The sequence below is a fragment of the Capricornis sumatraensis genome, chromosome 6 (assembly GCF_032405125.1).
Source record: "Capricornis sumatraensis isolate serow.1 chromosome 6, serow.2, whole genome shotgun sequence".
Classification (NCBI taxonomy): domain Eukaryota; kingdom Metazoa; phylum Chordata; class Mammalia; order Artiodactyla; family Bovidae; genus Capricornis; species Capricornis sumatraensis.
The window spans coordinates 102,722,946-102,795,034 of record NC_091074.1 but is presented as its reverse complement, the minus strand read 5'-3'; positions in this window follow the sequence as shown (position 1 = coordinate 102,795,034).

Here is a 72,089-nt window from a genome sequence, read left to right as displayed (position 1 = left end):
CGCACAACTTCAGGGAAACTGACTAATGAAAGAAAGTACGTTTTTCCTTATCCCATACTTCCAAAGAGTGGTTGGAATATGGACTTGGTTGAAGAGCATGTGAGCATCCATCTTGGACTATATGGCACCATATTATGGTGGGTAGGACAATATGTCCAAGTGAGCCCGAGTCACTGATGGCTGTGGCTAAAGCTGTCCTGCCTGCTCAGGCTTTATGTGAGAGAGTGAGTTATTGTATAAGTCACTGCCCTAATCCTAAGGATAACTATATTCTTTCTTGTTTTTAAATACATGGTTCTTTCCTCTCTCTCTTTCCTGCTTCTCAGTTGAATTCTCTCCTCTGCCTCGACCTTCATCCTCCTGTTTAACTCATCTCTCTTTTTCTTTTGCCTCTGATTCCCCTCATTCCATTAAATGTCAATAAAGTAATGTATTTATTTGGTTGAATCATCCCGTAACAGTGAGAATTAAAAGATACAGGTTATATATTTCCTATTCTTATTTTTATAAGACAAAAAATATAATATTTTGTACTTCTTTTTCCTACAAACAAATACCAAAATACCTCATTACATGAAATTTTTTTCTTGGCCATGATATTCTATTGAAGGTTTTTATCTTCCAATAAGTCAGTGTTTCATGATTGACCAGTGTTTCTGCATCCTCAATAAGGTCACACAAAGCTTATATTTCAAAAGTTGCAACAAATTGAAGTTTTCTTAAGTTTATGATTTAAAACTCCCTGCCTTAAGGGTCTGTTCTGAAGTGGGAAACTCTTTTTTTTTTTTTTTTATTTTTATTTATTTATTTATTTATTTATTTATTTATTTTTGTATTTTTTTTTATTAAATTTTAAAATCTTTAATTCTTACATGTGTTCCCAAACATGAAACCCCCTCCCACCTCCCTCCCCATAACATCTCTGTGGGTGATCCCCATGCACCAGCCCCAATCATGCTGTATCCTGCGTCAGACATAGACTGGCGATTCAATTCTTACATGATAGTATACATGATAGAATGCCATTCTCCCAAATCATCCCGCCCTCTCCCTCTCTCTCTGAGTCCAAAAGTCCATTATACACAGCTGTGTCTTTTTTCCTGTCTTGCATACAGGGTCGTCATTGCCATCTTTCTAAATTCCATATATATGTGTTAGTATACTGTATTGGTGTTTTTCTTTCTGGCTTACTTCACTCTGTATAATCGGCTCCAGTTTCATCCATCTCATCAGAACTGATTCAAATGAATTCTTTTTAACGGCTGAGTAATACTCCATCGTGTATATGTACCAAAGCTTCCTTATCCATTCATCTGCTGATGGACATCTAGGTTGTTTCCATGTCCTGGCTATTATAAACAGTGCTGCGATGAACATTGGGGTACATGTGTCTCTTTCAATTCTGGTTTCCTCAGTGTGTATACCCAGCAGTGGGATTGCTGGGTCATAAGGTAGTTCTATTTGCAATTTTTTAAGGAATCTCCACACTGTTCTCCATAGTGGCTGTACTAGTTTGCATTCTGAAGTGGGAAACTCTTAAATATGAGTCATGGCTTGGGAGTAAAAAGTCTGTTAAAAACAAACATAAAACTCTTCACAGCTGAGAGTTGCCTTTTCATTTTTAGAAATTCATTCTAGTTTCCATAATGTTATAAAAATTTAGCCTCTGATCTCCGGTCATATCTCACAGGTTTTCAGTAAAAAGTGGTTGGCAGAAAATACACTCCTTATGACTTCAGCAACATTAAATTGTCATTTTAAAGTATTCAAAATGCAATAAACAGAATGTAATAAACCAGATTACTTAACATCCATCCTTGCTGAACACTTAGCCATTATCCTAGAACTAGCCCAGATTCCTGTTTTGCATCTTTATTAAAAGATGACTCCAACCGCACAGTCAGGTGATGTACTAAACCTAATGCACAGGGACCTCTTTATAGAACAGGAATTTATGCTGTCTCTCAATTCTCAATAAATGTTCTTTTTTGTTTCCTCAATAATTAATTTGGTATAAAGTCTCATTTAACAATTTTTTGAAGACATAAATGAAACTCTTCTGTTATATTTAGAAAAGATTGAAAGCATGGTGTACCTCATTCTTCCAAGCTTATTTCTAAATGCTTATGGATTTTAGTTTGTAACTGAGAAGTCTGTTTAATTCTATAAAACAATTCCAGATTCTGCCTACTAAGGATATAGATAGGTGGATAGGTAGACAGCACTTCATAACTCAACTCTTAAATCTAGGTATTTATAAAATTTTATACTAATTATTCCAATTTTTGTGTGTTACAGGACAGATTAGCCTTAATTATTGTACCTGTTAAATGAAGGTTTAAAAAAAGTGTGTGCCATTCTGAAACATAAAGTAAAACACATTATAACACAGTGTAAGCTTATCCCAATCTTCAGTGTCCACTTGATGCCTGGGATATTGGTACATGTCAGATGTGTGCATGCTCAGTCACTCAGTCATATCCAACTCTTTACAACACTATGGACTGTAGCCCACCAGGCTCCTCTGTCCACAGAATTTCCCAGGCAAGAATACTGGAGCAGGTTGCTGTTGCCTTCTCCAGGGGTCTTTCTGACCCAGGGATTTAACCGACATCTCCTGCATTGCAGGCAAATTCTTTACCACTGAGCCCCTGGGTAAGCCCAACATGTCAAATACCCTACCCCAAATATTTGCTATAGGAAAAGCATGCTCCTGCTGCTGCTAAGTCGCTTCAGTCCTGTCCGACTCTGTGCGACCCCATAGATGGCACCCCACCAGGCTCCCTCGTCCCTGCGATTCTCCAGGCAAGAACACTGGAGCGGGTTGCCATTTCCTTCTCCAATGCATGAAAGTGAAAAGTGAAAGCCAAGTCGCTCAGTCGTGTCCAACTCTTAGCGACCCCATGGACTGCAGCCTACGAGGCTCCTCCATCCATGGGATTTTCCAGGCAAGAGTACTGGAGTGGGGTGCCATTGCCTCCTCTGTAGGAAAAGCATAGGTGACTATATTCTGTAAATATTGAAAACTTCATATGGAACTATTATCTCTGGATTTCCTTCCTATTATTGTGACACCTTTGTCCTGCTGTTTTTTATTTTTATTTTTTTCTGACTCCATGATCTTTGTTCATTTTGTCCAAAGACAATGATGGTAATAATGGGAAAATTATAATTATGGATTTGGGGTAATTTATTGGCTCAAATGAGTAGGAAATGGAATGCAAAAATACAAAAGCAAAAACCACAACAAAATTAAAACTAAAACCCCCCATGAGGTAAGATTTTACAAGATTAAACTCCAGTTATCAAACAAATCCACCATTGACTCAATGAACAGGTGAGTGATAAGGAATTATAACCCACTCAATCACAATCTCAGGACCTGATGGGGCATGAATTTCTTTATATTTTCTTCCCCTTAGCTTGCTTCTTGGAGTAAAAGAATAAAAGGAGGAGAAGACAGAACTCTGTTCTAAATTTTCTTTTTCTATACTCTCTCATTAGGTGACAGCATTCACTACTAAGGCCTTAGAAACCATGTACATGCTATTGACTCTACAATGAATAGCTTTACTTCATATATGAACCTCAGGATTACTTATCCAATGAACTACTTGGCATCTCTGCTTAGACATACCAGTATTAGTATACCACCAATAGAACCAGTCACCACTTTTCCTACCCTAGTCCCACAATGTCTTCCATCTTCCCATCAAATTAAATAACACAACCCATTCAGGTATTCTTACTAAAAACCAGAGAATCACTTTTAGACATTCTATTATATTCATTCTGTCCCCATGATATATATGTCAGTTCTGTCTTCAAAGGACATCCAGAATCTAAACCCCTCTCTCCACCTTTGTAGGTATCACCTTAGTCCTCGCCATCATGCTCTCTCAGTTGGAGGGCTGTAACTGACTCCTAAATGTTTCTTCTCTTGCCCACCTTCCTTGTCTCAATACACAGTTTACTGTATACATGGAAGCCAAAGTACTATTTTTAAAACACAAATCAGATTATGCTATTGCCTTGTTTAAATCCTCCCTGTGTCCGAGTCTTTAACTTAATCTTATATTACTTTTATTCTTGCGCCTTATATTTCTGTCACCCTGATTTTGTCTATTATTCAAGTGCATTAAATGTTCTTCCACCTTGAGAGCTTTAGCCTTTGCCTGGAATGTTCTGCAAAGACAGTTCCACTACCAATCCTCTTCCTTTCTCTCAAGACACCCTTTGTGCTTTCCCTAAAGGAGTTATGAAATTTCAGTGCTGAGACTTCTGTTAATGTATTATAATTTTATTCTAGAGTATTTTTCTTTAGACATAAAATCTATTCTGTTACCTAATGTTTCTTTCCATAGTTATGTTTTCTGAATGCTCCAACCAAATGCCCTTGGGTATTCACTCTTCTTAAGGAAACATATCTCTTTTCCTGGTTCCAGGCAGCTAGAATTTTTGAAAGAGAAACAAAATCACACATAATTGAAGTCAAAATAGTTGCCTGTGAGACAAGCATTATGATCTTATTTACACAAGTCTATTCATCCATCCTCAATATCTTTTAATAGAGGATTTAAGGTAGACCACAATAATGGCTTAATATTATTTAACTTGTAATAACAAAATTATTATGATTCAATAATAATAATATTAAAAAGCAGAGACATTACCTTACTAACAAAGGTCTGTATAGTCAAAGCTATGGTTTTTCCTGTAGTCATGTATGGATGTGAGAGTTGGACCATAAAGAAGGCTGAGCACTGAAGGACTGATGCTTTTGAATTGTAGTGTTGGAGAAGACTCTTGAGAGTCCCTTGGACATCAAGGAGATCAAACCATTCAATCCTAAAGGAAATCAATACTGAATATTCTATGGAAGGACTGATGCTGAAACTCTAATAATTTGGCCATTTGATGAGAAGAGCTGATTCACTAGAAAAGACCCTGATGTTGGGAAAGAGTGAAGGCAGGAAGATGAACCGGTGACAGAGGATGAGATGGTTGGATGGCCTCACCGATTCAATGGACATGAGTTTGAGCAAGTTCTGGGAGATGGTGAAGGACAGGGATGCCTGGCGCACTGGAGTCCATGGGGTTGCACAGAGTCAGACACAACAGTGACTGAACAACAACAAAAATAACTAATTCAATAAAATTACAATAAAATAGGGAAAAAATTAGAGGAGTGAGAAACAAAAGATAGATATGGCTACAATGAGGGCCCAACTATTTCCTATAGCTGTATTCCAGATTGGGCTCTGAGTTTTCTGTCAGAGAAGATGCAAGCAGAGCCTAGATGTGTTACACTTCTCTTAATATCAGAGAGAAGAAAACAAGTGTCTGTGGTTCCTTAGAATGATTAAACCTTCTTCCTACACTAATTTCATGGTGCTCTTTCTTGGAATGACCCTTTTGCTTAGAGAGAAACATAAAACAACAAACAACAAAAGCTATAACCATAAAACAATAATAACAACAACAATAACAGCAATAAAACTAAGGCAGTGACACTGATTCTGTGGAAGGCTAAGGTAATAAGTTTAAAATATATAAGCTGCTGAAAATGATTCATTTGTCCTGGTCACATACAAAGACACATTCAATTATTGCATCCTGTGGTAGTAATATTTTGACCAACTGTTGGCGATTCATGATGTGTGCAGTGGGAGCGCTTATATATGATAAATGCTGAGGCAAGATTTCAAAGCACCCAGGCTGCTCCTGGATGGTAAGTATTGCCCTTTTGAAGGCTGCTATCTAATAATCTAGTATTTCATTGCGCTTAGTCTGATTCAGTGTTGATTAAGTTTTCAGTCCTTCAGAGTTCACCACTCTTTTCTGTCAGTTGATGATGATTGCCTCCATTTCTGTGCTTTTTCCCGGAAAGTGTATCCCTTTCAAAATGTTGCCTGAACCAATTTCTTAGCATCTGAAGGCAGAGCAAAGCTATGTTATAATGAAAAAAAAGGATCATCTACAACACAATTTCTTTGGCTCAACAAGAACCTGTGGGGAAAACCAGCACATAAACTTTCCCATAGAAATATTATACCTGAAGCCCTGAAGAAAATTCAGTAGCTGTTATCATCCATAATCAGAAATTACATAAATCTCTTACTCAACTTCTTACCTTCTACAATGAAAGAGGAAAAGGACAAAACAACTATGTTGTTTTTATTCTAGTTGTAGGATCATTGGATTTAAAATTGGTAAACTCAGATTTTATATAGCTTTGGGTTTTCACATAAATATATTTCTTTTTTACTATGAACCTGCATTTTCACAAAAATAACAGGAAGGATTGAACTAGGTCGGTGTTTTCAGCTTTATCACAGCCAACATCTCCTTTTATAACAAATATTTCTAATGCCCTCTTGATCCCTGAAAAGAAATTCATAGATAATAGAACTTACTACATATATGATTACCAGCAAAACAGGTTGAAATATCTTTAAATAAAGATAAATTTTAAGAAAGTAACATAATAAATTAACATATGTATTTCAACAGCAAATGTTCAGGTGTGATTCTACAGAAGGACATATTGGGGTGGTTATAAAATTGTGCTTGCTTACAATAAATGTTTGGATTTATCCAAACACCTGGTATATATCAGGTGGTCAGAAGCCATTTTATAGAAGACATATAGAAAAGTAAGAGAGAACTGTGCACATTTAAATAAGAAAAATAACTTAGACAGTAAAAGCAGGTCAGACTTATCTGTACATGGTAGAAAAAAGAGAGAAGTGAAGTTAACCAAAAACAAGTTAACATGCCAAGGTGAATTAGAAAGGGAGAAATAAATACAGTGAGGGAGTGTTTTATAATTGCAAATGAAATGGGCCTTATCTTTTAATGAGTACCCAAATAATTCTTTATTTTATGATATAGATAAAGGTACTAACAGAAAAAGTATTCCCTATTTTGCAATCTTTCAATGGGCCTCTAATACTTGAAAGGACCTAGAAACTGTATATTTTGACATGTGGTGGATATAAAGAATAGACTGGAAAAATAAACATTAACATAGGATGTACAGGTACATGACAGATCTCTGAGGACAATATTAGATTAAGATTAAAAACCAACTAGCATACTCAAGTTAATGATTTCAATACATACTTTGTACATCTCTGCTGTAATAGGGCATATATAAATATTTTGAAATAGCTTATATTAATAAATGCATATAAATCTCTGATTTTTATATCTCTTTACTAATTTAATAATATTTGGTTCTATATTAAAAGAAGTTTCAAATCTCTTCTGTTACATGTTTACTGGTGAAAGCTGTAAATGCAGCCAGGTAGAGGCGTGTAGTACTTGGTGCTGGCACTGACTCTGGTAATGACTAATTTTTGGTGATAAGATTTTGAGGATAAGATTCCTGTGTAGGCTAAGGTTTGGAGAGATAAGAAAGCCTTCCTAGTTGAACAATGCAGAGAAATAGAGGATAACAATAGAATGGGAAAGACTAGAGATCTCTTCAAGAAAATAAGAAATACCAAGGGAACATTTCATGCAAAGATGGGCACAAGAAAGGACAGAAATTGTATGGACCTAACAGAAACAGAAAGTGTTAAGAAGAACTGGCAAGAATACACAGAAGAACTATACAAAAAATATGACCCAGATAATCACGATGGTATGATCACTTACCTATAGCCAGACATCCTGGAGTGTGAAGTCAAGTGGGCCTTAGGAAGGAAGCATCACTACAAACAATGCTAGTGGAGGTGATGGAATTCCAGCTGAGCTATTTCAAGTCCTAAAAGATGATGCTGTGAAAGTGCTACACTCATTGTACCAGCAAATTTGGAAAACTCAGCAGTGGCCACAGGACTGGAAAAGGTCAATTTTCATTCCAATACTAAAGAAGGGCAATGCTAAGAATGTTCAAAGTACTATACAACTGCACTCATTTCACATGCTAGCGAGGTCATACTCAAAATATTCCAAGTTAGGCTTTAACAGTGTGTGAACCGAGAAATTCCAGAGGCACAAAATGGATTTAGAAAAGGCAGAAGAACTAAAGTTCAAATTGCCAACATCCATTGGATCATAGAAAAAGAAAGAGAGTTCCAGAAAAACATCTACTTCTTCTTCATTGACTATGCTAAAGCCTTTGACTGTGTTGATCACAACAAACTGTGGAAAATTCTTAAAGAGATGAGAATACCAGAACACCTTATCTGTGTCCTGAGAAACCTGTATGCAGGTCAAAAAGCAACAGTTAGAACGCAATATTACACAATGGACTGGTTCAAAATTTGGAAAGGAATGCGTCAAATCTGCATATTGGCACCCTGCTTATTTAACTTATGTGCAGAGTACATCATCAAAATGCCAGGCTGGATAAAGCACAAACTGGAATCAAGATTGTTAGGAGAGATTTCAAAAACCTCAGATATGAAGATGACACCACCCTTATGGGAGAAAGTGAAAAGGAACTAAAGAGTCTCGTGATGAAGGTGATAGAAGAGAGTGAAAAAGCTGGCTTAAAACTCAGCATTTATAAAACAAAGATCATGGTATCTGGTCTGATCACTTCATGGCAAATAGATGGGGGAACAATGGAAACAGTGACAGACTTTATTTTCTTGGACTCCAAAATCACTGTGAATGGTAACTGCGGGCATGAAGTCAAAAGATGCTTGCTTCTTGGAAGAAAAGCTATGACAAACCTAGACAGCATATTAAAAAGCATAGGTGTTACTTTGCTGACAAAGGTCTGAACAGGCAAAGCTATGCTTTTTCCAGTAGTCATGTAAGGTGTGTGATTGGACCATAAAGAAGGCAGAGTGCCAAAGAACTGATACTTTTGAACTGTGGTGTTGGAGAAGACTCTTGAGAATCTCTTGGACTGCAAGGAGATCAAATCAGTGAATCCTAAAGGAAATCAACCCTAAACATTCATTGAAGGGCTGATGTTGAAGCTGAAGCTCAAATGTTTGGCCACGTGATGCAAAGAGCCAACTTTTTGGAAAAGACCCTGATCTGTCAAAGCCTGAATGCAGGAGGAGAACGAGATGACAGAGGATGAGATGGTTGGATGGCATCACCGACTCATTGGACATGAGTTTGAGCAAGCTCCAGGAGATGGTGAAGGAAAGGGAAGCCAGGAGCACTGCAGTCCATGAGATCGTAAAGAGTTGGATACGACTGAGCAACTGAACAACAATAACAACGTTTGAGAACCACTGATCTCTAAAGCACAGGTCTGCAACCTCTAGGATCTAATGCCTGATGATCTGAGGTGGAGCTGTTGTAATAATAATAGAAATGAAGTCCACAATAAATGTAATGCGCTTGAATCATCCTGAAACCATCCCCTTATCCCTTACCCTGTTCCATAAAAAATCTGTTTTCCATGAAATTGACCCCTGGTGCCAAAAAGGGTGGGCACCTGCTGCTTTAAAGGATATTTGCAAGTGACAGATGATGAGCGATGTCTTCATTTTTCATAGCTGTCCACACATTGTAGGGCATCCAGCACCTCTGATTCCCACCTACAAAATACCAGTCAGATCCCCAGTAATGGCAACATAAAAATTAACCCTAAATTTCTAAAATGTTTCCTGAAAGGTGATATTATTCTTACTGAGAAATGTCAAGTTAACTAATGGCTGAAGTCCCATCTTTGATTCTATCAATATCACTTCCATGGAGGCAATAGGAACCTAAGAGGCAACACAATTCAGAGTTCACAAGTTCAAAAACAAAGCATTTAGTAAGGCAGCCATAGGTTATCTGCCTGGAGTTGGCTAGAATCGTGTTCAAATGAAGATGTTGCTTTTTGGTAATTCTGAAGTGTAATTTAGCAGATGGAAGTGGAAAGGCATAAAATGAAGCAGAAATAAATTCTGATTCTAAATGTCCTAGGTTAGTGGTTGTTCTACTTCAGATTTCTCCTGAAGGTTCTAAAACATGGCTGGTTCACACAGTTGGTTAGTTACAATTGAGCAGACAATTTTTATGGCTTGAATTTTGGTGCCATGAAGGAGTGAGAGTTTGTTAACCCTTATTGTTTTGTCAACCTTCTAGAAACCCAATCTATAGAATTCCTCAATCCTGACTAGTGCAAGAACTTCAGAAAGTTATTTAGTATAACTGTAAAAAATACTGAGACACTCAAGATTTTGTAAAGGAGATCCATTAGTAGCAGAAACTTAAACTAGCAATCAACATATGAGTTTAAAATAGATAAAAGGACTACATATTGAGAAGAAGTGAAGTGAAGTGAAGTCGCTCAGTCGTGTCCAACTCTTTGCGACCCCATGGACTATAGCCTACTATCCTTCTCTGTCCATGGGATTTTCCAGGCAAGAGTACTGGAGTGGGTTGCCATTTCCTTCTCCAGAGGATCTTCCTGACCCAGGGATGGAACCTAGGTCTCCCAGACTGTAGGCAGACGCTTTACTGTCTGAGCCACCAGGGAAGTTCATATTGAGAATAAGAACTAAATCTCAGATTATGTTTATTGTATTAGTCAGGATATAGTCTGATAATCAGAGTTTTGAGGTGAAATATTAATGAAAGCCTAATATGAATTCTTGATAAATGACAGGAAAAAATGGAACTTGGAGTTCCAAGTCCAATGAGCGGTGGCTGCACTAGTGCAGGAGGGCCTAGAGGAGCTACTCCACATTCCAGGTCAGGAGGGGCGGCGGTGAGGAGATACCCCTCATCCAAGGTAAGGAGCAGTGGCTGCACTTTGCTGGAGCAGTCGTGAAGAAATACTCCATGTCCAAGGTAAGAGAAACCCAAGTAAGACAGTAGGTGTTGCAAGAGGGCATCAGAGGGCATAATCACAGAAAACTAGTAAATCTAATCACACTAGGACCACAGCCTTGTCTAACTCAATGAAACTAAGCCATGCCCTCTGGGGCCACCCAAGATGGGCGGGCATGGTGGCGAGGTCTGACAGAATGTTGTCCACTGGAGAAGGGAATGGGAAACCACTTCAGTATACTTTCTTGAGAGCCCCATGAACAGTATGAAAAGGCAAAATGATAGGATACTGAAAGAGGAACTCCCCAGGTCAGTAGGTGTCCAATATGCTACTGGAGACCAGTGGAGAAATAACTCCAGAAAGAATGAAGGGATGGAGCCAAAGCAAAAACAATATCCAGCTGTGGATGTGACTGGTGATAGAAGCAAGGTCCGATGCTGTAAAGAGCAATATTGCATAGGAACCTAGAATGTTAGGTCCATGAATCAAGGCAAATTGGCAGTGGTCAAACAGGAGATGACAAGAGTGAATGTCAACATTCTAGGAATCAGCAAACTAAAATGGACTGGAATGGTGAATTTAACTCAGATGACCATCTTATCTACTACTTAGAAGAAATGGAGCAGCCATCATGGTCAACAAAAGAGTCCAAAATGCAGTACTTGGATGCAGTCTCAAAAACGACAGAATGATCTCTGTTCGTCTCCAAGGCAAACCATTCAATATCACAGTTATCCCAGTCTATGCCCCAACCAGTAACACTGAAGAAGCCGAAGTTGAACGGTTCTATGAAGACCTACAAGACCTTTTAGAACTAACGCCCCAAAATGATGTCTTTTCATTATGGGGGACTGGAATGCAAAAGTAGGAAGTCAAGAAACACCTGGAGTAACAGGCAAATTTGGCCTTGGAATATGGAATGAAGGAGGGCAAAGACTAATAGAGTTTTGCCAAGAAAATGCACTGGTCATAGCAAACACCCTCTTCCAACAACACAAGAGAAGACTCTACACATGGACATCACCAGATGGTCAACACCGAAATCAGATTGATTCTATTCTTTGCAGCCAAAGATGGAGAAGCTCTATAGAGTCAACAAAAACAAGACCAGGAGCTGACTGTGGCTCAGATCATGAACTCCTTATTGTCAAAACAAGACTGAAATTGAAGAAAGTGGGGAAAACCACTAGACCATTCAGGTATGATCTAAATCAAATCCCTTATGATGACACAGTGGAAGTGAGAAATAGATTTAAGGGACTAGATATATGATGGAGTGCCGGATGAACCATGGATGGAGGTTTGTGACATTGTACAGGAGACAGGGATCAAGACCATCCCCACGGAAAAGAAATGCAAAAAAGCAAAATGGCTGTCTGAGGAAGGCTTACAAATAGCTGTGAAAAGCAAAGGAGAAAAGGAAAGATATGAGCATCTGAATGCAGAGTTCCAAAGAATAGCAAGAAGATATAAGAAAGCCTTCCTCAGCAACCAATGCTAAGAAATGGAGGAAAACAACAGAATGGGAAAAACTACAGATCTCATCAAGAAAATTAGAGATACCAAGGGAACATTTCATGCAAAGATGGGCTCGAAAAAGGACAGAAATGGCATGGACCTAATAGAAGCAGAAGATACTAAGAAGAGGTGGCAAGAATACACAGAAGAACTGTACAAAGAAGATTATCATGACCAAGATAATCACGATGGTGTGATCACTCCCCTAGAGCAAGAAATCCTGGAATGGGAAGTGAAGCGGGCCATTGAAAGCATCACTACAAACAAAGCTAGTGGAGGTGATGGAATTCCAGTTGAGCTATTTCAAATCCTGAAAGATGATGCTGTGAAAGTGCTGCACTCAATACACAAGCACATTTGGAAAACTCAGCAGTGGCCACAGAACTGGAAAAGGTCAGTTTTCATTCCAATCCCAAAGAAAGGCAATGCCAAAGAATGCACAAACTACCACACAATTGCACTCATCTCACATGTTAGTAAAGTAATGCTCAAAATTCCCCAAGCCAGGCTTCAGCAATATGTGAACCGTGAACTTCCAGATGTTCAAGCTGGTTTTAGAAAAGGCAGAGGAACCAGAGATCAAATTGCCAACATCTGCTGGATCATCGAAAAAGCAAGAGAGTTCTAGAAAAGCATCTATTTCTGCTTTATTGACTATGCCAAAGCCTTTGACTGTGTGGATCACAATAAACTGTGGAAAATTATTAAAGAAATGTGAATACCAGACCACCTGACCTGCCTCTTGAAAACCTGTATGCAGGTCAGGAAGCAACAGTTAGAACTGGACTTGGAACAACAGACTGGTTCCAAATAGGGAAAGGAGTACGTCAAGGCTGTATATTGTCACCCTGCTTATTTAACTTATATGCAGAGTACATCATGAGAAATGCTGGGCTGGAAGAAGCACAAGCTGGAAACAAGATTGCCGGGAGAAATATCAATAACCTCAGATATGTAGATGACACCACCCTTATGGCAGAAAGCAAAGAACTAAAGAGCCTTTTGATGAAAGTGAGAGAGGAGAGTGAAAAAGTTGACTTAAAGCTCAACATTCAGAAAACAAAGATCATGGCATCCAGTCCCATCACTTCATGGGAAATAGATGGGGAAACAGTGGAAACACTGGCAGACTTTATTTTGGGGGGCTCCAAAATCACTGCATATGATGATTGCAGCCATGAAATTAGAAGACACTTACTCCTTGGAAGGAAAGTTATGACCAACGTAAATAGCATATTGAAAAGCAGAGACATTACTTTGCCAACAAAGGTCCATCTAGTCAAGGCTACATTTTTCCAGTGGTCATGTATGGATGTGAGAGTTGGACTGTGAAGAAAGCTGAGCGCCAAAGAATTGATGCTTTTGAACTGTGGCATTGGAGAAGACTGTTGAGAGTCCTTTAGACTGCAAGGAGATCCAACCAGTCCATTCTGAAGGAGATCAGCCCTGGAATTTCTTTGGAAGGAATGATGCTATAGCTGAAACTGCAGTACTTTGGCCTCTTCATGTGAAGAGTTGACTCATTGGAAAAGACCCTGATGCTTGCCGGGATTGGGGGCAGGAGGAGAAGGGGACGACAGAGGATGAGATGGCTGGATGGCATCACTGACTTGATGGATGCAAGTCTGAGTGAACTCCGCGAGTTGGTGATGGACAGGGAGGCCTGTGGTGCTGTGATTCATGGGGTCGCAAAGAGTTGTACACATTTTTTTTTTTTTTTTTTTGCTTGTTTTGACTAGTTTTCTCCCCTCCGGAAAATTAACAAAGGAAAAATAATTCAAGTGAAATGCAGGCTTGTGACTTTAATGCCAACCAAATAATTGGCAGATAAGAGCAGTTCTGATTTAAGATAAATTTCTAGTGTGACAGCTCTCTAATTAATCAATTGAAGTCTGACAGAATACAAGAAGGACAGATACCCTCCTTCAAATCCATGTTCAAAGCTTCCACAGCATTTTCTGAGGTTTCATTTTATAAATGTTCAATAAATTTGTGTACCACTTCTGAAACCAATGTCTGTTTTCCTTTTCCTTTTTCTCTTCTTCAGAAGTTTTTATCGATATCAACAATTCCCATTTAAGGTGTAAACATCTCAATTAACCAAGAAACTTGTATTGAATATGTGACCTAAAATCAGATCCCTGTCTCTTAATCCTAGTGCTAGCGGTTCCTGATACAAGATAAGGAAGACACAAAAAGATTAGAAATAAGACAATGCTGCAAGTGTAATGAAACCTAAGTGCAAAGCAGAGATGAAGCACAAAGGAGAGTGATTTTGATTCATTCTGACTGATAATCAGTGAAGAGGTGACTTTCATGTATCGAAAAGAATAAATATACTTGACCCAGATAAGTAAGACACATATCCTCACATATAAAAGTAGCAGTTCACAGCTTTACAGAGCATATTATGTTGAACATTCTAAAATATTGCCAGACTGATGTAACCTGAGAGGTTTTTTTCACTGTTAAACTTTTTTTTTGAAGTTCTGAGTTTAATAACTGATAATTCACAATTTCATAATTTACTTGATTATTCTATATTTGAACGTTTAGGGTATTTCTACTTTTTCATTTTAGAAAATCTAACATGTATCAGTTCAGTTCAATTCAGTTGCTCAGTGTTGTCCAACTCTTTGCAACCCCATGAATTGCAGCACACCAGGCCTCACTGTCCAGCACCAACTCCCGGAGTTCACTCAAACTCATGTCCATCAAGTCGGAGATGCCATTCAGCCATCTCATTCTCTGTTGTCACTTTCTCCTCCTGTCCCCAATCCCTCCCAGCATCAGAGTCTTTTTCAATGAGTCAGCTCTTTGCATGAGGTGGCCAAAGTATTGGAGTTTCAGCTTTAGCATCAGTCCTTCCAATGAATACCCAGGACTGATCTCCTTTAGAATGGACTGGTTAAGGACATGGAAACAACCTAGATGTCCATCAGCAGATGAATGGATAAGAAAGCTGTGGTACATATACACAATGGAGTATTACTGAGCCATTAAAAAGAATACATTTGAATCAGTTCTGATGAGATGGATGAAACTGCAGCCGATTATACAGAGTGAAGTAAGCCAGAAAGAAAGACACCAATACAGTATACTAACACATACATATGGAATTTAGAAAGATGGCAATGACGACCCTGTATGCAAGACAGCAAAAAAGACACAGATGTGTATAATGGACTTTTGAACTCAGAGAGAGAGGGAGAGGGTGGGATGATTTGGGAGAATGGCATTGTAACATGTATACTATCATGTAAGAATCGAATCGCCAGTCTATGTCTGACGCAGGATACAGCATGCTTGGGGCTGGTGCACGGTGATGACCCAGAGAGATGTTATGGGGAGGGAGGTGGGAGGGGGGTTCATGTTTGGGAATACATGTACACCCGTGGTGGATTCATGTCAATGTATGGCAAAACCAATACAGTATTGTAAAATAAAATAAAGTAAAAAGAAAAAAAAGAAAAAGAAAAAAAAAATAGAATGGACTGGTTAGATCTCCTTGCAGTCCAAGGGACTCTCATGAGTCTTCTCCAACAGTTCAGTTCAGTCACTCAGTCGTGTCTGACTCTTTGCGACCCCATGAATCGCAGCACCCTGGGCCTCCCTGTCCATCACCAACCCCGGAATTCACTCAGACTCTGTCCATTGACTCCGTGATGCCATCCAGCCATCTCATCCTCTGTCGTCCCCTTCTTCTGCTGCCCCCATTCCCACCACAGTTCAAAAACATCAATTCTTTGGCGCTCATATTTCTTCACAGTCCAACTGTCACATCCATACATGACTACTGGAAAAACCATAGCCTTGACTAGATGGACGTTTGTTGGCAAAGTAATGTCTCTGCTTTTCAAAATGCTATCTAGGTTGGTCATAACTTTCCTTCCAAGGAGTAAGTGTCTTCTAATTTCATGGTTGCCATCACCATCTGCAGTGATTTTGGAGCCCCCCAAAATAAAGTCTGCCAGTGTTTCCACTGTTTCCCCATCTATTTCCCATGAAGTGATGGGACCAGATGCCATGATCTTTGTTTTCTGAATGTTGACCTTTAAGACAACTTTTTCACTCTCCTCTCTCACTTTCATCAAAAGGCTCTTTAGTTCTTTGCTTTCTGCCATAAGGGTGGTATCATCTACATATCTGAGGTTATTGATATTTCTCCCAGCAATCTTGATTCCAGCTTGTGCTTCTTCCAGCCCAGCATTTCTCATGATATATTCTGCATATAAGTTAAATTAGCAGTGTGACAGTGTACAGCCTTGACATACTCCTTTCCCTATTTGGAACCAGTCTGTTGTTCCAAGTCCAGTTCTAACTGTTGCTTCCTGACCTGCATACAGGTTTTCATGAGGCAGGTCAGGTGGTCTGGTACTCACATTTCTTTGATAATTTTCCACAGTTTATTGTGATCCACACAGTCAAAGGCTTTGGCATAGTCAATAAAGCAGAAATAGATGCTTTTCTAGAACTCTCTTGCTTTTTCGATGATCCAGCAGATGTTGGCAATTTGATCTCTGGTTCCTCTGCCTTTTCTAAAACCAGCTTGAACATCTGGAAGTTCACGGTTCACATATTGCTGAAGCCTGGCTTGGGGAATTTTGAGCATTACTTTACTAGCATGTGAGATGAGTGTAATTGTGTGGTAGTTTGAGCAATCTTTGGCATTGTCTTTCTTTGGGATTGGAATGAAAACTGACCTTTTCCAGTTCTGTGGCCACTGCTGAGTTTTCCAAATGTGCTGGCATATTGAGTGCAGCACTTTCACAGCATCATCTTTCAGGATTTGAAATAGCTCAACTGGAATTCCATTACCTCCACTAACTTTGTTTGTAGTGATGCTTTCAATGGCCCACTTGACTTCCCATTCCAGGATTTCTTACTCTAGGGGAGTGATCACACCATCGTGATTATCTTGGTTATGAAGAATTTTTTTGTACAGTTCTGTGTATTCTTGCCACCTCTTCTTAGGATCTTCTGCTTCTATTAGGTCCATGCCATTTCTGTCCTTTTTCGAGCCCATCTTTGCATGAAATGTTCCCTTGGTATCTCTAATTTTCTTGACGAGATCTGTAGTCTTTCCCTTTCTGTTGTTTTCCTCCATTTCTTAGCATTGGTTGCTGAGGAAGGCTTTCTTATATCTCCTTGCTACTGTGTATAGCTTTCTTAAAGTTCTGCTTGCAAAGATACCACCTTGGGAAGTGAAGAAAAGAAAACCGGTGTTAGTCTTAGCTTAGAGACATTGTATATAATCATCACAAATTGGACAATAGGTAAAAATGTACAGTATATGGACTCTTAGAGGATATACAGAGATTCAGAGTTACTTTCTATACCCAATTTTATAGTTTGGCAGGACTATTGCAAATATATTTGTTTTTATTACAACTTATTAATTTTGAATCTGTGTGTATTTTGTTGTATGGTAACATAATTAAGAAGTCTACAGACTGCACATCAAAATAGGAGGGTTAGACATCATATCTGTAATTACATTTAATCTCTACTTTAACCTATTGTTTAACTTGATGGCAGAAAAACTTAATTTCGGCACTTCTAGGTAAAATCAGTAAATTTAGTTGCTTCAGTGTTATTCCATTAAATTGGTATTTTTCCCCTTTCACTTTTTCTTGTAGTTGGGGGAGGGCATGGCACCCTCTCTAGTATTCTTGCCTAGAGAATCCCATGGATGAGGAGCCTGGTGGGCTGCAGTCCATGGGGTCACAACGAGTTGGACACAACTAAAGCAACTGAACACCTATCTCAATGCAGGGAGAATGTTAGGTATAGGAAGAGGTGGCTATATAGCATCAGGACATGAGACGTTAACATGAAATACAGACCCATATCCAATGAAATGCAGAGTTCCAAGTGGCCTTTGGCCATTATCATCTCTTCATCTAGTATCAGTCCAGGTGTCCATGTTTGCAGTTGGGTTGAACACTCTGTATCTGGGAAACCTCCATGATAGGATAGAGGGTCTAAGGCTCTCTCCCTGCAATTAACTTCTTGTCTGTCTCTGAGGCCTGGGAGAGGTGTGGGGCTTCCTTGACGCCATGGGAAATCACTGGGGTTGCTTCAGGCACTTCAAGCCCTTATGTTCCAGATAACCAGTCCTATTGTGCCTACTTGGGGTGACATGGGGAACTCCTGCTACGGTTTCTCAGGGTCTCAGCTTTATTATAATTACCTATATTTAAAGGGGCTTATATAATTCTCTATTATTGAGTCACCACATATCTTGTAGGGCTCCTGTACCCTCTCTCATAATCCTGTATCCTTTCTCATACCACTAGTTGGAGGTGCATTCAGGGCTCCATCTTGGAAACGATCTTCAGTGCCGTAACTGGCTAGTCTTCAACTCACCTTTCGCCCACGGCCCAGAGAGATTTTCATTAAAACTTATTTTTTCTTAAATGAGAAATAATATCTCAACCATCATTGTCCCATATTTCCCTTATGATGTAACCATTAGTTTTTGTGATAGTTTTGTTTGTTTAAATTAAAGACTGGGGATTTGATACCTTTCTTGCTGTTTCCATCTGAGGAAAGTGGAAGCTTAAGGTCTAAAAGCCTTAAAAAAAAAAACAAACAGAAAATTTCTGTCTATTTCTCTTCACTAAGAACAACTATAAATATGGAAATGCTGCTGCTGCTCCTGCTGCTAAGTCACTTCAGTCGTGTCCGACTCTGTGTGACCCCATAGATGGCAGCCCACCAGGCTCCCCCGTCCCTGATATTCTCTAGGCAAGAACACTGGAGTGGGTGGAAATGCTGCAAGAGGCAACAGAAAGAGAAATCTGAAAAGTGATGAGGAAGGTGAGTCAGTTAGGGAATCTAGGACCAGAGGAACAGAGCACCAGGGCCTCTTAGGACTCCCATCCAGCTGAAGGAGGCATGTCATACCTGGCATTTCCCTCCCTCAGTTTGGCAACAGAAGGCAGCCCACGTAGGCTCATTCCCCACCCAGACTGATGATCCCAGAGGACAATATCAGTAAAACAGGCAGCATCCACAGATGATGGGTCCACTGGGATCCCTGCTGAAAATAAGTGGCCAGGGAAGCTTTCTTTTCCCACTGGGCCTGAGACTCTCTTCTCCCACCCAGAGATACCAGGAGCTGGGTGGGTCTGGCCAGGAGTTTTGACACAACCAGTGGCTGGACAAATAAGTCTCTTCATCCCAGGACTGAGATTCCTCTCCCCCAGTGAGAGATGTGGGAGCAGCCAGGGGCACTGGTGATGGAGGTCCTGCTGTAACAGTGGCTGCCATGAGAGTGCTCTGTGGACCTCTGATCTTTTCTCCAAACTTAGAGACTTCCATGATAGCTCAGTTGGTAAAGAGTCTCCCTACAATGCAGGAGACCCTGGTTTGATTCCTGGGTTGGGAAGATCTGCTGGAGAAGGGATAGGGTACCCACTCCAGTGTTCTTGGGTTTCTCTGATGGCTCAGCTGGTAAAGAATCTGCCTGCAATGCGGGAGACTTGGGTTTGATCCCTGGGTTGGGAAGATCCCCTGGAGAAGGGAAAGACTACCCACTCCAGTATTCTGGCCTAGAGAATTCCATGGACTGTATAGTCCATGGGGTCGCAAAGAGTCGGACATGACTGAGTGACTTTCACTTTTTTTTCACAGAGGCACCAGAGGAAGCTCTTTTTCTTCTGAGAGTAACAGAAGGGACCAGTGAGCAATCTAGAGGCACCAAATCAACCAAGCCCATCAAAATCCCACTGCAGAGCCTCTGGGAATTGTGTGGTTAGTGGAACTACAACCTACACAAATAGGCCAGGGCTTGTGTGTTAAACAGGGCAACTGCCTGCTAAGATAAAAGAGTTAACTAAGATCACAGTCTCCAATATAATAGATAAAATATCCAGTATGTAATAGAAAATCAACTGTCACCCCTCAGACAGACGTACCTCAGTCTCTCCTGTCGTTTCCTGACGACCTCAGCCAACTCATTTACTCTGGCAACTGTTACACTCTCTATAGAGGATCATCATTTGCATAGTAGTGGTCATTCAAGCAGGGAGAAGTTAAGCTTTTTAAAAGCATCTCGTCTAAGGTGATCATAGAGCCTTCTCATATCCCAAAGCATAGTTAAAACTAAATTGTAACATGAAACAGAATGGAAAGTTATTGTATTCATTTTCTAGGCCTTCATAACATATTACTGTAAACGTGGTGGATTAAGCAACAGAAATGTATTCCCTCATAGTTCTGAAGTCTGGAAGCCCACAGTCTGAGGGCCAGCAGGGCCACATCCCTAGGAAGGCTCTAGAGGAGAACCCTTCCTTGCTTCTTCCAGCTTCTAGTGTTCTTTTGCTTATAGACCCAGAACTCAAACCTTGACCTCTGGAAACCAATTCTGCATTTTCCTCTCTGTATATTTCTGTGTCCTTTTCTGTCTCATACAAGGACACTCTCATTGGATTTAAGGCCTACCCTAATACTGTTAGATTTCCTTATTCCTTACCTTGATCATAACTGCAAACTTCCTATTTCCAAATAAAGCTACACTCTGAGGTTATGAGAGTGAATAAATTTTTGGAGGACACTATTCAACCCACGTAGAGAAGAGAATTACAATATATAGAAGAAGAAGGAGAAGGAGGAGAGGGATAGAGGGAGGGGGGAGGGGAAGAAGGAGAAGAAACTAAATATCTCAGTTTTGAGAATCCAAATATTTTATGTACAATGAAAACAAAATAACTGTCTTGCCAAAATATCTTCAGGCTCAATTAAGATATGGATTTGACATATTAAATAATATAAACAACAATAAAAACATGAGAGGGGAAAAATAAGATATAAGTAAGATTACCAGGCATTGCCTGTATTTTTTTGTTCATAATATTGCTGCTGCTACTAAGTCACTTCAGTCGTGTCCGACTCTGTGCGACCCCATAGATGGCAGCCCACCAGGCTCCCCAGTCCCTGGGATTCTCCAGGCAAGAACACTGGAGTGGGTTGCCATTTCCTTCTCCAATGCATGAAAGTGAAAAGTTAAAGTGAAGTTGCTGAGTTGTGTCTGACTGTTCGCGATCCAGCCCACCAGGCTCCTCCGTCCAGGGGATTTTCCAGGCAAGAGTACTGGAGTGGGGTGCCATTGCCTTCTCCTGTTCATAATACATGCATATTCTATTTTAGATAACTGGTATTTATATATTTCATTTAGTCCCTTTTGTATTTGTATGCTCCTCTAGTGAAAAGACCACACCTCATTCATCTTTGCCCAACATAAAATTTTACACTCTTAAGATACCTCTGATACTTGTATTAGTAAGTCCAGAATACACTAGAACACACACAATATAGCAATACTTTATGTTAAAACAGAAAATAAGAACACATGAATTATTTCATCTGCAAATTGAAAAATCTACTTCAATCAGCTTAGAAATGCCTTTAAAATTTTTATTACAGAAAGCGGAGAGGTAGAACCAGCTTTGATATTGACTGATACAAAGGTTCAATAATTTGATTAAGGTTTCTATCTTATGGCTGATTCCCTTTGTGGTTGACAGGTAACTGCCAGGAGCAATTGGTAAAGATCTCTTAGAAATCTCTTTCAGCCTTCTCTTCTGAAAGATGAAGGAACTTGTCCCCAAGGAAATTAACTATTTGGCCCAGAGTAACAGTGACACAAATCTGCTCATGTTCAGTTCAGTTCAGTTTGGTTCAGTTCAATCGCTCAGTTGTTTCTGACTCTTTGCAACCCCATGAATTGCAGCACGCCAGGCCTCCCTGTCCATCACCAACTCCCAGAGTTCACTCAGACTCATGTCCATTGAGTCAGTGATGCCATCTAACCACCTCATCCTCTGTTGTTCCCTTCTCCTCCTGCCCTCAATCTTTCCCAGAATCAGGGTCTTTTCAAATTAGTCAGCTCTTTGCATCAGGTGGCCAAAATACTGGAGTTTCAGCTTCAACATCAGTCCTTCCAATGAACACCCAGGACTGATCTCCTTTAGGATAGACTGGTTGGATCTCCTTGCAGTGCAAGGGACTCTCATGAGTCTTCTCCAACACCACAGTTCAAAAGCATCAATTCTTTGGCACTCAGATTTCTTCACAGTCCAACAACTCTCACATCCATACATGACCACTGGAAAAACCATAGCCTTGACTAGACAGACCTTTGATGGCAAAGTAATGTCTCTGCTTTTGAATATGCTATCTAGGTTGGTCATAACTTTCCTTTCAAGGAGTAAATGTCTTTTAAATTCATGGCTGCAATCACCATCTGCAGTGATTTTGGAGCCCCCAAAATAGTAACCATTATACCCATAATGGTTAATTTGGCAGGAAAACAAGCTTATTCATCAATGCATCATCACATGGCCAACTTAAGTTCTCCACTGAACAAAAGAAAACGGAAACAACAAACGCATTATCAGGTAACAAACATAAAGCAATGAGCTGCTCTATTGTTTGCTCTGTTTGTTTTCATAGCAGCATCTATTCACCTGTACATCTATGATCCTATGTGAGCACCTCATTTCTATCTTCAGCGAAGAAAGCACCATAAAAAAGTGAATGGAAATAGGACAAATAGGATAAAAATCAGGAGACAACTTCTAGTCTCAGAAAGGCCATTTTCTATTTATGTGCCAGTGGGAGGAGGGTCTGGCAAACCACTTTCCCATCTAAAACCTTTCTAAATCTCTGCCTAGTCCATTCTTTCTTCTTTTTTTTTTTTTTTTTTTTGCTCAGGTTCCCAATGATCTCTGTGGTTTCAGTTTCAATGTCCCTTTTTCAGAGGAAGATTTCCTGAACTTCTTATCTAAATTAAACCATCCTGCTGTGATCTCTGATTACAACGTTTTATTTTCTTCCAGAATTTGAGATACTTACTAACAGATCATATTTATCCCTGTCTCTGCTATTAGATTTAAGACTCATGAGGACAAAATCCATGTCTGCTTTATTCATAGCCATATCCTTGATACCTCTCTTGTCCAACACTCAGAAAACTCTCAATAAGAATTGATAAGTAAATTAAAGTCTGAAGGTCTTGATTTCCTTCCCTATAAATTATGAATAATGATCACAGGGTTGTTATAATCAATGTGAATTAATACATATTTTGCAGATAGTAATCCAGTATAAGGTGTTATTATTTAAATAAAACTAACTTTCATCAGTAATAGTGTGTCTCAGTATAAATGCTTACAGACAACATTTTATAAACATACTTCTCTATCATAATAAACACATTTTAAAACATGCTGGACAATATGCACTTCAAAGCTTTTGGATTTGACAAGGACCTGCTAAAATATGCAAATTTCCTGGGGGAATGTTATCTGTTTTCCAATTACGATCCTGATTGAGAATGTTGTAGTTTGAAGAAGTGATTTACAATAACAAGAGAAGGCTAGTTGAACTGTGATGGGTGGACTTATCATGTGGGGCAAGAACTAAAGTTACCTGTGTCCAGGAAACAGATGGCATTCCAATTCAACAATGCAAATCCATAGATTGCTTATGAAAGAAATGAATTCAGGAGATTATAAAGTCAAACTAGTTACTTTTGAGGGGAAATTATTGGCCGAGTTTCCAATAATTTGGCTTGTCATCCCCAACATCTGTTGCTTTTGCTGTTATACCACTTAGCTCCTGATGACAAATTGAATAAGATCAGAGCTGGTGCATGATAACTAATAAGCATCTTCATGGGTAGAATCAGTTAACATCAAGCACAGGACACTCGCATCACAGTGTGAAATTTCCTGGTAGAAGCCTCTCCATTTTTATTGTCCTTACATAATTCTTGCATTCCTCATGAATACCTAATTTTACTCATCCCTCCCAGAAAAGATCTTAATTATACTATCCTACTTGCAAAAGTAGCCCTAAAAGAAACACATGTGTAATATAATTATGAGAATATCTGATACATGTTTTCTGATGTAGGATTATCTATCACAGTTCTATCTATAATAAAACTGAAAAAAACAAACAACAAAAAAACCTACATTGAAAGAATACAAAATGATTTGGCTCTGCCTTCTGCGTGGCCCATCTGCTGTTATTTTTTTCCCCCTACTGGCGAAATGTTAGACAATATTTCAACTTAGCATCTCATAGACAGTTACACAACAGAATAGATACACTATATTAATGTTTCATTTACTTAATTCTAAACTGTTTTGTTTCTCCCCTCAGTTAACAGCAAGGCTAAGTAGATCATCATGCTTTATCTGATACAGATATTTTCACCATGTCTTCTTAAGAAATAACATTACATATCTATCTTTCCTTTATGCTATATAATGGATAAACTGGAGTTCACTGATACTATTGCTCCACAGATGAAAAAACTGCTGTATAATGTTATAAAAGACCCAGTTGATTTTAGATAAGGATGACAGTCTCAGGAATGAAACCTAGAATGTGTGCCATCCATTGAATTAAATTTTTAAAATAACTCCTATCTGAAATAGACCTTCAATGATGTAAGTTCATAATTTCCTACTAAGGATAGACTTGGTACTGTAAATAAAACCTTCATTTTGCTAAAAGTGAAAAAACACTGACTTTAATTTCATCATACATTTACTATTCAGTCATTCTTTACATTTTTTATTTAATCTGCATGACCACAGGCCTTACCAGGTTTGGATAAGTATGAGGTTACATGACTTTTAACACTCAGTTTTCCATAACTATTAGCTCTAATTTTTATGGTGGCAGAACCTCAACTTCCCCAGTAGACATAATTATTTTTGGGAATCCCCAAAAGAGAGTTTATATGATCTCTGAATAAATTATTTCATATTCTTCTGCTCTTACATATTTGCCAAAAATCTGATGCTCCTGTATGACTGTGGGGACTTCCTGCAAGTGTGAATTTTTGCTGGGAGCCATGTCCTCCTCTATTACTTGGTCAAAACAGAGATTTTTTTCATGGGTCACCATCTAGACCCTCTTATCCTGCAGGCTAGGGTAGGGTAGGACAATTACTTTGCACCTACCTCTGTGAAATTCTGCCGTAAGGACCTCTTAATTAGCATTTCTTTCTCAAAATTTTACAATATCCCTTTTCATGATCCCTTTAGTGTCTTCCCATTGTTGCTCTTTCTACCCAGGACAAATTATCTCTTAGGCTGGATCAGAACAGGTGTATCTTGTCTTCCATTTCCTCATCTTATCTCCCCAATAATCAGTACAAAAAGAAAAAGAAAAAAGTGAAAGTAACAAACCCCATTCTCTTTTTCTGTATTACAATTCATTCCAAATAAAACAAAATGCATATCAAAACTAGCAAAATGATTTTCAGGTTTTCCTAATCCAGTGTTCTGCAAAGAACCAGCCTGAGTCCCAGCTTTACTCAGAACAAAAAGTTACTGAGCGTCTACTTGATCCAGACCTGTATTAAGCACTGGATCAGAAATAAAAATGAGGCTCCATCTCCACCTTTTTCAATGAGCTTTAGTTCAAGAACTGACATACAATGATACAAATATAAACTAATTAAATGCAGTGTCATAAATGTAATATTAAAGAGAACTAGGTATTGTGTTCATACATGAGAATGAGTACTTTGGCAGGGTACAGCATTTAGAGAAAAGATTCTCAGAGATACTGACAAGGTGCATTTGAGTTGTATGTTGGTGGGTGTATGAAAAGGCTGATTTGGATCTCATTAGCTAGAGAAAAAGACCAAGGGCACCCAGCAATACAATGAATAAAATCAAAGTGTTCTCAAATGCTCACAGACTTCTTTGGGAAATAGAAGTTCTGTGAGGCTGGTGTGTAAGGTAGAACAAAGGGAACTGGAAGGAAAAGAAGTTTGCAGTAAGATTGCCATATTGAGGTATATGGACTTTAGCCTGTTAGATGATGAGTGGCTTTTGGAGTCCTTAACTGACCTACAATTATGTGTGGTCATAATACTGGAAAAATTTTGCAAAATTGATTGGAAGTGAAGTGAAGTTGCTCAGTCGTGTCTGACTCTTTGCGACCCCATGGACTATAGCCTAAGGCTCCTCGGTCCATGGGATTTTCCAGGCAAGAATACTAGAGTGGGTTGCCATTTCCTTCTCCAGGGGATCTTTCCAGCCCAGGGATCGAAACTGGATCTCCCGCATTGTAGGCAAATGCTTTACCGTCTGAGCTTTATGTGTTGTCATAATACTGGAAAAACTATGCAAAACTGATTGGAGCAGGGAGAAATTGTTGGAATGAGGATGAATTTGGGTGCTTTTGAAAAAAATCCAGGCTATATGTAAAAAGAGCTGGAATTAAGGACAGAGATGGGATAGAGAGAAAAAAAAATTTGAGATGGTTTAGAGTCTGGATGTGGGAAGGAAAGAGAGAGAGGAGTCACTGCTGGTTTTGGAATTTCTATCATGGTCTATAAGAAGAAAGGTGCTATGAGAGGTAAATACAAACAGAGGAATAGGTTTTTTAGAACTTTGTATTACCAAAGAAATGAATAAGTGTTTGGTAGATAGAATAACACTCCTCAAAGATATCTATGTTCTAATCTCTAGAACCTGTGAGTATACTGCTGTTGCTGCTAAGTTGCTTCAGTCATGTCTGACTCTGTGAGGCCTCATAGACGGCAGCCCCTAGCTTAGAGTAAAAGGGGCTTTCCAGATGTTGTTAGGCAAGGATTTTGACTTGGGAGATTATCCTGAATTACTTAGCTGGATTCAGTGTAATCATGAAGCTACTTATGAATAGGAAAACAATAAAATCAAAGTCAGAGAAAAGGGATGTGATGATGGAAGCATAGGTTAGAGTGATGTCTTTGAAGACGGATGAAGAGACAATAAGGCAAAGGAATGCTGGTAGCCCTAGCAACTAGGAAAGGTAAGGAAACAGATTATCCCTGAGAGCCTCCAGAGACAATGCAGTTCTGTAGACATCCTGATTGTAGACCCATGTCTGCATCCTGAGGTACAGAATCATAAGGGAACTCATGTTGTTTTAAGTCAGGAAGTTTTGGTACCAATCTGATATATCCAGATGATCTCTGTGCATGTTAACTAAAAGTACTTCAGCATTTTTTCCTCAGTGGAAAAATATAGAATTCTTCAGTATCATTAATATTTGTATTTATATTTCAGATCACTTAAGAAGAGGTGGGAGTGATCCAGGAAGAGTAAACAACTTGGGCAAAGGCCGCTATTCTAAATGCCTAAGAGGGGATCTCTACTTACGGTCTGCTTGACCTGCATTTTGCCAGTGTCACTGGCATTCTTCATGTTGGTTCTTAACTCTAGCAGCCTTAGAGAAGTGAAATCCCTTTTCAGGCAATGGTTGCCACATGTTTCTGGGTGGTTTGATTCTAGTTCCTGGACTTTTCTCTGCAACCCTTGCTCTGATGACCTAGTCTGGACTCCCTTTTCTTGAAAATACGCTCTTGCAGATTTTGTTACTTGCAAGCTGTGTGAATTCGTACAATATATAAATCTCTGGGTTGGACAGTCAGTCACTCACCCATCAAATGGGGACAATAATGGCAACTCAACCTTTGATTGAGTTAGGATTCTGAGGTTGTCATTTGGCTTTCTGATGCAAAGCAGCAACAGGTCAAAGGCACTCAAGCTCAGAGTAGGCAGAACAAGAGCCACATTTAACCTTCTTGCCAGCAGGACCCAGTCCACATGGCTTCTTATTGCCATTTTCTTTCCCCATGAGCCTTCACATCTGACTGCAGGATGAGAGACCCGTATTTCTTCTGGATTCATAAGTGAGCTGAGTGAGGGCATGAAATAAGTTTCCCTTAGAAGGCTTGGTGGTAGAGTTGGTGTTTGAAAGACTTTCCAGCAGAAAGTCTTATCATAAATTACAAGTAATGAGAGGGGCTGCAATAGTTGATCCTAGAATTAACCTATATATTTTCTATATTTCCCATTCACTTGTGAGCAGGTGCAATTTCTTTAGATACACCCTTTTCACTCTCCTGTTTACTCCTTCTTCCTATGCCAGTCCACACCACTGACTTGAAGATCTGAGCAGATGGATAATGCGGTTTGTAGAGAGTAGAAATATTTCTTCCTCCCATTTCCAATTAATGGAATTTTGGCAATGCATATCCTAAGGTATGTGAATATTTTGATGTGGACATCGAAGAAAATAGGCCCAATTAGCATCTATTGAGTATTAAGTATATGAGAACCACAGTGCTAGGTATTTTATGTATATTCTTATGTAAAACATATCAACTTTAGAACTTTGGTGTTAACATGTCCATTTTATGGATGATTAGCTGATAATTGAGCTTCCCTGGTAGCTCATCTGGTAAAGAATCTGCCTACAATGCAGCAGACCCTGCTTCAATTACTGGATTGGGAATATCCCCTGGAGAAGGGAATGGAAACCTATTCCAGTGTTCTTGCCTGGAGAATCCCCATGGACAGAGGAGCGCGACTAAGCACAGCACTGTGGGATCTGGTGCAGAAATCTTACAACCTGAAATGAGAAGACTTGGATGTGTACACAATTTTGTACACACTAGCCATGTGACTTACGACAAGATTCAAGTCTTTCTGAGATTCATTATTACTGGTGGCGTCACATATGTAATGACGAGTGGGAACAGGACTTGAATAAAAACTGGGTGTTTCAATTTTGGGTTCCAGCTCTGCAATTAATGGGCTTTATGATTTGGGGGATATCACTTATCCTGTCTAGATTTTAGTGTTTTATTTATTTATTTTTTTAATTTTTTATCTGTAAAATCAGAAGACTATGGAAGACTTATTCTTTGTAGGTCTGAAATTTCATTAGACTTAGAATTGCAGCTTTAATAATAATTCCACTCAGGCAGCTAGTTGGAGCAATTCTAATTGCTCACTAAAACAGACTTCATCTTCCTCGAACAATGAAATACTACCCTGACCAGTCTCGGCTCCAGCCAGATACATTTGCAAAACATCCTTCAACTTGAAATAGAAATTTATTGCTCAACCATCTGTTACAATTAAGAAAAGGTTTGAAAATGTTTTCTATGTGTTTGACTAATCATGTTTTAGGGCCCTGTGGGTACTTTACAAATTACATGCTGTCTCTTCTTGGCATCATTAAAAATCTGGGATCTGTTTCCAAAATTTACCAGCTCTCTATCTCTCTCTTATTGTTTTCCCTATTCTTTTTTTTCCAAAGAAACTTGTTTAGAGTCTCAAATGGAACAGAGGAAGCAAATATGCTCCAATGTGAAGTTGGTCCATAGCTAAGTATTTGTAATTTGTGTTTGATGATAAGGACTTGGGTGGTATCATCCATGACAAAGTTAAGCCATTAAGACCTAATGACTGAGTTAGAACTGGTGGAATTTCTGGTTGCTCCTTATCCCATTTAAGAAAATAGTGGTGCTGGGAAAACTGGTCAACCACTTGTAAAAGAACGAAACTAGATCACTTTCTAACACCATACACAAAAATAAACTCAAAATGGATTAAAGATCTAAATGTAAGACCAGAAACTATAAAAATCCTAGAGAAGAACATAGGCAAAACACTCTCCGATATAAATCACAGCAGGATCCTCTATGACCCACCTCCCAGAATACTGGAAATAAAAGCAAAAATAAACAAATGGGATCTAATTAAAATTAAAAGCTTCTGCACAACAAAGGGCACTATAAGCAAGGTGAAAAGACAGCCTTCGGAATGGGAGAAAATAATAGCAAATGAAGTAACTGACAAACAACTAATCTCAAAAATATACAAGCAACTCCTATAGCTCAATTCCAAAAAAATTAACGACCCAATCAAAAAATGGGCCAAAGAACTAAACAGACATTTCTCCAAAGAAGACATACGGATGACTAACAAACACATGAAAAGATGCTCAACATCACTCATTATTAGAGAAATGCAAATCAAAACCACAATGAGGTACCATTTCACACCAGTCAGAATGGCTGCTATCCAAAAGTCTATAAGCAATAAATGCTGGAGAGGGTGTGGAGAAAAGGGAACCCTCTTACACTGTTTATGGGAATGCAAACTAGTACAGCCACTATGGAGAACAGTGTGGAGATTCCTTAAAAAATTGCAAATAGAACTGCCTTATGACCCAGCAATCCCACTGCTGGGCATACACACCGAGGAAACCAGAATAGGAAGAGACACGTGTACCCCAATGTTCATCGCAGCACTGTTTATAATAGCCAGGACATGGAAACAACCTAGATGTCCATCAGCAGATGAATGGATAAGAAAGCTGTATGGAGTCTTACTCAGCCATTAAAAAGAAAAACATTTGAATCAGTTCTAATGAGGTGGATGAAACTGGAGCCGATTATACAGAGTGAAGTAAGCCAGAAAGAAAAACACCAATACAGTATACTAACACATACATATGGAATTTAGAAAGATGGAAATGATGACCCTGTATGCAAGACAGCAAAAGAGACACAGATGTGTAGAGCGGACTTTTGGACTCTGTGGGAGAGGGCGAGGGTGGGATGATTTGCAAGAATGGCATTGAAACATGTATACTGTCATATAAGAAATGAATCGCCAGTCTATGTTCGATACAGGATACAGGATGCTTGGAGCTGGTGCATGGGGATGATCCAGAGAGAGGATAATGGGTGGGAGGTGGGAGGGGGGTTCAGGATTGGGAACTCATGTACACCTGTGGCTGATTCATGTCAATGTATAGCAAAACCAATGCAGGATTGTAAAGCAAAATAAAGTAAAAATAAAAATTAAAAGAAAAAATAGTGATACAGTATGATTCCGTTCAGTCCTAAATTACAAATGACCCACCCATGTAGTCAGTCTCAGGCGGAAGCTCTGGAAACCTCTCATCTCACTTTACCTTTCCACACTTCTCAGCACTCTTACTTTTGATGGTCATCATTACCATCTTTCTAAATTCCATATGTATGTGTTAGTATACTGTATTGGTGTTTTTCTTTCTGGCTTACTTCACTCTGTATAATCGGCTCCAGTTTCATCCATCTCATTAGAACTGATTCAAATGTTTTCTTTTTAATGGCTGAGTAAGACTCCATTGTGTATATGTACCACAGCTTTCTTATCCATTCATCTGCTGATGGACATCTAGATTGTTTCCATGTCCTGGCTATTATAAACAGTGCTGCGATGAACATTGGGGTACACGTGTCTCTTTCTATTCTGGTTTCCTCGGTGTGTATGCCCAGCAGTGGGATTGCTGGGTCATAAGGCAGTTCTATTTGCAATTTTTTAAGGAATCTCCACACTGTTCTCCATAGTGGCTGTACTAGTTTGCATTCCTATAAACAGTGTAAGAGGGTTCCCTTTTCTCCACACCCTCTCCAGCATTTATTGCTTATAGACTTTTGGATAGCAGCCATTCTGACTGGTGTGAAGTGGTACCTCATTGTGGTTTTGATTTGCATTTCTCTAATAATGAGTGATGTTGAGCATCTTTTCATGTGTTGGCTACCGACCATCAACTAGAATTTTAAGACTAGCTTAGATTTGTCTTTATTTTTCAAACATTTTAAAACTGGAAGGCAAACAAAGTACGCTTCTGTTAAAAAAGGGCCAAATCATCCTGTAAAGGGCTAGACGGTCAATACTTTAGACTTTGCAAATCTTATGGTTTCTGTACAACTATTCAATTCTGCTGTTGTAGGAAAACAGCTGAGGAAAAACAGCTTTGGATGATACATAAAGAAATGTCTTTAAAACACATGGCTGTGTTTGTGAAAACATGTTTTCACGCAAACTGGATTTGGCCTGTGGGCTGTAGTTTGCCTGTGGTGAACAACTGGTTTAAGTCAAAGAAAGATTTAATTTTCTAAATGTAGGCTTGGTATATTTAATTTAAATAAAGATGCTAATTTTAGTAATGTGAATTACAACATGAAAATTTATTGACAGGGTTGAATACAGTAAAGTTACTAAAATCATAAGGCAAGATAATATAAAATATATACCCTAAATACAATTTCATGCAAGGCTTTGATATATTTTTTAAAACCAAGTGATATGTGATTATGTCAGTTTTAATCTTAACTCTATTATAACTGTAGCAGTTGCAAAATTATTATATATATATATGCATATATTGGTTTCTTATTCTCTTTTATAAGCTCATATATACACGGAAGTGTTGCTTTTGAGACTAGAGATAAAGAATGCTTTTACCTTTAAATGTGGAATCTGTGTTTCATTTTTTACTGTACAAATTCTTAATTCTGGATGAAACTTAAGCACACAAAAATTTTCTTTTCAATAGAAATAAGATAATTTCTGTCTTCTTAATGACTGCTAAATGGAAAAGCTGGATCAACCACCAAGATTTGAGAACTTCTGCATGGTGTTCGTTGCTTTCCAATGAATGGCTGGATGCTTTTTATTCACAGAAATCTAGAACTTGTCTAAACCAAGTGAACAAATATCATCTTGAGTATCAGATCAGTTTGCAGCTCATAAAGTTATTATTTCTTCTCAAAGTCAAGTTCTCAGGTTGAGCAGAAGTTTCAGAGAAAGGGGCATATTTAGTCAAACATACGTGATACAGGAAAGAAAAAATGCTCATTTTTTCCCCCTGCATTTTCAATATAACTTGATTCCCTTCCTATATTCTCAATACCAGAAGCAGTGGCAACATTACAAAAATTTTTTTCTATCACATGAAATTCCCACCCCCTGCAAAAATTCAGCTTCCTTTTACATCTAAAAATCTTTCACTTGTGTTTAATGAGTTCACGTGAAGCAAAATCTCTCTTAAATAGGCTAGTTTCTGTATCATTCCTCTTCTTTAAAGCACTCAGCAAAATCAGCTGCTATGTTTTAAAGTACAAACATCCCTACAATATATATTTTAGTTTAAACACCATATTGAGAACTCTTCTCTGCTAAGCCAACAGATGTCTGCATTTAGAGGAAATTTACATGCCTTTCCCTAGGTTTTTACAGTTTTAAAAACACTCTCAAGTAAACTGGCTTTTGCTGAACAAAGCTTGATTTCTGCCGCATTAAGCAGAATGCAATCCATCTCATCAACACCGCTCTGTGCAGAAATCAGTGTGCTGAGACAACGTTAGCATATTCTTTAAAAAAAAAAAAAAGAAATGAACTCTCCCATGGAGCCAACCATCAGTGGGATACCATCAGGACAAACGCCAATGTAATCTCTCCAAGATACACTTTTATTTTTTTTTTCCAACTATGAAAACAAAACATTAAATGCATTTTGACCTTTGTTACCTTGGGCAACTTATTGTGGCAGTGAAATCTTTCTTGAATTCCTCCAATAGTCACCCATCTTACACATGCTATAGTGTAAGTACATTTATTGGTGAGGTCCTTTTCTCTCATCAATCTGGATAGAAAAGCTTTTGCTTTTCAGTTCATTACATAAAACCTGTTCAATATTATGTGACATGCCATCGTTGTTTTGACATATATTTTCAAGAGTGGAACATTTTCAATTTCTCCGACTGAACCTTATTTTACTCAGTATATGCTGGCATTTTTAGTTTCTCACCAACTATGTAACTTTTTTTCTTCTAGGCAATATATTTTGTTGCTCAGTGACATGATTTTGAGACTTTTCACTGAATGTGACCTTTTATTGACAAAAGCTTTACTCTATTTTGAAATTCCCGCAGATGTTTAAAATAATCAGCACCTTTTCTTGTCAAATGGATGTGATTTTCAGCTAGGTGTCATTCCAAGTTTTCTGGAGGCATTGCTGCATTTTAACGTGCATGCCACAGATAACACACAATGCATCAATAAAACTTGTATTACTAGTCCATGTAAAATCCAGGGATAAATCAATATTTATATAAAAATCCCATGTAGTAAAAGGCTTTCTGTCTTTTTGTCTCCCTTGATGTATTAGTGCAGTGAAATAACCAAAATCATAATCCTTCATCACTAAACATGTGGGAATTGTTTATAAATCTAACTCTAGAATCTTCTTTCCTCTTGCATTCTGTCTTCAAAAATTGCCACCCTGGATCATTAGACTTGTTTATAAAATAAAAATAACTTATAAAATATTTTAAGAGGTATAAAAATTAATGAGGCTTAACAAAAATAGTTACCTCAGATTGATTATATTCTTCACAGATGAAGATGGAAAAGGTCTATACAGTCAGCCAAAAAAAAGAAAAGATCTGGGACTGACTGTGGCTCAGATCATCAGTTCCTTATTGCAAAATTCAGGCTCAAATTGAAGAAAGTAGGGAAAACCACTAGGCCATTCAGGTATGACCTAATCAAATCTCTTATGATTATACAGTGGAGGTGACAAATAGATTCAAGGGACTAGATCTGGTAGAGAGAGTACCTGAAGAACTATGGACAGAGGTTCATAACATTGTACAGAAGGTGGTAACTAAAATCATCCCAAAGAACACGAAATTTAGGAAGGCAAAGTGGTTGTCTGAAGATGCCTTACAAACAGCCAAGAAGAGAAGCAAAAGGCAAAGGATAATGGGAAAGATATACCCGACTGAATGCAGAGTTCCAGAAACAGAAAGGAGAGATAAGGAAGCCTTCTTAATTGAAAAACGCAGAGACATAGAGGAAAACAATAGAATGAGAAAGACTACAGATCTCTTTAAGAAAATTGGAGATACCAAGGGAAAATTTCATGCAATGATATTTACAATAAAAGACAGAAACAGCAAAGATCTAACAGAAACAGGAGAGATTTAAGAAGAGATGGCAAAATACACCGAACTGTACAAAAAAAGGTCTTAATGACCCAGATAATCACAATGGTGTGGTCACTCACCTAGAGCTAGACATCCTGGAGTGTGAAGTCAAGTGGGTCTTAGGAAGCATTACTGCAAACAAAGCCAATGGAGGTGATGGAATTCCAATTGAGCTGTTTCAAATCCTAAACTATGATGCTCTTAAAGTGCAACACAATACATCAGCAAATTTGGAAAACTCAGCAGTGGTCATAGGACTAGAAAATGTCAGTTTTCATTTCAATCCAAAAGAAAAGCAATGCCAAAAAATGCTCAAATTAATGTACAATTGCACTCATTTCACATACTAGCAAGATTATGCTCAAAATCCTTCAAGGTAGGCTTTAGCGGTATGTGAACTGAGAAATCCCAGATGTACAATCAGGATGTAGAAAAAGTAGAGGAACCAGAGATCGAATTGCCAACCTGCACTGGATCATAGAAAAAGCAAGGGAATTGCAAAAATACTATCTACTTGTGTTTCATTGACTACTAGGAAGCCTTTGACTGTGTGTATCCCAACAAATTGTGGAAAATTCTTAAGGAGATGGGAGTACCAGACCACCTGATCTGCCTCCTGAGAAACCTGTATGCAGGATAGGAATCAACAGTTAGAACCAGACATGGGACAATGGACTGGTTCAAAATCGCGAAAGGAATGCATCAAGGCTGTACTTTTTCACCTTGCTTATTTAACTTATATGACAAATACAACATGAGAAATGCTCGGCTGGATGAAGCACAAGTTGGAATCAAGATTGCCAGGAGAAATATCAATAACCTCAGCTATGCAGATGACACCATCCTAATGGCAGAAAGCAAAGAGGAACTAAAGAGTCTCTTGATGAAGGTAAAAGAGGAGAGTGAAAAAGTTGGCTTAAAACTCAGCTTATAAAAAACTAAGATTATGGCATCTAATACCATCACTTCAAGGTAAATAAATGGAGAAAAAGCAGAAACAGTGACAGATTTTATTTTCTTGGACTAAAAAACATTGCAGACAGTGACTGCAGCCACAACATTAAAAGATGTTTGCTTCTTGGAGGAAAAGATATGACAAACTTAGACAGCATACGACAAAGCAGAGACATCAGTTGGCCGACCAAAGTCCATGTAGTCAAGCTATGGTTTTTTCCAGTAGTCATGTACAGATGTGAGATTTGGGCCATAGAGAAGGCTGAGCACTGAAGAGTTGATGCTTTCAAGCTGTGGTGCTGGAGAAGACTTTTGAGAGTTCCTTGGACAGCAAGGAGATCAAACCAGTCAATCCTAAAGGAAATCAACCCTGACTATTCATTGTGAGGCTAATAGACTTTCGCCAAGAGAAAACACTGGTCATAGTATGGCAAAACCAATACAGTATTGTAAAGTAAAATAAAGTAAAAATAAAAATTAAAAAAATTAATAAATAAAAGAAAGAAAACACCCTCTTCCAACAACACAAGAGAAGACTCTACACATGGACATCACCAGATGGTCAACACTGACATTAGATTGATTATATTCTTTGGAGCCAAAGATGGAGAATCTCTATACAGTCAGCAAAAACAAGAGCTGACTATGGCTCAGATCATGAAATAATGATTGGAAAATTCAGACATAAAGTGAAGAAAGTAGGGAAAACCACTAGACCATTCAGGTATAACCTAAATCAAATCCCTTACAATTATACAGTGGAAGTGAGAAATAAATTCAAGGGATTAGATCTGACAGAGTGCCTGAAGAACTATGAATGGAGGTTCATGCTGTTGCACAGGAGGCAGGGATCAAGAACATCCCCAAGAAAAAGAAATGCAAAAAGGTAAAATGGTTGTCTGAGGAGGCCTTACAAATAGCTGTGAAAAGAAGAGAAGTGAAAGGCAATGGAGAAAGGAAAGATATACCCACTTGAATGCAGAGTTCCAAAGAATAGCAAGGAGAGATAAGAAAGCTTTCCTCAGTGATCAATGCAAAGAAATAGAGGAAAACAATAGAATGGCAAAGACTAGAGATCTCTTCAAGAAAATTAGAGATACCAAGGGAATATTTCACGCAAATATGGGCACAATAAAGGACAGAAATGTTATGGACCTAACAGAAGCAGAAGATATTAAGAAGAGGGGGTAAGAATACACAGAAAAACTATAGAAAAAAGATCTTCATGACCCAGGTAACTATGATGGTGTGATCACTCATCTAGAGCCAGACATCCTGGAATGTGAAGTCAAGTGGGCCTCAGGAAGCATCACTACAAACAAAGCTAGTGGAGGTGATTAAATTCCAGCTGAGCTATTTCAAATCCTGAAAGATGATGCTGTGAAAGTGCTGCACTCAATATGCCAGCAAATTTGGAAAACTCATCAGTGGCCACGAGACTGGAAAAGGTCAGTTTTCATTCCAATCCCAAAGAAAGGTAATGCCAAAGAATGGTCAAGCTACTGCACAATTGCACTCATCTCACATGCTAGCAAAGTAATACTCAAAATACTCCAAGCCAGGCTTCAGCAATACGTGAACAGTGAACTTCCAGATGTACAAGATGGTTTTAGAAAAGGCAGAGGAACCGGAGATCAAATTGCCAACATCCATTGGATCATCGAAAAAGCAAAAGAGTTCCAGAAAAACATCTATTTCTGCTTTATTGTCCATGCCAAAGCCTTTGACTGTGTGGATCACAATAAACTCTGGAAAATTCTGAAAGAGATTGGAATACCAGACCACCTGACCTGCTTCTTGAGGAAATCTGTATGCAGGTCAAGAAGCAACAGTTAGAACTGGACATGGGACAACAGACTGGTTCCAAATTGGCAAAGGAGTACATCAAGGGTGCATATTGTCACCCTGCTTATTTAGCTTATATGCAGAGTACATCATGAGAAATGCTGGGCTGGAAGAAGCACAAGCTGGAATCAAGATTGCTGGGAGAAATATCAATAACTTCAGATATGCAGATTGACACCACCCTTATGGCAGAAAGTGAAGAACTAAAGAGCCTCTTGATGAAAGTAAAAGAGGAGAGTGAAAATGTTGGCTTAAAACTCAACATTCAGAAAATGAAGATCGTGGCATCTGGTCCCATCAGTTCATAGCAAATAGATGGGAAAATAATGGAAACAGTGACAGACTTTATTGATATGGGCTCCAAAATAACTGCAGATGGCAACTGCAGCCATGAAATTAAAAGAGTCTTGCTCCTTGGAAGAAAAGTGATGACCAATCTAGACAGAATATTAAAAAGCAGAGATATTACTTTGCCAACAAAATGTCCATATAGTCAAGGTTATGGTTTTTCTGGTAGTCATGTATGGATGTGAGAGTTGGACTATAAAGGAATCTGAGCACCAAGGAAATTTATGCTTTTGAACTGTAGTGTTGGAGAAGGCTCTTGAGAGTCCCTTGGACTGCAAGGAGATCCAACCAGTCCATCCTAAAGGAAATAAGTCTGAAACATTCATTGGAAGGACTAATGCTGAAGCTGAAACCCCAATACTTTGGCCAACTGATGTGAAGAACTGACTCAAGTGAAGAGACCCTGATGCTGGGGAAGATTGAAGGCAGGAGGACAAGGGGATGATAGAGGATGAGATGGTTGGATGCCATCACCAAGTCAATGGATATAAGTTTGAGCAAACTCTGGGAGTTGGTGATGGACAGGAAGGCCTGGCATGCTGAAGTCCATGGGGTTGCAAAGAGTTGGACATGACTGAGTGACTGAACTGAACTGATTTATTGTAAGGACTGATGCTGAAGCTGCAGCTCTAATACTTTGATCACCTGAGGTGAAGAGCCAACTCATTGGAAAAGACCCTGATGCTGGGAAAGATTGAGTATAGGAAGAGAAGGAGGCAACAGAGGATTAGATGTTTGGATGGCATCATTGACTCAGTGGACATGAATTTGAGCAAACTCAGCGACATAGTGAAGCCTGGCATCCTGCAGTTCATTGAGGCCCAATGAAATGGACATGACTTAACAACTGAAAAATAAGAAATCCTAGAGTAATTCATTTTTAATCTATGCAATTTATGGTTTACACTGATTATTTTTGACAGCAGCAAAGCAATAGAAAGACAGTTAAGTTATGGAACATAATTTTTTTTTATAGTGAAAATATCACTCTGATTGTTACTTCAGAAAAGTTATTTTCTAGGAAACCAGTTGAAAGCCTGTGGGACCAACAGTGCTGAAAGGGATTAAAAGGCTCAGTGATGTGGACAAGGCTGTGTAGAAAAATTATGCAAGGCTACAAGCCATACCAAAGGTTTCAGTGGGAAACCTTAGGGAACAAACCCTTCACCAAGACCTTTAGGAATGCACTCGATGGATGGGCATCACCATCTCTATTCGCTGGTCACAGCTTGGCTAGTTAATAATAATGGGGTTGAGTAGGTCCCAAAGCTACAGCAAGAAGACTGCAATCACTGATAAGTTCTAAAGGACAGCCAAGGAAGCTTTAGTTCAGTTCAGTTCAATTGCTCAGTCATGTCCTACTCTTTGCGACCCCATGGACTGCAGGACGCCAGGCCTCCCTGTCTGTTACCAACTTAAACTCATGTCCATTGAGTCAGTGATGCCATCCAACCATCTCATCCTCTGTCATCACCTTCTCTTGCCTTCAATCTTTCCCAACATCAGGGTCTTTTCAAATCAGTCAGCTCTTCACATCAGGGGATCAAAGCATTGGAGTTTCAGCTTCAACATCACTCCTTCCAATAAACACCCGCGACTGATCTCCTTTAGGATGGACTGGTTGGATCTCCTTGGAGTTTAAGGGACTCTCAAGAGTCTTCTCCAACACCACAGTTCAAAAGCACCAATTCTTTGGCACTCAGCTTTCTTTACAGTCCAACTCTCACATCCATACATGACTACTGGAAAAACCATAGCCTTGACTAGATGGACATTTGTTGGTAAAGTAATGTCTCTGCTTTTTAATATGTTGTCTATGTTGGTTATAACTTTCCTTCCAAGGAGTAAGCATCTTTTAATTTCATGGCTGTAGTCACCATCTGCAGTGATTTTGGAGCCTCACAAAATAAAGTCAACCACTGTTTCCACTGTTTCCCCTCTATTTCCCATGAAGTGATGCGACCGGACACCATGATCTTAGTTTTTCAAATGTTGAGCTTTATGCCAGATTGTTCAAACTCCTCTTTCACTTTCATCAGAGGCTCTTTAGTTTGTCTTCACTTTCTGCCATAAGGGTGGTGTCATCTGCATATCTGAGGTTATTGATATTTCTCCTGGCAATCTTGATTCCCACTTGTGCTTCATATAGCCCAGTATTTCTCATAATGTACTCTGCATGAAAGTTAAATAAACAGGGTGACAATATACAGCCTTGACGTACTCCTTTTCCTATTTGGAGGGTGATGATTAGTAGAATACAGTATCTATAGTGATAATATAGGTTAGCAGTCAACACGTGTGCTGCTTAATACATACACATATATATATACACACACACATAAACAAAAGAAAATAAATATGCATATGCAAGATTGTAGGTGGGCCTCCTTATTGCAAGTCACATGCTTTGCAAAGATTCTCAACTTGATTCAGTTTTCAGACTCAGAACATTTTAATTGAATGGGCAGTAAAACCCCAGGAGAAAGAACCACACAAAACCATGGCAGGTATAGACTATAATGCTCTCCCCAAAGATACTTAGGGCCACTTACTCAGGTGACTGGTTGAAAGATGTAGTGATATACAGACATTTTGAAGGTTATCAGATGCAGGGTCTGAGTTGACATTGATATCTGGAGTCTCAAAATATTATTACAGGCCTGTTAGAGTCTATTCAAGGTAACTTAGTCCTGTAAAGATGAAACTCTTTGATCACAGACTTTCAAGGAACCCCTACTGACATCTTGCAGAATCCTAGGATTCCAGAGAACCCTACTTAACAAACTCTGCTATAGACGTTTCTTCTTCTTCCTCCCACTCATTTCCCCTCATTTTTTTTTTTAAATGAATCTCTTTTCCCTGTTTAAATTGCTATTTTTTCCTCCTCTCTGCTGTCTGTGAGGCCTAACCTTATATAGCTTCTGTGGGGGAAAAGACAACCCTCCAAGTTACTTACTCCAAGTAAGCCTGTGAGTTTTGAACATTTATATCTGTTTTGGAGTATGCTGGAGGTGAAAGAATGTCACTCAATGTTCTGTTAAGAAAGAACAGGAGAAAACAATTCCATAAGATTACTATGGGATGTAATCCTGTCACATATCTTTTTGGCAAAGAATTTTGGAGCTTTAGAAAAGTCTAGAAAGCATTAATTACAATATTTAAATTTAAATAAAAGATTTCTGTATAACCCTGTCAAACTTCAACCAACTCCCTTTCTTTCCCCTACATTCCCATGACTCATAAATTTTATACTTTTTTCAGCTGGCTTATTTTTTCCTGATAGGCAGGTGATAGTTCATCCTATAGAACAAAAAACAAAACAAAACACATGACTATTTGCTTGGTTCTTCCAGCATCTCTAATTCCTAATTTGTTGATTTAATGTAGATTTTAATTCTTATCTCTATTGCTTTCCATTTGTTTTATATCAATTTATGATTTTAAAGATTTTTTTTGCTATAAATTATTAAACATCTCTATCAGTAGGTTGAAAGAAAAAGCAAAAAGCACACCCTGGCAAAAAAGGGGGTGAATATTTGATGACAGACACAGACTTCCAGGGGAGACACAGTCTTGTAATTAGGTTAGAAGACTGTCAGTTGATGACTTTTTTCAGTGAGCCTACCTGCTTCTCAAGAGCTTAAACATAATTTTATGTCAAAATGAGGACCATGCAGATCTGAATGTCAAAAACCTGAGGTGGAGGATATCAAAGATCTTTTTTCATTATTCTTTTACTTATGTCTACAGTATATCATAGAATTAGATGTTCCATAAAACATATTTCCCAGTATATGTAACAACTCCTTTTAAATGACAGTCAAAAATATATTCTACTCATTTTGGTGAAAATATATCAAATGATCATTACATGTTTCACGGACTTTCTAAACTGTTCACTCTTGAATTTTGAGGGGGTTCTTATCAAATGAAGAAGGTCCTTAATACCCACCATCACGTTTGCTAACTCATTTCCCTGTAATACCACTGGTGTGGGAAGTTTCTCACTTCAGCTAGAGCTTTTGTTTATGACAGAGTCTCTGCTCTGTGTTTCTGACTTCTTTCATGTCCTGGTGGGCTCGAATAAACAACATGAAGGAAGTCCCAAGTCCTACTTTTCCTTCTCTCCTGAAGCCAAATTCCAAGCTCAGCGAAAGTAGGCAAGCCTTCTTCTCCTTCAACTCCAAACCTGTTTGCACTTTTTCTTTTCTCAGGGGAAATTCCCTAGGGAAATTTTAGTCCTTAGGAAACTGAGATATCCCTCTTGTGAGATTATTAAAGGAATTCTCAGCCTTTCTTGTAAACAACATTTTAGATCCAAACTTTTAGACTTACAGACTGATAGGAACTTGTCTGACTTCTGTGTTGAAACGATTAGGCTACACATGGGATTCTTGACTTAAATGCATTCATAAATAAAGAGCCTCAAGAGACTACTTCTTTTACTTACATTCTTTTTACTTCCATATGTGTACTATGCCTATGAGGAGCTTTCAAAACAGAGGCATAAAGTTCCTTGGGCCACTAGAACCAGTTATCTGGAGAGGCTCAAAAATGTTACCAGGGATGGCCATCTGAAATTTGGGAACACTGTAGAGGTATTTCTATGTTTAGCCTACTGTGACCAGAGTTGAACACCACCTGTGATGGTCATTGCAAGTATGCTTTGTTGCAAACTACCAGGTTGAAAATACAGTTTCACATTCAGAAGACCTGGGAACGTTCCCGGTTCTGCAACTCATTAGCTCTGTATAACCAGGGTTAATTATTTTACATTTATCATCCTCAAATTTCTTACCTGTAAAAAGAGATATTAATGCTTAATGTCTTCAACAAAATTCAACTGAGTTTTGTTGAAGATTATATGATAGAATGGGGCTTCCCAGGTGGTGCTAGTGGCTTAAGAACCCGCTTGCCAATGCAAGAGACTTAAGAGACATGGATTCAATCCCTGGATCGGGAAGATCCCCTGGAGGAGGGCACAGCAACCCACTCCAGCATTCTTGCCAGGAGAATCCCATGGACAGAGGATCCTGGCAGGCTATGGTCCGTAGGGTGGCAAAGAGTGGGACATGACTGAAGCAACTTAGCACAGCATGGCACAGCATATGATATAATGTGGATTCTTGAATATTGCAAATTGTTATACAAATATAAGGATGTATTATTAGTAGGGAGCACAAAAATAAGGAATTATAGAAGAAGAAGCAAGAAGGAATATATGTCATCACTTTGTCTAACCATCTTTCTAGAGCCTTTGCAAGGGACAAGAATTACTAGACTGTTCATAGCCTGAGACATTCACTGGGACTCATTCAACTGGAGGGAGGGGTTAACTATACGCAAAATATAGGGTCTTAAGTTCTATTTCCTCTCTTGTAGTCTGTGAATATATGTGGCTAGAGTACCTGGCAAGGCTTACTTCAGCAGGCCCAGCTTTCATGTGGTTCTGTGTTCTGACAGTGGCTAAGTAGATAAAGTAGGTTCCACCCTCATCCACAGAGACAAGAAATCAACAATGGCCCAGGTTCAGAGAAACTGAGCAAAGGGAGTGCCATATGTTCTTCAAGGCTTAATAAATCCTTTCACATCAACAGTATTTATCAGAAGATCCTTGTACCTGGAAGAATAAAAAGAAAATTACCTTACATTAACAAAGCTTATTCTTCATTACCTATCATGGTATTACTGCTTTTGTATTTGGCTCTATTGGCAGAAACGTCTAGAGGGGGGAGAGTAAGTATTTGTATTCCAGCACCAAAATTATATCTCAAGCTTCTAACACTAGGCAGGGGATATAGAGAAAAAAAATTATCATGAGCTCTGGGAGGTCAATTTCTAGTAAGGGATAAAAATGCCTAAATAAATAGTTACAACAGCACTCAAATAAAGTGGCAAGAATGTGCAAACTGTATTTGGCTGCAACCAGGTCTGGAGAGCTCAGGAAGGATTCCAGGATGCTGTGAAGCCTGAGTTGAATCTTAAAGGGTAAGCAAATGTCAGCTCAGGGAAGATAATTAGAAGTTGCTTGAGGTAGAGAAAGAAGCATGAGTAAATGCACAGGGTTGTTTGAGTAGAAAATTGTTAGCAATGTGAAACTGTTGAAGCATAAAGTTCAAGGTAGAGTGAAGTAATGAGAGATACAGCTGGAACACAACGCAGGGGATGCGTAATGAAGGGTTTATGCCACATCAGAGACTTGAATTTTATCCTGGAGTCAAAAGGCGAGAGTTGAAGGGTTCTGAGTAGACAGGGTGGCGTGGCCACATTTCCATTTATGAAAACAAATTTTGGCAGCCCTGCACTTGGTACATTTGAGGGGAATATGACTAGAAACTTGTTAGGAGGCTCTTTCAGAAATAAATTAGGTCAGAAATATAATGTAGGTCTTTAGCATTATGTACATAAATATGTATATGTAAAGCACCTATGTGTTTACAATAAGTATTATATGTGTTTTAAGCAGAGACTTAAAAAACTGTAATATTTAATGCTTTCTCCCATTTTACATATGTACTAAGCATATATGTAGTGTTTTCAAAATAGAGGCATATCTGAGTGCCTTGGGATATTGGATTAGGACATGTGAATGAGCTCAGAATGGCTTCAGGGATAAGCATATGAATTTTGAGGATGTTGCAGAGATATTTCTAACATATTTAGTCATTCTGTCATCCACTTTAAAATCACTCATGCATGGGCATTTGCAGTTGAAAATTGCTTCATTGATAATATCACAGCATTTTATGCTAAAAGTCTACCTTGCTGTTACTGACATCTTGGAATATGATATGTTTTTATTATGATGACAAATAATGGTTTGTTTTTCTTCTATTAGAGAAAATGAATTGAAACCTTCAGGACAATATTTGCTTGAGCTCTGTTCACAAGTTTTTCTGAAGTGAATTCATCAATTAAATGATTAATAATTTCAGTTGCTAGTCATCCAAGAAACAACATGCTTGGCTCCACTTTTAGTGTGATATAATCATTACTTATGACTAGGGCTTCCTCCTTCACCAAATAAAATTTATGATGTTTACTCAGGTGAACTCCAGCATGCAGGTTAAGTCACAGAATGCGCCAAGGTAAGTGAGAAAGTCAAGTATCTACTGTCTTCAAAGTGTTCCTCTGGGAAACCTGATATTTCTTGAGGTATAACATTTCACATTTTACTGCGTGGTAGTTTTCCATATGTGATTGTATCATGCTGCTGCTGCTGCTAAGTCGCTTCAGTCGTGTCCGACTCTGTGCGGCCCCATAGACAGCAGCCCACCAGGCTCTGGGATTCTCCAGGCAAGAACACTGGAGTGGGTTGCCATTTCCTTCTCCAATGCATCAAAGTGAAAAGTGAAAGTGAAGTCGCTCAGTGTGATTGTATCATAGTAACTGAAAAAAAAATCAATATGATTGTTAAAGGATAACAAGGCATCATCACATATTCAGAATACACAGGTATTAAGCACCTATCTCAGGAACGATTTATTGGAAAGACATGATATTCTGATCTAGATTCAACTCCTAGTCCCACCACTTCTTGGAAATGTGACCAAGGGCAAGTACTTAGCCTCTAAGTGGTTTTCTCCTACAAATTGTGAGTAATAAAGCCTACCTATTGGTGCTAGTGGTAAAGAAGCCACCTGCTAATGCAGGAGATGCAAGGGATGTGGGTTCAGTCCCTAGGTCGGGAAGATCCCTGGAGGCAGTTCATGGGTCTCAAAGGGTCGAACACAACTGAGCAACAGCACGCACAGAGTTACTTTGAAAACTGGATGTAGCAAAGTATTTAAAGTGCCCAGATTGGCAAATAGCAGGCATTCTATAAGTGAAAAGTGAAGTTGCTCAGTCGTGTCCGACTCTTTGCGACCCCATGGACTGTAGCCTACCAGGCTCCTCCCTCCATGGGATTCTCTAGGCAAGAGTACTGGAGTGGGTTGCCATTTCCTTCTCCAGGGGATCTTCCTGACCCAGGGATCGAACCCAGGTCTCCCAAATTTCAGGCAGACGCTTTAACCTCTGAGCCACCAGGGAAGCCCATATTTTCTTTTTATTCTTTGTTGTCACTTTCTGATAATTGATAATTTTCTCCCTTTACCATTTGCTGCTCTTTTTCAGTATTTTTGTCATCTCTTTTTTGCTAATTGTTGGAGTACTATAGAAGTGTGACCTGCAACACTTTTTTTGTAACTATAGTGCCAGGTGGCATCATTCATTTTCAAGAACATTTCTCAGTGTGCTTATGACTCCCAAATCTTTATCCAGGCCACAGCTTCCTTCGGTAACTCTGGATTTGTGTATCCAATTGCATACTTGAAATTACTACTTAGATGCTTAATGGACATATTGTTTATCAAATAAATGTTCATTATGTTATTATTACTATAAATATTATTACTGTAATTGTAAGTGCTGATGATATATCAGCAGGAAAAACAGATGGAATTCTCTCTCCATATGCTTATACTCTACAAATGACAAGTTTATAATAATCAAAATGAATAATATATGGTATGATAGCAATAGGTGCTTTGGATAAAAATAAAGCAAGTTAAAAAGATATTCATTACTATATAACAAACTATCCCCAAATTTAGTATTTTAAAGCAATTCATATTTATTACCTCCCATTTTTGTGAGTTAGGAATATAGGCACTGCTTAGCTGGATAGTTTCAGCTCAGGGTCTTTCATGAAATTTCAGTTGAGATATTGACCAGGTGTGTTATTTGTGTCTGGAGGATCTGCTTCCAAGATGGCTCATTCATGTGGCTGTTGGTAGGAGATCTAAGTTCCTCACCACATGAACCTCTCCTTGGGAATTTTTGCATGACCTCATAACAAGGAGGTTGTCTTCTATCAAAACAAATGATCTGAGAGAATGAAAGCACAGTTCTTTGCCTGGCCTCTCAGATTTATATTTAATCTGACACTTCACTTTAGCTTCATTCCTAAAAGTTATCTTTTAGGTAATTTCTGCCTCCAGGTGATACAGCCTACATCTATACCTGTCTGTCCTATCCTAGCCCTGCATTCTAGAACTCCAGCTTAGATTTTTTGAACAATCAGATCATTTGTTTTAAAGTGTTCATTTTGTTATTATTACTATAAATATTATTACTGCAACTGTAAATGCTGATGATATATCAGTAGGAAAAACAGATGGAACTCTCTCTCCATATGCTTATACTCTACAAATGATGTTTACAATAATCAAAATAAATAGTATATAGTATGATAGCAATAAGTGCTTTGGATAAAAATAAAGCAGGTTAAATAGTTAAATAATACCATTTTAAATGTTAAATGATACATTTAAAAAAACCACACCACTGAAACAATGGAAAGTAATAAGCTGAAATAAGGTAATCATTGTGCAAGAAGTACTAGCTACACATTTCTAAATAAACAGATATACTAGGCTGGAAACAGTGGAACTGTGGAGGGAATTTCATGAGTTCTGTGTATTTAGTTATGAAGACTATTTTCTGTTCTTCCTCATTGCCCCGATGAAAGAAAACATGTCTTAAGTGAAGAGAGATCCATTCAAAGAAGCTGTTAACAGGAATTCCAGGGGAGGGTCCACCCTAAACACTGCAGTATGTTTTCTCTCCATGGTGTATAGTGATCAATCACTAGAAAAGCTTAAAGTCAGTATCCAATTAAGGGATGGTAACAAGAGGGACTTCCCTGGTGGCTCAGAGGTTCAAGCGTTTGCCTGCAAGGCGGGAGACCTGGGTTCAATCCCTGGGTTGGGAAGATCCCCTGGAGAAGGAAATGTCAACCCACTCCAGTATTCTTGCCTGGAGAATCCCATGGACAGAGTAGCCTGGTAGGTTACAGTCCTCGGGGTGGCAAAGAGTTGGACACGACTGAGCGACTTCACTTTCATCACAAGAGGAATGAAAAGTGAAAGTGAAAGAAATTCACTGGTAAAGTATCTGTGAAAGCACTTCTAACCCTGAGAAAAAGCCTTAAAATAAAGCTGGGGGGCAGGATTCTCTCTATCTGCAAAGCAATGAAGAAGCAATGAACACTGTGTAAAGAACAAAAGAAGGTCCATAAGAAATGAAAATTAAAACCTCTAAGATATGGATCCTACCACAGTGTAATCAGAAATACTTCAATAAAATGACAATGCCTTGTGTTAGCAAGGATGTGCAGCAATGGGAATTCACATTCACTACCGGTAAGTGTGTAAATGGATTGAAGAGGGTTTAAACCTGCATAATGAAACTGAACAAACTCATACTCTTTTACCCAGAAATTCACTCCTAGAGATTCTACAGAATCTGGGGAAACTTCTGATCACAGACATACATAGGAATGTTCAGAGTAACACTCTTAATAATATCCAAATGTTCAGTTCAGTTCAGTTTACCCAGTCATGTTCAACTCTTTGTGATCCCATGGACTGCAGCGTGTTAGGCCTCCCCGTCCATCATCAACTGCCAGAGTTTACTCAGATTCATGTGCACTGAGTCAGTGATGCCATCCAACCATCGCATCCTCTTCTCCTCCTGCATCAATCTTTCCCAGCATCAGGGTCTTTTCAAATAAGTAGTTTTTCATGTCAGGTGGCCAGAGTATTGGAGTTTCAGCTTTAAAATCAGTCCTTCCAGTGAGTATTCAGGAATGATCTCCTTTAGGATGGACTGGTTGGATCTTGTAGATGTCCAAGGGACTCTCAAAAGTCTTCTCCAACACCACAGTTCAAAAGCATCAATTTTTTGGCACTCAGCTTTCTTTATAGTCCAACTCTCACATCCATACATGACTACTGGAAAAACCATAGCCTTGACTAGATGGACCTTTGTTGGCAAAGTAACATCTCTGCTTTTCAATATGCTGTCTAGTTTGGTCATAACTTTTCTTCCAAGGAGCAAACCCTTTTAGTTTCATGGCTGCAGTCACCATCTGCAGTGATTTTGGAGCCCAAAAGAATGACGTCTGTCATGGTTTCCATTGTTTCCCATCTATTTGCCATGAAGTGACTGGACTGGATGGTACGATTTTAGTTTTCTGACTGTTGAGCTTTGAGCCAACTTTTCACTCTCCTCTTTCACTTTCATCAAGAGGCTCTTTAGTTCCTCTTCACTTTCTGCCATAAGGGTGGTGTTATCTGCATGTCTGAGCTTATTGATATTTCCACCAGCAATTTTGATTCCAGCTTGTGCTTTGTCCAGCCCAAAATTTCTCATGATGTACTCTGCATATAAGTTAAGCAGGGTGATAATATACAAACTTGATGTACTCCTTTACCGATTTGGAAAGGAGTCTGTTATTCCACGTCCAGTTCTAACTGTTGCTTCTTGACCTGCATACAGATTTCTAAGGAGGCAGGTCAGATGGCATGGTATTCCCATCTCTTTCAGAACTTTCCACAGTTTATTGTAATCCACACAGTCAAAGGCATTGATGTAACCAATAAGGCAGAAGTAGATATTTTTTCTGGAACTCTCTTGCTTTTTCAATGATCCAGCAGGTGTTGGCAATTTGATCTCTGGTTCCCCTGCCTTTTCTAAAACCAGCCTGAACATCTGGAATTTCATGGTTCACATACTGGTGAAGTCTGGATTGGATAATTTTGAGCATTACTTCGATAGTGTGTGAGTGAGTGAGTGAGGTCGCTCAGTCGTGTCCGACTCTCTGTGACCCCGTGGACTGTAGCCTACCAGGCTTCTCCATCCATAGGATTCTCCAGGCAAGAATACTGGAGTGGGTTGCCATTTCCTTCTCCAGGGGATCTTCCTGACCCAGGGATGATGAGTGCAATTGTGTGGTAGTTTGAGCATTCCTTGGCATTGCCTTTCTTTGGGATTAGAATGAAAACTGACCTTTTCCAGTCCTGTGGCCACTGCTGAGCTTTCCAAATTTGCTGGCATATTGAGTGCAGCACTTTCACAGCATCATCTTTTAGGATTTGAAATAGCTCAGCTAGAATTCAATCACCTCCACTAGCTTTGTTCATAGTGATTCTTCCTAAGGCCCAGTCAAGTTCTCATTTCAGGGTGTCTGGCTCTAGGTGAATGATCACACCATAGTGATTATCTGGGTCATGAAGATGCCTTTTTGTACAGTTATATATATTCTTGCCACCTCTGCTTAAATATCTTCTGCTTATGTTAGGTCCATACCATTTCTGTCCTTAATTGAGCCCATCTTTGCATAAAATGTTCCCTTGCTATCTCTAACTTTCTTGAAGAGATCTCTAGTCTTTCCCATTCTATTGTTTTTCTCTATTACTTTGCATTGATCACTGAAGAAGGCTTTTTTAAATCTCTCCTTGCTATTCTTTGGAACTCTGCATTCAAATGGGTATATCTTTCTTCTTCTCCTTTGCTTTTCACTTCTCTTTTCACAGCTATCTGCAAGGCCCCCTAGACAACCATTTTGTCTTTTTGCATTTCTTTTTCTTGGAGATGGTCTTGATCCTTGCCTCCTGTACAATGTCATGAACCACCTTCCATAGTTCTTCAGGCACTTTATCAGATCTAATCCCTTGAATCTATTTCCCACTTCCACTGTATAATTGTAAGTGATTTGATTTAGGTCATACCTGAATGGTCTAGTGCTTTTCCCTACTTTCTTCAATTTAAGTCTGAAGTTGGCAGTAAGGAGTTCATGTTCTGAGCCACAGTCAGCTCCCAGTCTTGTGTTTGCTGACTGTATAGAGGTAGTCCATCTTTGGCCACAAAGAATATACTCAGGGTGATTTCAGTATTGACCATCCGATGATGTACATGTGTGGAGTCTTCTCTTTGTGTTGGAAGAGAGTGTTTGCCATGACCACTGCTTTCTCTTGGGAAATCTCTATTAGCTTTTGCCCTGCTTCATTCTGTACTCCAAGGCCAAATGTGCCTGTTACTCCAGGTATTTCTTGACTTCATACTTTTTCATTCCAGTCCCCTATAATGAAAAGGACATGTTTTTTGGGTATTAGTTCTAAAAAGTCTTGTAGGTCTTCATGTAACCATTCAACTTCAGCTTCTTCAGCATTATTGGTCAGGGCATAGACTTGGATTACTGTGATATTGATGGTTTGCCTTGGAAATGAAGCGAGATCATTCTGTTGTTTTTGAGATTGCATCCAAGTATTGCATTTCATACTCTTGTTGACTATGATGGCTACTCCATTTCTTCTAAGGGATTCTTGCCCACAGTAGTAGATAGAAGAGTCATCTGAGTTAAATTCACCATTCCAGTCCATTTGAGTTCACTGATTCCTAAAATGTCAATGTTCACTCTTGCTGTCTCCTATTTGACCACTTCCAATTTTCTTTGATTCATGGACCTAACATCCCAGGTTCCTATGCAATATTGCTCTTTACAGCATCAGACTTTACTTCCATCACCAGTCACATCCACAACTGGGTTTGTTTTTGCTTTGATTCCATCTCTTCATTCTTTCTGAAGTTATTTCTCCATTGATCTCCAGTGGCATATTGGGCACCTACCAACCTGGGGGGTTCATCATTCTTTGTCCTATCTTTTTTGCATTTTCATACTATTCATGGGGTTCTCAAGGCAAGAATACTAAAGTGGTCTGCCATGCCCTTCTCCAGCAGACCACGTTTTGACAGAACTCTCCACTGTGACCCGCCTGTCTTGGGTGACCCTACATGGCATGGCTCATAGTTTCACTGAGTTAGACAAGGCTGTGGTCCATGTGATCAGACTGGTTAGTTTTCTGTGATTGTAGCTTTCAGTCTACCTGCCCTCTGATGGAGAAGAATAAGTGACTTATGAGAGCTTCCTGATGGAAGAGACTGACTGAGGGAGAAACTAGGTCTTGTTCTGATGAGTGGGGTTATGCTCAGTAAATCTTTAATACAATTTTCTGTTGATGGGCAGGGCTGTGTTCCCTCCCTGTTATTTGACCTAAGGCCAAACTATGGTGGAGGTAATGAAGATAATGGCGACCTCCTTCAAAAGGACCCATGCACACACTGCTACATTAAGTGTCCCCAGCCTTGCAGCAGGCCACCACTGATCCACGCTTCTACCAGAGACTCCTAGACACACACAGGCAAGTCTGGGTCAGTCTCTTGTGGGGTCACTGCTCCTTTATCCTGGGTCCTGGTGCACACATATCCAAATGTGCAAATATCCAAATGTAAAATGGTGTATTAATGAGGGTTCTCCAGAGAAACAGAACCAATAGGGGATTACATACATATATGGGGTCACAAAGAGTTGGACACGACTGAGCGACTGAACTGAACTGAACTAAACTGATGTATATGTGTGTGTGTGTTTTTATGAAATGACAACCCACTCTAGTATTCTTGTCTGGAGAATCCCATGGACAGAGGAACCTGGTAGGCCACAGTTCCTGGGGTCACTAAGAGTTGTACACAACTGAGTGATGGAACACACACACACACATATATATATATATATATATATATATATATATATATATAATTTATCATAAGGAATTGGCTCACATGCTTATGGAACTTGGGATGTCCCACAAGTCTTCATAAGGTTCCATTCTCATTCAGTTCAGTTCAGTTCTTCAGTCATGTCTGACTCTTTGTGACTCCATGGACTGCAGCATGTTAGCCCTCCTGTCCATCACCAACTACTGGAGTCTACTAAAACTCATGTCCATTGAGTCAATGATGCCATCCAACCATCTCATCCTCTGTCGTCCCCTTCTCCTCCCACCTTCAATATTTCCCAGCATCAGGGTCTTTTCCTGAGTCAGCTCTTCACATCAGGTGGCCAAAGTATTGGGGTTTCAGCTTCAGCATGAGTCCTTCCAGTGAATATTCAAGACTGATTTCCTTTAGGGTGGACTTGTTGGATCTCCTTGCAGTCCATGGGACTCTCAAGAGTCTAATCCAATACCACAGTTCAAAAGCATCAATTATTTGACTCTCAGCTTTCTTTAAGTCCAACTCACATCCATACATGACTACTGGAAAAACAATAGCCTTGACTAGATGGACCTTTTGTTGGTAAAGTGATGTCTCTGCTTTTTAATATGCTGTCTAGGGTGAATCATAACTTTCCTTGCAAGGAGTAAGCATCTTTTAATTTCATGGCTGCAGTCACCATCTGCAGTGATTTTGGAGCCCAAAAGAATGAAGTCTGCCAGTGTTTCCATTGTTCCTCCATCTGTTTGCCTTGAAGTAATGGGACTGGATACCATGATCTTAGTTTTCTGAATGTTGAGCTTTGAGCCAACTTTTTCACTTTCCTCTTTCACTTTCATCAAGAGGCTCTTTAGTTCTTCACTTTCTGCCATAAGGGTGGTGTCATCTGCATATCTGAGATTATTGGTATTTCTCCTGGCAATCTTGATTCCAGCTTGTGCTTCTTCCAGCCCAGAATTTCTCATGATGTACTCTGCATAGAAGTTAAATAAGCAGGGTGACAGTATACAGCCTTGACATACTCCTTTCCCGATTTGGAACCAGTCTGTTGTTCCATGTCCAGTTCTAACTATTGCTTCCTGACCTGCATACAGATTTCTCAAGAGGCAGGTCAAGTGGTCTTGTATTCCCGTCTCTTTCAGAATTTTCCACAGTTTATTGTGATCCACACAGTCAAAGGCTTTGCCATAGTCAATAAAGCAGAAATAGATGTTTTACTGGAACTCTCTTGCTGTTTCAATGATCCAGCTGGTTTTGGCAATTAGATCTCTGGTTCTCCTGCCTATTCTAAAACCAGTTTGAACATCTGGAAGTTCACAGTTACCCTGGTGAATTTTTCAATGTCCAGGATGTGATCATCATTTTTACAATCTCATAAACATGAATTTTATTTTAATTTCCAACACAGGTGGAGTCACAGTAATTAGATTAATCAAACTGATGAATAAATCAGAATTTGAACATATTAAAGAGAAAAGTGACATTTTAAAGAAAGTAGCATCTTATACAAACATTTCTAGAATGTCTTCATTAAGTCAGCAGGCAAATCAAAATCTGGAGGGCTTGGTAAGCACAGAAGCAGAACAAACCCGCCATCATCTCTCACTTATACTTCGTCATTAAATTTTCAATCTACGCTCTTATATACTTACTCTTCCTTCTTCAATCATGGTGAATCCACGATGGACTTATTTAAAAAATGCAAAGTGTACTGTTTTTTTCCTATGCAAGATTCTTCAATTGCAGGCAGAAAACCTAAACCCTTTACACTGCCTAAAAGTCTTTGCATATCTTGACTTCATTTCACCCTGAGAAAATTTAATCTGAGATACCTAAATTAGATATCAATAGTTTAACTTATAAAAATACCATTACTGAAATTCCTTTCAGAAAAATATGTTTACTGTGACTCTGAAACTATCTAGCTCATATTCCTACATTCCTCATGGAAAAGATTGCTACTAAAATTTATTTTTAATGACTCAGTGTTAAATTAATTAAACAAAGAGGCCATTGGACTAATGTGGTTCTAATGTCATGATGACCTATGTAAGCAAGCCAAAATCTAGGTTTGTAAATAGCTCAATATTATGAAATCAAGATGCTGTGGAAACCAAGTCACAAGTAGCCAACTACTTGTGATTATAGCCAATCAAATAATTTCATTTCTTTGCTTCTGCACTGTGTACCCTGGCTCTTATGTTAATAGAGGGAGCACTCCTAACTACTTCTGGCTTTGCACTGCCAATCAGAATGACTATGCACCCAATGATCTCTTAAATTTTTAATATGTCTCAGTTTATCTTTTAACAGCAGGTTTATTTTCAGCAAAATAACTTATTTTGAAAGTCAATTATTACCAAAGTAGGCACAATCTCTATGTTAATGACTTACTAGAGCAGCTAACCTATGCAACAGACATTTAAGGAGAGTCAGAATATCGTACTTAGAGGTTCATGCATTTAACATTTATTAAGCACCCTCTAAGTATCAAGCACTGTTTTAAGTGTGACACAAAAAGCAATCTCAAAACATATAGATTTCCTGCTTTTTCATGGAGTTTAATTTCAGGTGAAGGGGGAGCCAGCAAATAAACAAGAAAAATATCTGATAGACCTCAAGATGCATGCAGAAAATTAAAAGAGAGTCAGGGGAGACTGAATTATCATGTTTTAAGGATTTGAAGAGAAATCTTAGACACTCTGATATGCAAATAGGATCTGAAAGGAGGTTTATCTAGTTAATATTTGAAACATTTCCTGTGGTTTAGAGTAGAACTTAATAATTTATGTATAAAAATGTTACTAGGAACATAGAATCCCTTTATCTAAATATTGACATATGCCATTTGGAATAGGACCTCTGATACCATACTGACTGCTAGGATCCCTTGAGGAATCATTTGTGTTTTGAAAGAAACTTGTAAGGGGCACCATGCTAGTTCAGGTAAGCATGCACATTTTAAGGTACTTTAAATTCTTGAGAACTCTCAAGAATGCTTGAATGGGGTTCATAGGAACCAACTATTTGCTATGAAATACTTTAGTGGGTTTGATCATTTTCTTAGCAAACAGGTTTGCAACTCTCAGCCAGCTGTTTCACTAGATAAACTATGAGGATTGCTAAAAAGCCTAAGAAGTATTCTGAAAGTGTAGTTAACTTGAAGACATCTCTTTTATGAAGATACATTAAAACTTCTACCTAATCTATTAGGAAATATCAACCTACTTGGGTGTTGAAATAAAATGTTCAAAACAGATCATTTCAGGTTAATCTTTTTTGAAATCTGATTTGGGAAGGGTAAGGTGAGCCAGAAGCCAATGTGGTGATTGCTTCATGGAAAAACAAAGTACGACAGCATATATTGACCATGAAAACATTGTTGAACAGGTCCCCTCTCCAGGATTGATTTCCAGAAAATCTATTCACAATAATTTTATTTTACCTCCTACAGCAATTAGAAAAAGTAGCAGAACAAATATATTCAACATTTGGATGAGGCAGGACTTTGAAAATTTGATCTGTGGTTAAATTTACCTCAGTGGTTATATTTGGAAAGATGATAAATTTCAGAGAATTAGAAATATCAAATACTGGCAGTGTTCAGAAATCTTAAAAGATGGCAATGTTAAACCGGAGTTATTTTTAATGACTATGGAAAGAAAAATAGCTGTTGGACCAAAAAGCTTGTGCTTAATTTTTCTGTATAATTCAGTTCAGTTAGACAGTTCAGTCACTCAATCGTGTCCGACTCTTTGCGACCCCATGAACTGCAGCACGCCAGGCCTCCCTGTCCATCACCAACTCCCGGAGTTCACTCAGACTCATGTCCATCGAGTCTGTGATGCCATCCAGCCATCTCATCCTGGGTCGTCCACTTCTCCTCCTGCCCCCAATCTCTCCCAGCATCAGAGTCTTTTCCAATGAGTCAAGTCTTCACATGAGGTGTCCAAAGTACTAGAGCTTCAGCTTCAGCATCATTCCTTCCAAAGAAATCCCATGGTTGATCTCCTTCAGAATGGACTGGTTGGTTCTCCTTGCAGTCCAAGGGACTCTCAAGAGTCTTCTCCAACACCACAGTTCAAATGCATCAATTCTTCAGCGCGCAGCCTTCTTCACAGTCCAACTCTCACATCCATACATGACCACAGGAAAAATCATAGCCTTGACTATGTGGACCTTAGTCGGCAAAGTAATGTCTCTGCTTTTGAATATGCTATCTGGGTTGGTCATAACTTTTCTTCCAAGGAGTAAGTGTCTTTTAATTTCATGGCTGCAGTCACCATCTGCAGTGATTTTGGAGCCCCCCAAAATAAAGTCTGACACTGTTTCCACTGTTTCCCCATCTATTTCCCATAAAGTGATGGGACTGGATGCCATGATCTTCGTTTTTTGAATGTTGAGCTTTAAGCCAACTTTTTCACTCTCCTCTTTCACTTTCATCAAGAGGCTTTTTAGCTCCTCCTCACTTTCTGCCATAACGGTGCTGTCATCTGCATATCTGAGGTGATCGATATTTCTCCCGGCAATCTTGATTCCAGCTTGTGTTTCTTCCAGTCCAGCATTTCTCATGATGTCCTCTGCATAGAAGTTAAATAAGCAGGGTGACAATATACAGCCTTGACGTACTCCTTTTCCTATTTGGAACCAGTCTGTTGTTCCATGTCCAGTTCTAACTGTTGCTTCCTGACCTGCATACAGATTTCTCAAGAGGCAGGTTAGGTGGTCTGGTATTCACATCTCTTTCAGAATTTTCCACAGTTTATTGGGATCCACACAGTCAAAGGCTTTGGCATAGTCAATAAAGCAGAAATAGATGTTTTTCTGGAACTCTCTTGCTCTTTCCATGATCCAGTGGATGTTGGCAACTTGATCTCTGGTTCCTCTGCCTTTTCTAAAACCAGCTTGAACATCAGGGAGTTCATGGTTCACGTATTGCTGAAGCCTGGCTTGGAGAATTTTGAGCATTACTTTACTAGCATGTGAGATGAGTGCAATTGTGCGGTAGTTTGAGCATTCTTTGGCATTGCCTTTCTTTGCAATTGGAATGAAAACTGACCTTTTCCAGTTCTGTGGCCACTGCTGAGTTTTCCAAATTTGCTGGCATATTGAGTGCAGCACTTTCACAGCATCATCTTTCAGGATTTGAAATAGCTCAGCTGGAATTCCATCACCTCCACTAGCTTTGTTCGTAGTGATGCTTTCTAAGGCCCACTTGACTTCACATTCCAAGATGTCTGGCTCTAGATTAGTGATCACATCATCATGATTATCTGGGTCGTGAAGATCTTTTTTGTACAGTTCTTCTGTGTATTCTTGCCACCTCTTGTTAATATCTTCTGCTTCTGTTAGGTCCAGACCATTTCTGTCCTTTTTCGAGGCCATCTTTGCATGAAATGTTCCCTTGGTATCTCTAATTTTCTTGAAGAGATCTCTAGTCTTTCCCATCTGTTGTTTTCCTCTATTTCTTTGTATTGATTGCTGAAGAAGGCTTTCTTATCTCTTCTTGCTATTCTTTGGAACTCTGCATTCAGATGCTTATATCTTTCCTTTTCTCCTTGGCTTTTCGCCTCTCTTCTTTTCACAGCTATTTGTAAGGCCTCCCCAGAGAGCCATTTCGCTTTTTTGCATTTCTTTTCCATGGGGATGGTCTTGATCCCTGTCTCCTGTACAATGTCATGAACCTCATTCCACAGTTCATCAGGCATGCTATCTATCAGATCTAGTCCCTTAAATCTATTTCTCACTTCCATTGTATAATCATAAGGGATTTGATTTAGGTCATACTTGATTGGCCTAGCAGTTTTCCCTACTTTCTTCAATTTAAGTCTGAATTTGGCACTAAGGAGTTTATGATCTGAGCCACAGTCAGCTCCCGGTCTTGCTTTTGTTGACTGTATAGAGCTTCTCCATCTTGGCTGCAATACTGCCTCTATATCCTTAGTAAATTCTTTTCTCTCTCTATATATTTTTTTCTCTGTATATACATATTTGATAACTTTAGCTAACATGTTTTGAAATTTACTATGTGCCATCTTATTTCACCTTCATAGTAATATGTCACTGGTATAGATAGTAGCAATATTCATATTTTGAAAATTAGGAAGCTGATCATTATGGCTACTATAAATCTTCCCTTGTGTGTGTGTCCTAAGTTGGATCTGATTCTTTGTGGCCCTACCGACTGCAGCCCACCAAGTTCCTCTGTTCATGGGATTCTCTGGGCAAGAATACTGGAGTGGATTGCAGTTGTCTCCTCCAGGGGATCTTCCTGATGCAGGGATGCAATCTGTATCTTTTATGTCTCCTGCACTGGCAGGTCTCATCCATTCTTTACCACTGCACCACCTGGGGAACCCAAATCTTTCCTTAGGTCAAACACTGATAAATGGAAGAGGCAGCATTTGAAATTAGGTCTGAGACCAAAACCTGAGTCTCCAACCCCTATGTGCTAGCATCAGAAGGTCACTACAACAGTAAATGGAATAACATATGGGACAGTGCCTAACACAATTGAAGCACTCAATATAAAAGAAGTTAGGAACGTTAGCATGAACCCTCAACTGAGAAGGAAAATAAATATGTGTTCCTTTTTAATCTGAAAAATCAGAATTTAAGTCCTTGTTCTGCCTTGCCAGCCAGAAGAAGTTCAGTCTGATTCCTGATTTGGACTTAATTTTTCTCGTGTTAAAGTGTCTGGGTTCTGTGCTGTGCCAAAGAACTGGAGCAGGCTCTTGTCTTCTTTTATGATTTGGTGCTTACTGGCTTATTACTGAGAAATTCCTTATGCCTTTCAGCATCATTGCTTCAGATCCAATAGTTCTGAGATAACTGAGGCAAATAAATCTTTGCTGAGTCACGGAGGTTGGGGTGGGGGTTCATTCATTAATAAGTATCTTTTAGTATGAAGTACTATCTTAGGTCAGTTCATGGGATTGCAAAAAGTCAGACATGACTGAGCGACTAACACTTTCACTTTTCACTATCTTAGATACTGAGAAAAAAGCAGCAACAAGACACATTTTCTGTTCTCCACTTCTCTTGGAACAATGATACACCCTGTGGAATCTTGCCACCTCTTAACAGGGTGCTACAGAGTGACACAGAGATTCCAGACAAGGAAGAATTTACCATGAGGCTAAAGAAGCTTCGGCTGCAGGGACCCTCATCTTCATTGTTTCTTCCAATACTTTTAAGATGGGTGTCAAGAATGTGTTCACAAGGTACTTTCTTTGTTTTGTTTTTTCAAAGGTAAGATATTTTAACTGTCACCAGTTAGATGGTTGCTTAAACTCCATGTATTTTTGTGATCTGGGCAAAAGAAAATAGACTTTACTATTAATGTTACTAGATGTGATAATATTATGATGGTTATATAAAAAGTATACTCATTTATTAAAGGTATGCATTGAATACGTAGAGACAAAAGGACAAAAAATATGGAATATTTCCTCCAAAAGGAAAAAAGTGGATACAGTGAAAATAAAAAATGTACTAATATAATGTTTATAATCTCTAAAGCTGGATAATGGAAACATGAAGTTTAATTTTATTGTTTACTTTATTTTTGTGTATGTTTGTACATTTCTAAAATAAGGAGTTAAAAAATGCCAGTGCTCAGAATAAATCTGGGTGTGATTTATCTTACATGTTTTTCACATAGCCTGGTAAGTCATTTAATGTGTAATTTCTAATTCATTTCCCCCTAGAAGTGTTTGAATTATATCTTGGTCTTGCCTTTGCTATTAATCTTATTGCATTTTCAGGAGAAGCATATTTAATTCATAGCCTGAATCTGTGATTCTGCTCAAAATGTTTATCATAAACTCTCATCAAGTTTATCTCTGTCTTTTTACCTTGTATCTCGTTTATACAATTTATTCTCCATATTACTAATTTTTTTTCTGGAAGTCAATTCTACTACTTATTGCATCTCATTGAAGGTTAAAATTTTGTTCTTGAATTTGGGGTTCTTTGTATTATAAATTTTTATTAATTTAATGAGTTCATTTTGCTTCTTAGCCTTTACTTCTTTTGACTTCTTTATAGCTCTCTGTTCTTTCATGAGGCAACTTTTAAAATAAACCAATCAGAGAACCTATCTTTCTAGGTTAGGAACTGAAAGAGGTGTGGGTGGAATTAATCTTTTCCTTTTGCTGCACTCAGAGGCTTCATAGGTGAATGAGTGTGCTATGCATCTCCTGGAATAGGCAATGTTCTCCAGATACTTAATTTTCTTTTCCCTGAGACCTACACAAATCTCCTGTAATACTGCTCCACAGAATCTCAGTTTGGAAAATTTTGGCTAAACATTTTTAAAATTGTTTTATTTTCTGCCCATAATCAGAAGATTATGGAAGGCAGAAGGTAAATTCACACCTTGGATATTGTATGTGTCTTTATCATTACTCAATTCAATAAAATATTAGTTTATATCTGTAGTGGACCAAGTCCTGTGATGGCTCTAGGAATACAAAAAACCAATACTTCTTCTCAAGGCAACATTACTTCATGGAATCATAAACAAACACAGGTGATCTGGCAACAGAGAAAGGAAGGCAAATGTAACTATTACTAATAGCACTGAACTGAAGACTACAAAAAATCCATTAACAGAGAGAAGTTTTTTCCAGGAGTAGAAACTCAATTACTAAGTGGTTCCTTTTAAGAAATAAAAGCAAAGTGTTATCTTTGTAAGTTAAGGGTTTTTTGGTTTGGGTATTTTGGGGAGGAAGGCGTAACCCTGAGCAAAAAGAAAACTCATTCTTTTTTGCCAAAATGTTTCAAAACATTTTAATGTGCATTAAAATAAATGGTTGCCTGAATTGAGAGAAAGAAAAAAAAAAAAGGGGTTATTCTGGTTCAATGCTAAACCTCTTTGAGATTTACTGAGAGAATGTTTAACATTAGAACAACTGTTTTGGTTCATTAAATATTTTAAGAGATTCTAAACTTTAATCAGTGAGAACTTAAGCTTCTAACAGAAAAAAGAGTCTAATTTTAATTAATGTGACAACTTTAAAATTTTATAATTTTAAAGCTCATTTTCACACAATTTTTTCATGGGTGCCCCAGAAGTTTTGGATTTTCCTAATGAGATAATATTTATAAATAAAAGGCTATAAACTCTATAGGATATAAGGACTAATAGATATGAGTTTTAGAAGTCTAAATTTGGGTTGTACTTGGGGTTTTATGACCAACCTAGATAGCATATTAAAAAGCAGAGACATTACTTTGCCAACAAAGTTCTGTCTAGTCAAAGCTATGGTTTTTCCAGTGGTCATGTATGGATGTGAGAGTTGGACTTAAAGAAAGCTGAGCACCGAAGAATTGATGCTTTTGAACTGCGGTGTTGGAGAAGACTCTTGAGAGTCCCTTGGACTGCAAGGAGATCCAACCAGTCCATTCTAAAGGAGATCAGCCCTGAGTGTTCTTTGGAAGGAATGATGCTAAATCTGAAACTCCAGTACTTTGGCCACCTCATGCAAAGAGCTGACTCACTGGGAAAGACTGATGCTGAGAGGGATTGAGGGCAGCAGGAAAAGGGAACGACAGAGGATGAGATGGCTGGATGGCATCACCGACTTGATGGACGTAAGTCTGAGTGAACTCCGGGAGTTGGTGATGTACAAGGAGGCCTGGTGTGCTGTGATTCATGGGGTCACAGAGAGTTGGACAGGACTGAGCGACTGAACTGAACTGAACTGCGGTTTTGAGATTATTGTTTTAAAGCTAATAATGGTTAAGAGCTTTATGGTTTAGTGTTTTTCTCTCTTCTATTTTGTAATCATTTTTATGTCAGTATTGCCAACAAAGAAATGATTACAAAATATAACATTGTGTTAAAATAATAACATGTCATGAGATTACATATTGACAAGGAAATGTTGAATGGTCTATAGAAAAATGGACAAAGGATATAAAGAAAAAGTGCATGAACAAGTCAAAAATAAAAAAATGCCAATACATCTGTAAAAATCTGAAAAGCTGAACCTCAACAGTAACAACAGCAACAAGAAAACAGCATCTATTAAAATGGCAAGAACTAAAGAAAATATTAAACTGGCAAAACTATTTAAAAAACAACAGTCTTCTTTTTTGTGAGATTAAATATGAACTCCAGTACAATGCTACTGAATTTGCTAACTGGCATAGCCCTTCTGGGAAGAGCAGAAGTAAAATGTAGCCCCCGCAGTTCCAAACCATTTATAATCTCTGATTCATTAGTATCGCTTCTGGAATTCATCCTAGGAAAATCTATTCACTGTATTCAAGCATAATGTCTTTATAAAACTCTGGTTATAGTTTGATTTTTTAAAATGCTCATTATTCCCATGTTACAGAGGAGAATGACAAAACCCAGAGATGCTGAGTTGTTCAAAATTCCACAACTAGTCAGTGCCAGGCATAGATCAGACATTTTGGATATCAACTTCATAATTATTGCTCGTGCTGACAATATTTGACCCCGTACTTTTTTGGAACATTCTCCACAGTATGTTCAACAACAGATTCTGACTTTACAACATAATGTTTACTGAACATTTGCTGGTTCTCTCTAACTTCTTCACATGTAGATTATCTCATTTTACTCTTGGGACAAGCCTTTGGAGTTTGGAGTTCTGTTTTTACAATGAAGAAGCTAAGTAATTCTCCAAATGACAATTAGCTAGCTGAGTTAACAAAACAACCTAAGCAATCTTGGTGGTGGTGGTGGTTGAGTTGCTAAGTTGTGTCTGACTCTTGCAATCCCATGGACTATAACACTCCAGGCTCCTCTGTCCATGGAATTTTCCAGGCAAGAATACTGGAGTGGGATGCCATTTCCTACTGCAGGGGATCTTCCTGACCCAGGGACTGAACCCTCATCTCTTGCATTGCAGGAAGATTCTTTACCACTGAGCCAGCCAGGAAGCCTTAAGAATCTTACTCTTCAGAATTCTCTCTTAACTATTATATTGAATTGTCTCCCCAAGATAAACTACCCATAGATCCTGTCCTCAAAGAGCTCAAGTGTAGTCTCAGAGAGACAAATTTTTTACAGTTAGCAATACATGACAAAAATCCTGGAGGACACAGAGGTTAAAACTAACATAATTATGCTTTGGTCCCCATAGTGCTGATCCTGGGTGGGGGGGGGGGGTAGGAGGTTTTTCAGTACGATCATCGTTGTAAAGAAAGAAAGTGAAAGTCACTCAGTCGTGTCCAACTCTTTGTGGCCCCATGGACTATATACAGTTCATGGAATTCTTCAGCAATACTGGAGCGAGTAGCCGTTACCTTTTCCAGGGTATCTTCCCAATCCAGGGATCAAACTAGGTCTCCCTCATTGCAGGTGGATTCTTTACCAGCAAGACACTAGGAAAGTCCATTTGTAAGACCAATTTATATTCAAATTTGCAACTTCAGATAATTACATCCACTGTCTGAGAATAATCTAACAAGATACCTACATTTTTACTTATTGATATAAAACTCTCTATATGTTTTAATCTCCTTGTTTAAAAGAAAGCAGACCCATTAATATTCATAGAAAAGTAGTAAAACAAAATGCATTAAAATGTCAACAGGATCTATCTACTGTCACCAACAAAAAGATTGTTTTTTCTTTTCTTTATGTCTCTTTGCTTTTCTACCTAGACAAATGCTATATTAGTATATTTTATATAAATTCATTGTATTAATTTACATAATGAATATTAGCGTCAAATACATAATTGCTACTTCTTGGAGATTATCTCATAGTCCAGCAAGTATTTAGCAAATGCATGTTTAGAGGCAAAGGTCAGGGAGATGCCATGTGTACTTTCAGTGATTTTCCAAATTCCAGCTTAGGTTACAAGCTCATGAACTGGGTAATGTGGATGCTCTCATACTGGTCTTCCTGGGAGGATTTAATCAGAGCTTAACAGTTCAGGGGCAGGACTGGCCACAGAAACAGTACAGCGGCCATGGAGCTGAAGTGTTGTTTGCCAAACCAAATAAGAAAATGCATAGAACTGCATCTGAAAACATGTAATGGCTATATAAATTCAAGACATATTATCAAGCTTTAAAAGTATGAAGTGGAGTCTCATTAGAGAAACTGCCAAAGGAATACTGCTATCCAGAGCATTCCTGTCTTTGATCCTAGCCATGGTATAACCACTGTTAGCCATGTAACCCAAAGGTAAATTTTGGGTGAAGTAATTTTCAGGCTCAAATACAAACAGCAAAGATCAATTGAAACTTCCTTATACTAGAGTGCTTAAGGGCATTATTATTTGAGCCTCCTCACAATAGATTTTTGTTGTCATCACTACAAATGTGGGATCAGAGGCTCAAGGTCACAGTTTTGTGAGTTGTAAAGCCAGGAAGGAAACCCAAGCAGAATTGGGTTCTTATTCATTACCGGCTGATCTTTTGCATGGAAAAAATAAATGAATAAATATTTGAAATTTGATAATCATTTTTCCCATGTCTTTTATTACCACCCACCTAGCCCATAACAACTCCTCCAATACATTGGACAGCATTTTAAAAATGCTGATTAATATATGTTCTGTGCTTAGTTGGTCAGTTGTGTCTGACTCTTTGCAACCCCATGGACTGTAGCCTGCCAGACTCCCCTGTCCATGGGGGTTCTCCAGGCAAGAATACTGGAGTGGGTGGCCATGCCCTCCTCCGGGGGATCTAGGTAGCATTTAAAGTTTATGAGATAATTTGTTAAACTCAACCAAAAGTCCTAGAAAAAGAGAATTAAGATTCTCTGGTGCAGATAAAAGAGACAAACTATAGATAATACCTTCTTCTCTCTCCTCTTTATTATTAATATATAATGTTTTTACTAACTATATGTGATTTTGTAGTTTTTTTCAAATATACCAACTCAGTAATTCACAAGTTTTGCACCTCTCTGTCATTCTACTTTGAACTTAGAAAATTTGATAACTCTGTTTATTGAATCTAAATGTGTCTACTATAAGCTTAAAGAAAATAATACTGCCCTATTATCTCATAGAGTGTTCCCTACTTCTAGGAGGAGGGGTTGAAGAGAACAAAGTGCATTTTCTAATTCTGATTTTTTGTGCTAATTATTAACATGAATCTTCAATTAATGCATTAGGTCAAGAGGAGAGTCTTTAGCTCATCTCTGGCAAATATAAATACATAGAGCAGTGTAAATGTGGGAGAATCTCCTAGGGATCACAGGAGTCCCTACAGGAGGTGTGCAACTCTAGTTTTAAAAAATACTGGTAAAAAGTTAAAAAGGGCAGGCAAAAAGAATGTAATGAGACAGCATGGAATAGAGGAAATATGGAAGCAGTTGCCATTCAAATAGGTTAAAGTTTCATCTCTGTGATGTACAAACTACATTACCTTGGGAAGTTCAATTAAAAAAATTGCTATTCTGATCTAATTCTATTTTAAGAATTAAATGAGTGTATGCAAAACTCTTAAATGCAGTAGAACACAGTCTGTACCAAATATGTGAAAGTTTTCATATCTACTCTTAGATTACTAATTCAGGGACAATTATATTGACTGTAAAGAGTTATCATGAGAATTACACAAGTATCTATGGAGAGTTTCTCTGTACCAGTCAAACCCTTGGATGAATCTCTTTGTTCCTGGTTCAGCTTTTGTAGAAACATTAATTCATTTATAAAATTCAGTTGCAGAATTTCCACATTTCCACATGGTATTCTACCTATCCACTCCAGTGAATTTTTCATTCTCTTTCCAACAAGCAAGCTCTGTTGTTATAATCTGACCTAAATAATAAATGTTATCTTGAAGGAAAAAAATAATCCTTGTTCTAGAAAAATTTGGCCACAAGGGGGAAGTAGAAGAACTTGCTCGGGGAATCAAGCATGTTTTTCTTTGTTTAATTTCTCCTCCTTACTTTCCCCCTCACTTCCTCAGTTCTGTTTGGCATCTTGTACTTCTCTTGCAGGCTTTTTGATTCTAAAAATACCCTTATACTCTCTATACTTGGAAAGTTTATCGAATTCAACCACGTTTTGATATCAGAGCGATGTCTGCAGGATGAAGTAAGTGGTGCCTTGCTGACAATGTTGCCTTCAATGCCAGGTCTGTCCTCATGGATTGTAAAGCAATAATCACTCACTGCAGTATTGCCCCAGTGTGGTTAATCACTGAGAAGGAATTATCTGTGGACACAGTAAGATAGCTGTATAAGAGCGAGCCCAACATCTACATGGGAAGAGGTCCTTTTAGGACCTGCTCTCTCAGGGAAGTACTCATTTAGATTGCCTACTTTTAGTTTATAGGATTTCTCTGAAATCTACCTGTTTTGTTACTATGAGGGGCTGTTTAAGAAAGTGGATTATCTTTTATCTGCCCTTGATAATAATTCAAGCTCTAGGCTACATCAGTTCAGTTCAGTTCAGTCGCTCAGTCATATCCGATTCTTTGAGACTCCATGAGTTGCACCATGCCAGGCCTCCCTGTCCATCACCAACTCCCGGAGTTCACTCAAACTTACGTCCATCGAGTCGGTGATGCCATCCAGCCATCTCATCCTCTGCCGTCCCCCTTTCCTCCTACCTCCAATCCCTCCCAGCATCAGAGTCTTTTCCAATGAGTCAACTTGTCGCATGAGGTGGCCAAAGTACCGGAGTTTCAGATTTAGCATCATTCCTTCCAAAGAAATCCCAGGGCTGATCTTCTTCAGAATGGACTGGTTGGATCTCCTTGCAGTCCAAGGGACTTTCAAGAGTCTTCTCCAACACCACAGTTCAAAAGCATCAATTCTTCGGTGCTCAGCTTTCTTCATAGTCCAACTCTTACATCCAAACATGACCACAGGAAAAACCATGGCCTTGACAAGACAGATCTTTGTTGGCAAAGTAATGTCTCTGCTTTTGAATATGCTATCTAGGTTGGTCATAACTCTTCTTCCAAGGAGTTAGTGTCTTTTAATTTCATGGCTGCAGTCACCATCTGCAGTGATTTTGGAGCCCCCCAAAATAAAGTCTGACACTGTTTCCACTGTTTCCCCATCTATTTCCCATGAAGTGATGGGACCAGATGCCATGATCTTCGTTTTCTGAATGTTGAGCTTTAAGCCAACATTTGCACTCTCCTCTTTCACTTTCATCAAGAGGCTTTTTAGTTCCTCTTCATTTTCTGCCATAAGGGTGGTGTCATCTGCATATCTGAGGTTATTGATATTTTTCCTGGCAATCTTGATTCCAGCTTGTGCTTCTTCCAGACCAGCGTCTCTAGGCTACATAGATTTAATCAATTGTGTTTGAAGTTACTTATTTAATAAGTGCGCATTGTAGGCTATGTATGCCATACTTTCTTCTAGGCATTTGTTACAACACTGAATAAGCAAAGGCTCTGTTTCTGAAGAACCTGTAGTGCAATAGGTTTTCTTCTGCTAATGTTTGAGCTGTAAGGATATCTTTATATTTTAAAAGCTTTTGGTTTTCACTTCGTGCAGAATTAAGTCCAAATCTCACAAAATGTCAGGCTCTATGGATTAGAGTCCTTGTAGGAAGATGACTCACTGAAAAGAAATCATTTACAAAGTTGCGTGTGGGGAAGGGTAAGGAGGAATTCACATTTGATGGTAAAGCCTTAGCCTCTATTCCTGAACTGGGAGAAAGATGCAGCTGAAGGGGTGGTCACTTTGGTACTCAAATGGCTGGGTTTCAGCCTAGAAAGTAGGGAATCAAGAAAACAAATGTTTCAATTTGTCAACCACTCCTTCTGTCTCATAATCTCCATCTGCTGCATCCACTGGCAAAACCCAATATCAGGTCAGATGATAAGCGAACATGGTATGGTGGTCCCCAAAGTCTAGTCTCCTGGAACTCTGGTGAAGGTGGAGTGTGCATCAGGAAGGGAGCAAACAGAATAGCCAGCACAGAGGCCACTCCAAATTAACTCTGACTTAATTTGCCATCTATTATAGTTCTATCCCTCTGTTTCTGTATCTGTGTTCTTAGTCATTCAGTTGTGTCTCTTTGTGACCCCTTGGACTGCAGCCTACTAGGCTCATCTGTCCATGGGATTTTCCAGGGAAGAATACTAGAGTGGGTTGATGCCCTCCTCTAGGGAATCTTCCTAACCCAGGGATCGAACCCAGGTCTCGATTCTTTACCGTCTGAGTCACCAGGGAAGCCCCTATTTGCAGCTATTCCGATTCTTACAAGTGTAGATAATTCTGGAGTTAAAATTTCCTTTCACAGCAAGAATTCAACATTAAGTGAATTAATATTTTTGGAGTGCATCCTATATGTGAGACACATTTTCAGCAACTGGAAATGATCTCTGTTCTTCTGGAGCTTTCCTTTGAGTGACTGATGTCATTACAAAGAGGGTTACAGTACAGTGTAATATGAGAGAAACACACAAAGAATTCAGAAAAGTTTTCCAAATACAATAGTGGTTAAGCTTATGGAAGAAGACATAAGAAAAGAAGAATAGAAAAAGATACTCCTGACAGAAATGAAAGTTTGAGCGTGAACCTGAAAGAGGAGAGAACATATCCTTTTGTGGAGCTGCAGACAGTTGGTACTGCAGGGCAGAGCCGAAGGTGAAAGAAGAAGAAGAGAGGTGAGCAGAGACAGAGCACAAAGACCTTGGAAATCATGTTCAGGAGTCAGGTTCCTGGGTAATTAGGCTGCACTTTCAGTCTGCTCCACTTTCTGCAAAAATCCTGTCATAAAATGTTTGAGAGTTTTTCCTAAGAAAGAAGGCTGTTCGAAGGAAAACCAAAATTCCTCCAGTATATCCTGGTTCTGAAGCCCTTTGATCTGTGGTTGCTCCTTGTGTGGTTCCATTATTTTAGTCCACCAGGACTAAAAATTATCCAAATGCTGTCTTGGTGCTTTCTACCCTTAACGAGTGGGTCACCTTTAATTCAGCATTACTGCACTTTAATTCCTATGGCAATAAAGGCCTCCTCAGTGTTTTGTCACTGCCGAAGCCAGTGAGGATCAGAGCATCAGCTCGTGGCTCCATTCTCAGTAATCCCTGGCTTTTACTCACCTTCCCCTGCCCCAGAGCTGAAAATCAAGACTGTCTACATGAAAGTTCAGGCTCTGACTTAGGACTAGTTTTATGACATTCAATTTTTCTTGAGCTATTTTCTCATCTGTGAAATCTTGAGAATTCTAACTTTTGTACTGAAAATACACTACAGGTTTTTAAGGATGAAGTGATTTTTTTTTTTTAAGGGGGGTTATAACATGTAAGCCCACTGCTGCCGAGGCTTCCAGGACCTGACTTTAGGAGTAGGTGCCTCTGATCCTGAGCGCAAGGTACAAAGAAGCCTTCTGGGTTGAGGTCCATGATGTTGGAAGGAGGTAGGGAGGCACTGATTCAGTGGTGGGGCAAAGCCCTTGAGTGCGGGCATTGAAGAAAAACTAGTTGTTATTTTTCATAATCATTCTACCTTCTTGACAAACATTGTGACTCAGTGTTTTAAAACATTTTATCAGGCAAGACTGTCTTTGGGGATGTAGGAAGCCAGGTTACAGGAGAATAGCACCTACATGGCTTGTGTTCCTGATGGATAGTGGACCAGTGCCTTGAAGTCCATGCTTCTATTTCTGCAGAGGGAAGCTAAGTAGGGTCACATCCTTTACTGAGATTCTCAGAACAGCACAGATGTGCCAGTGGGATGCTTGCTTTTCTCTCTGGTATCTAGACTCAAAGGGCAGCCGGCTAGGTTCAGTGCCAGGATTCCACCCTGGAACAGCAAACAACTCAGTCTCCGGACCAATCTTAAATATGCTACACCTGATCCCAATCTCAGTCCAGGATGCCAGCATCTCAGGAGAATGTCTGATTACTTTTCCCAGTTGGAAGCAAGAGGATTGGTATAACCAATTCAGGGCTGGGATTGAAGCTTGGGAGGACAGCATATAAATGGGTATGCTAAGAGGATGAGAACTGGGTCCCTCAGTGGATTGGGAAGCCATGGAGACATCAGCAAGTCAAGCAAGCACACCCGGAAACAGGACTGGGTGAAAGCCAGACCTAAATGCTGTTTCACTCACACATACTTATAAAATCTCTGCAAACTGATGGCCAGGCAAGCTGCTGCTTCTCACATGAGTAGAGATAGGATCCATGCTTGAATCTTGGTCCTGCATGGGTGAGCAAGTAATTTGACTTCTTTAACACTCATTTTCCTGACCTGTAAATATAATATTTCTGACTTAGCTCTCTGAAAAGGTTTTATGAACTTCAAATGATATTTATCCAACATTTTTTATAGAATATATAATATCATAATAAAATATCTATAGTACTACATGTGGAATCTCTATGCAACAGATATGCACTTGCTAATTCTAAAAGATGATTTATTAGTTGAAAAGTTCTAGAAAATTATAATCTAAACTTGTCTGGGTCATTTTTTCCATTTGATAGAAACTGCATAATTAACAAAAATGTTTACTTGTATTATAATAATTTCATATACATGTGTTTGTGCTTCTTAGACTTTTTTCCTTGTAATTGATATCTAGTCTCATAGCATTGTAGTCAGAGAAGATGCTTGATATGATATCAATTTTCTTAAATTTACTGAAGTTTGTTTTGTGATCCAAGATGTGGTCTATGCTGGAGAATGTTCCATGTGCCCTTGAGAAGAAGGTGTACTCTTCTGCATTTGGATGGATTGTCCTCAAGATATCAGTGAGATCCATTCTCATCTAATGTATCATTTAAGACTTGTGTTTCCTTATTAATTTTCTTCTTTGATGATCTGTCCATTGGTGTGAGTAGGGTGTTAAAGTCTCCTACTATTATTGTGTTACTGTCAATTTCTCCTTTTATGTCTGTTAGTGTTTGTTTTATGTATTGAGTTGCTCCTATGTAGGGTGCATAGATATTTAAAATTATTATGCCTTCCTCTTGGACTGATCCCTTGATCATTATATAGTGTCCTTTCTTATCTTTTGTAATCTTTATTTTGTCTATTTTGTCTGACATGAGGATTGCTACTCCAGCTTTCTTTTACTTCCCATTTGCATGGAATATATTTTTGCATCCTCGGTTCAGGATTGGGAACACATGTACACCCATGGCAGATTCATGTTGAAGTATGGCAAAACCAATACAATATTGTAAAATAAAAAATGTATTAAAAAAAATGTGACTTAAGGTCTGAAGTGGGTTTCTTGTAGACAGTATATATATGGCTCTTGTTTTTGTATCCATTCAGCCATTCCTTATTGCCAAATTCAGACTTAAATTGAAGAAAGTGGGGAACACCACTAGACCATTCAGGTATGACCTAAATCAAATCCATAACAATTATACAGTGGAGGTGAGAAACAGATGTAAGGGACTAGATCTGAGAGACAGAGTGCCTGATGAACTATGGATGGAGATTCATGACATTGTACAGGATATGGATTGAGACCATCCCCAAGAAAAAGAAATGTAAAAAAGCAAAATGGCTGTCTGAGAAGGCCTTACAGATAGCTGTGAAAAGAAGAGAAGTGAAAAGCAAAGGAGACAAGCAAAGATATACCCACTTGAATGCAGAGTTACAAGGAATAGCATGGACAGATGAGAAAGCCTTCTTCAGCGATCAGTGCAAAGAAATAGAGGAAAAAGATAGAATGGGAAAGACTAGAAATCTCTTCAAGAAAATTAGAGATACCAAGGGAATATTTCATGCAAAGATGGGCTCAATAAAGAACA